Source organism: Schistocerca piceifrons, chromosome 8, assembly GCF_021461385.2.
Source record: "Schistocerca piceifrons isolate TAMUIC-IGC-003096 chromosome 8, iqSchPice1.1, whole genome shotgun sequence".
Classification (NCBI taxonomy): Eukaryota; Metazoa; Arthropoda; class Insecta; order Orthoptera; family Acrididae; genus Schistocerca; species Schistocerca piceifrons.
Genome location: NC_060145.1, coordinates 419,491,998 through 419,564,086, shown reverse-complemented (window position 1 = coordinate 419,564,086; position 72,089 = coordinate 419,491,998). Strand labels below are relative to the sequence as shown.

General features: G+C 42.5%; 1 protein-coding gene across 2 annotated transcripts; it reads left to right on the top strand.

The window, feature by feature from the left end:
* Positions 1 to 22,238: 22,238 nt before the first annotated feature.
* On the top strand, positions 22,239 to 53,546 carry LOC124711795 (fatty acid-binding protein 2-like). 2 transcript variants are annotated; one of them, XM_047242016.1, is made up of 3 exons: positions 22,239 to 22,381; positions 27,664 to 27,944; positions 53,341 to 53,546. In XM_047242016.1, the coding sequence occupies exons 1-3, from the start codon at positions 22,300 to 22,302 to the stop codon at positions 53,389 to 53,391; spliced, it is 414 nt and encodes a 137-aa protein (XP_047097972.1). In that variant the 5' UTR covers positions 22,239 to 22,299; the 3' UTR covers positions 53,392 to 53,546. The 2 variants fall into 2 exon arrangements, with proteins under 2 accessions (XP_047097972.1, XP_047097973.1); XM_047242017.1 differs by lacking the exon at positions 53,341 to 53,546 and adding an exon at positions 28,967 to 29,089.
* The last annotated feature ends 18,543 nt before the right edge of the window (positions 53,547 to 72,089 follow it).

Below are 72,089 nucleotides of genomic sequence, written 5' to 3'. Positions count from 1 at the left end.
AGCATTTTGAATTTTTAAAACTGGTTAATATTTAGCTGAGAAATTAACGAAAATGGATCTATTCCAAAGGCGCTGTTTCTGGATGCCGGCTGGTGGGAGATATTGCGTAACTCCTGCCTCTAGAAGGCCTTGTGACTGAATCAACTCAGAGGTGGCAAGTGACAAGTATTTGTCTCTATTCAGTGTGGTCATATATGCTGTGCACTAAGAAATCAAATGAGAACGCGTAAATCTGAAGGGAGCGGTGGTGTTGCGGATGGTCTCCTTTCATCTCCAATAGCATCCCTTGGGGGAGATGGATGGAGGAGTTACTTCTTCATTGGCAATTTCTCGCTTCTGTGCATGCAAATCCCTCCGTCATGGTTATGTCGCTCTGCCATTATAAGTTAGAATACTAAGTGACATCACCTGACCAATGATAAGCATGACCACTGCTATTAAGGAAGCAGCTTTGTTGCTGTGGTATTGTCCAAAGATCCAAATGCCATAGCAAGGTCAGCACCTTGCATCGGTACCAGGGCAGATGATTTCTCACTGAATACTGCAATGACAAATGGGGGTCACTGGCAAAGCTACACCCTGTATCAACTTTGCAGTACCATTAAGATGCAGATACACAGCCGAGCAGTGGAAAACTGAACTTCAGTTCACGATCAAATTTTTTGGAAATTTGTGGTAAGGTCTTATGGGACCAAACTGCTGAGTCCATCGGTCCCTAAGCCTACGCACAACTTAATCTAACTTAAAATAACGTACACTAAGGACAACACACACACTCATACCCGAGGGAGGACTCGAACCTACGACGGAGGGAGCCGCGCGGACTGTCACAAGATGCCTGAGACAGCACGGCTACCCCGCGCGGCTCACGATCAGAGCTTACAGCAGCATCATCCTACATAGGACACCTGTGCATTTCATTTCTAATGCTGGAATTACTTTGTATCTATTTTGTAATAAAGTGAAGTAACTAACATTTTACATGTTTCAATTTCTACTCATTCTGCTCTTGGAGGAAATAAAGAACACACAATTGCACTGACTGCTATGTACAACTTCACACACAATGGTATAGAGAGGTGAGCTACAGAGTGGTATTGCAACTGCCATCGTAACAAACTGGACAGGAGTAGAAATAAAAAGTGGACAAGCTAACACAATAAACGGAAAATTTATTAACTTGTATTTCTCCAAGCATACGAAGACTCATTACACATAATGCAGCAAGAATTAGGGTGCAGATATCAATGTCAACAAGGAAGAGACTTGCCGTACTAAGTATAAACAATGATGTCATAGTAAAGAGGCACCAAGAACAAGTGGGGCGTCTGGCTACAACTGGTCACGCTATATTGTCGCAGAAGATGCTGAGTAGTACGGTGGTGTGGTGGTTATGAAACTAAAGTGCTGCATGGAGGATCGTAAGTACAAAACTCACCTGGCCTCTACAATTTTAATTTCTATATTCGGTTCGAGTACATTCTAGAAGTATTCACAAATGTCACGAATCATTGTAGTCGAATGTTCTGTGGCTGTGTATATACTGCATGTGTTCTGGCCGGAGGCAGCTCGCTCCGAGCTGTTGTATGTGCAACTGCTGAATAAACCTTTGTTAAGTGAATTTATTGTTCGTCATTCATCTAATTACACCCTCTTCTACGTGACATTATTCTGGTGGAGGCGCCGGGTATTGAAACTTGTGATTGCTCACATTATCGACGACACAGTGGCTCCCATTAGGCCACGACAGAGTCGCCGTAACGTGGCTAGAAACCCGAGTTCGAGCCACATTCAACAGATCTCAATCTATCGGAGACAGAAGAAGAAGAGGACGTTACGATGAGAGCAACTGTGTGGTACCACATGAGAAATCCTTCCGGATTCTCTGGTGACGATGGCAAAGATCCAAAGAAGTCGCTGAAGGTATATGAGCGTATAGCCAAATTTAACAAATCGGATGATGCCGTGTGTTTGACGAACGCATTTTTCTACTTGGAGGGCACTGCCAAGCAATGGTATGAGAACAACAAGGAGAATTTCACAAGCTGGGAAGTATTCCAGGCGGAACTGCGCAAGTATTTCGGCGACACACAACAACAGAAGTGCAAGGCTGAAGATAAATTAAAGTGCAGGGCACAGCGTCCAGGAGAAACTACAGAATCCTACATTCAAGATGTCTTGGAGCAGTTTAAAATAATGGATCCTCTAATGAAGGAGGAAGATAAGGTTGCATATCTCATGAAGGTTGTGGCTGAACACGTGTATCCAGCCCTACTCCTGAAGGAGGTTTCGACAGCAGACGACTTCATAAAATGTTGCCAGTATATCGAGACAATGCATCAAAAAAGAATTACACGCAAGAAGTTTGAACGGCTTCGAAACGTCGTATCGATGTCTGCGATGAAGGAAGCAACTGATTTCACAAATGTTCTTCGTCAGATAGTGAGAGAGGAAGTTCTGAAGGAACTTGGATTGCACAGCGAGCAAAAAACCGAGACGCTTCAAGATGTCATAAGGGAGGAAGTGGAACAGACATTGAACCCAATCTCTCGTTCTTCATTTCCCTTTAAAACGGTGAAAAAGTCGAGACCCAGGCCTAGTTACGTTCCTACAAGGCCGCATGAGGAACCTGTTTGGGCACCAAGGAAGACTGACGTCTGGAGGACCTAGGATGACCAAGTAGTATGTTTCCACTGCGTACGACCGGAACCTGTGGTGCGAAATTGTCGAGAAAGGCGGCGGGTATTTGATGACGCCCGCGCCAGAAGACAGCAGACCGATCTTAGCCGACGCCAACTCCGGGACGACGAAGATGAACAAGAAGATGTGGGTGCAGGACGACGTAGGTCACCCTCGCTGCAAGCTAGCCGCTGGAGAGGACGCTCCCCAACACGCCGATCAAGGTCTCCATCGCCGTTTAGAAGCTCCAGCCGAGCAACCAACAGCCACAACCTGGAAAACTAAAGGGTGCGACCATCCTTGGAGGTGTGGCCGCCGAAGAGAAAAATCTTCCGCCGTAAAAATGATAGGAAACTACGTCGTTACCCTCATAGATGGCCCACGAGTCCAAGCTCTTGTGGACTCTGGAGCATCATATTCAGTCATTTAGGAGAAGTACCGTCGCCAGTTGCAGAAAACTGTATTCGTCGACAACAGAACATCTCTGCTGAAGCAGGCTAATGAGAAATGTGTAAAACCTACAGGAAGATGTACCATTCGTGTAGGTATAAGTAGCCATACACAGTCCTTAGGATTCATCGCCTTACAAGAGTGTAGTCATGACGTCATTCTCGGATGGGACTTTTTGAAAGCTACTCAGGCAGTTATAGATTGTGGGTGCTCGAAGATTATGCTAGACGAGATGAGATGCTGTGGACAGGAAGGTGCGCATCTGAGTGTGTGGAGACTATGTGTGCTGTATGAAGTGAACATTCCTGCAGTCAGCGCTAGAAAGGTAACTGACATGTGCCATGCCATGCATCAAGCCATGTATCTTGTAGTGGAATGCAAGAGAAGCATACCGCTGAAGAATAACTTGGTCATCCCAGCAGCGTCTGTCGCGTCGTTTAAGAACGGATTCGCTGAATTCTGGATAGTTAACTGTCGCCGAGAACCGCAGATCCTTCCAAGACGCATGTGCGTAGCAAACGCTGAGCCATTAATTGAATAATAGCTGAGCAACATAGAAGCCTCCCATGCCACGTCTGTAGGCGAAATTAGCGCCACCACTACCAGACAAGATCTTCTAGCTCAACTATCACCAGATCTCACTAAGGAGCAACAGAAGAAGCTACTTGCTATTCTTCAAGAGTTCTCTGAATGCTTCAATCCACAGGTGAAGAGCAAATTAGACAAATCGAAAGTGAAGCACCGGATTAGCACTGGAGGTCATCAACCAATAATCCAGAGAGCAAACCGCGTGTCAGCAATAGAACGTCGAATAATTCACGAGGAGGTAGAGAAAATGATGAAGAATGACATCATTCAGCCTTCACAGGGCCCATGGTCGTCACCAGTGGTCCTCGTCAGGAAGAAGGATAGCAGGAGACCCTTTTGTGTTGATTACAGGAAACTTAATAATATAATTAAAATGGATGTTTACCCTCTTCCACGAATTGACGATACATTAGATTGTCTGAAGGGGGCAAAGTTTTTCTCAACCATGGACATGTACTCGGGATACTGCAAATTGAAGTAGATGAGGCTGATCGTGAGAAAATTGCATTCATCACCCCTGATGACCTGTTTGAGTTTAAGGGGTCGGCCGCTGTGGACGAGCGGTTCTAGGCGCTTCAGTCCGGAACCGCGCTGCTGCTACAGTCGCAGGTTCGAATCCTGCCTCGTGAATGGATGTGTGTGATGTCCTTACGTTTGTTAGGTTTAAGTAGTTCTAAGTCTAGGAGACTGATGACCTCAGATGTTAAGTCCTATAGTGCTCAGAGACATTTGAACCATTTTTTTTTTCTTTTTTTTTTTGAGTTTAAGGTAATGCCGTTTGGTTTGTGTAATGCACCAGCAACTTTTGAACGGATCATGGATAATCTTCTAAGGCACCTAAAGTGGTCGAAGTGCCTTTGTTGTTTAGAAGACATTATAGTGTTCTCAGGGACATTTGATGTACATATGAAAAGTCTGAGGGCCGTTGTTGAGTGTCTCCAACAACGCGGACTGAAACTTAATCCACGAAAGTGTCTCTTTGGAGCAAAAGAAATCAAAATACTTGGACACCTTGTGTCAAACGAAGATGTACTGCCAGACCCAGAAAATGTAAGATCTATAACGCAATTTCCTATTCCTAAAAGCATTAGAGATGTGAGAAGCTTCCTCCGATTATGTTATTATTACCGTCGTTTTATGAAAGACTTCTGTATCAAAGCCAAGCTACTCCAAGAGTTGTTAAAAGCTGATGCTAAATTTATGGTGCTCAACAAGATTCTTTCGATGTGCTGCGAAAAGCTCTGAAAACTGAACCTGTAATTGGTCTGTATGATGAGAGAGCACCTACAGAACTACACACAAATGCCAGCGGGTATAGGATCGGTGCTGTTCTCGTGCAAATTTCAGATGGAAAAGAGAAAACTATACCCTATGCTTCAAGGACACTTACAAAACCTGAGAGAAACTACAGAAAGAGAATGTCTTGCTGTGATCTGGGCCAAGTGCAAATTTTAACAGTATCTCTATGGAACGCCATTCACAGTTGTTACAGACCATCACTCACTTTGTTGGTGAGTACAAAACTCACATGGTCTGTACAATTTTAATTTCTATATTCGGTTCGAGTACATTCTAGAAGTATCCACAAATGTCAAGAATCATTGTACTGGAATGTTCTGTAGCTGAATGTATGCTGTATGTGTTCTGGCCAGAGGCAGTTCGCTCCGCGCTCTTGTATGTGCAAGTGCCGAATAAACCTTCGTTAACTGAAGTTAGTGTTCGTCATTCATGTAATTACACTTTCTTCTACGTGATAATATCGTGGCAGTAAAGTGCGCCCGCGGTACAGAGCTGCACGAGGCATGGCTCAGCGAATGCACACCACTGAATCCGTCAGATCCCATACATCCACTGTCTCTGTTGGATAGGAATTTGTAAGGCTGTTGCCAACGTTGACCCCCATTCCATGGTATCGATGATACGTGATACCACGTATCCCACCCAAAACATTCTCACCATCGTTATGTAGTGTAGACCAGCGAACAACGATGGGGGGCGTGGCGAGGGAAGAGGGGGGGGTGGGGAGGTACACTGCATGCAGGTGACAATGAAGAGACACTGGCAGAAACTAAAGCCAATCTCAAGCAATCGCCTTTGCCCCAGCATTTGCCCTCAGCCTGCCTAGATACAACGACCAACACACCAGGCAGAGGGCATGCACCCATATGCAGAGGAGAGCAGTAAATGAAGATGGAGGCATCTCTATATCTGCAGAGGGACCTGAGGCAGCACGAGGGAGAGCCGCTGGGAAGAGAATCCCATCCTCAGAAGACTGTGATTGTCGAGATGGCGACGATCTTGAGAGAGTGTCGACTTCAACCAGGTCCAGGATTAGAATTGACGGTGTGGGGCCCACAGGAGCCAGATGCAACGAGGACTGCTGTGTCCAGACAGGCATGTAATTGGAAACGACAAAGCCTGTAATAGGATGATGCAATTCACGTAGACGATTTTGATTCTCATGGCTTTGCAGCAGTCCTTTCAGTCACTGCAGAAAAAAGAGAGGGAGCGTCCAAAATGATGTACAATGGTGCCTCGCTTGCAGTGCCTCAATCTGCCATACAATCTGTCAAAGACCGAATCGTTAGTGTGATACTTAGCCTTTCTCGGTAGAGTGGGTGTCATCCACCAGGGCGGGTGCAGAAATTGAAGCAAAGTGCGGTGGTGCCATCCATGGAATAACTCTACTGGTGATGTTCCATCGGGTGGATGGCAACGGTAGGAAGACAATAAGAGTGGCAGAGCCTGATCCTGTGTCTGGGAGGCACGACGTTTGTTCACCTGTTGCTTGAACGTTTGTACAAACTGTTCAGTTTGGGCTTTGGATTGCAGGTGGAAGGATGCATTCATGATGTTGTTGGTACCACAGGTGGTGAAAAACTGTTCAAACTGGACAGCAACAAACTCAGGTCCATTGTCAGTCACAATCACTTCAGCTAGTCCCTCGAGGAAAAAGATCAAAGACAGGGCCCAGATTACGGAACGAGCCTTAGCAGAGTGCATAGGAATGACAAAGGGAAATTTGCTGAAAGCGTCAATGGTGATGCACCAATGTGTATTCCAGTAAGGACCGGTGCAACCGTAACGAAGGTGCTTGAGGTTTGGGTCATTCAGAGAACTACTGGGGCTGACTTATGTTCAGCATAGACTTGGCACCAAGAAGTCAACCGTTCAGTCTGCTCATCCAGGCCATGCTAAGTGCAATGACATTGCACCAGCTGCTTGTTGCCAATGCCAGTCCAGTGACTATAATGTAGCAAATGAAGCACATCAGGCTGGAGAGCCTGAGGACCACAACATGTGACTAGTCATTATCGGTGAGGAGCAAGATGACGCCTTGGTGAACTCCAAGGTCATACTGATGTGCAAAACGCAGAGCGATGAATCCGTCTGGCTAAATGCGGCCAATCGGTGCAAATGTAGATTAACAGACTCTGCAAATCAGGATCCACTGCTATGGCCTAGACAATTTTCCAGCGATTAATCGGAAAGCTAAGCAAAGTTTCTGTGTCTTGTTCATCAGTGTAGCAACAAGAAGCAGAGTACTTGTCGAATGCGGAATTTGGACCAACAGCGAGACCAGAAATAGCCTTTGCGTTGGCATGGTTAGAACTGGGCCAATCCACAGACTCATTTTGGTGATTCAACAAAAGAAGAGCCCATCGTCACAGCTTCGGAGCTGTTCGAGTTGGAACTGACTGAGAAGAGCTAAACAAAGGCTGTAGAGGTTTATGATCAGTCACCAAGTAAAATTTTGTGGCAAATGATAGTGGTGAAACTTAGTGACATCAAAGGCGAGAGCCTCCTTTTCAATTTGCGATTAGTTAGACTGATCTTTGTTCAACAACTTCAAAACAAAGGCAATCGACCTGTCAACAGCATCAAATTTATGCGACGAGATGGCTCCGATGTCGTAAGAGGAAGCACCACAGCCAAGATCACGGGTTTGGAAATTTGTGGTAAGATCTTATGGGACCAAACTGCAGAGGTCATCGATCCCTAAGCTAACACAATACTTAAACTAACTTATTCTAAGGACAAGACGCACACCCATGCCCAAGGGAGGACTCGAACCTCCGATGGAGGCATCGATACGGACCGTGGCAAGGCGCCTCAGACTGCGCGGTATCAAAGGTTTGGTTGGATCAAAATGAACAAGGCATCGATCACTACGTAAAGCATCTTTCAACTTATGGAAGGTAGACTGACACCATTGCAACCAAACAAAAGGAAAATTTTCCTGTGCAAGTGATGCAAGGGAGCCACGATCATTGCAACATCAGGAGTAAAGCGGTTGTGGCATCTGAGCTTCCGTAACACAGCCAGCAATTCCCGGACTTTTCGTGGGGATGGAAGGTCACAGACAACAGGCAAATGTGGCTGCAATGGGTGAACACCCTGGCTATTAATAACATGTCCTAAGTACTCAAGCTCAGTATGAAAAGCACACATTTGTCTCTCTTACATTATATGCCGCTGCAGACAACTCTTGATACGGTTTGTGAGTATTGCTTATGTGCCCTTCAGGAATGCGACTAGAGACGACAATGTCATGTAAACAATGCGAGCAAAAATAAACTTTCGCGGTCAGCTGGACCTGGAAGTGCAGAAAAATGGCACTTCCAAACGGCTATCTCAAAAATTGGAAGAGAGGCAGATAAGTGTTAATGACAAGGAGTTGTTGAACTGTTCATCCTGAGTTATCTGCAAGTAAGCGTCGTACAAACCAATTTTGGAAAAGTAACGACCGGCCCCCATTTGTCCATCAGGTTTTCTGGGGGCTGCAAGCAATAACTGCCAGTGATTGAGGAATCACAGTTTTCCTAAAATTGGCACACGGCCGTAGTCTGCAGGACGGTTTCTTTAAAATAACAGGAGTGGACGCCCACTAACTGACAGTAATGGGTGCTACGACGCCATTGGATTGCAGAGCAGTAAACTCCTGAGCCAACTGTTCTCAAAGAACCTGATTGAAACGACAAGCTCTAACAAAGTGTGGCTCTGCATTGTCGTTCATTGTGACATGGATAACAAAATTATTGGCTTTACCTAAACCCTCAGAAATCAAATCCTTAGATGCCCGAGGGTCAAAAGTAGAAATAGCAAGTATAATGTCTTGAATTATAATTCCAAACAAATCAAAACAGCCTAGACCAAAAATATTGGCACTATCTCGGGAGGAAAGTACCGTAAATGTGACTGTCTTCGTCAAATTTTGGAAAATAGCAGGAAGGCTACAAGTGCCTAAGGCAGGAATTTCTTGGACATTATACACCGTCAGCACGTGGCGTGATATGCACAACCTAGGCTTGTCAAGCAATTCGTAAGTGCGCACAAGCAGTGGCACAGATACAAAATTCTATAAAGAGTAAATGGTTGAGAATTACATCCGGTAACACTCATAGGAAAATGAAAGTCTCTAATGATCGGCAACTAGACCATGAAAAAAAAGCCAGATGAAATCTACGATAGCATTTATAGGCATTATTCATGTTTGTTTCATCTGTTTTTAACTCTTCGTTGGGACACGCGTGTCTTGCAGAATTTCGGGTCAACTTGCCGAATCAAATTTCCGTTGCCTGAGCATGACTTACATGATAATATGTGCTTGCATTTCACGCAATGAACAAATCCACGAATAGAGTTGTCTTGATCTTCCAGCACATAAGAATTGTCCCAAACAATGCTTTTTGCTTTCGGACTTGGGTTTTTGTGATGTAACTCATTCTTCTGAATTTGTTTTATTACATACTCCACTTGCGAACTTTATAATGCAGCATTGCCTTCTTAGTAAAGCCGATGGTAAAAGAATTCAAAGTCCAGAAATACTAGCTCATGGCAAATAATGGAAGAAATTCCATGAGCACTAACTAACGACGTAATAATAATCGTTAGTTGCTGAAAGCTGTGCGGAACGCATCATATAGGCATTTTTACGGGCTAGTGGGCACTGTGGAGCCTTTGTCCTTCGCAGACCACCAAATAGCAGAGATACTCGACTTGACGGGTCAGACAACAGCAAGCAGGCCTCACAGTTGTGTCAAAACACACAGCCCGACACGAAAGGGTGCGTTAACTAGTGGCTCACCCGAGCATACGCGCACTATGCTGACCTCCGTCACGTGGACGCACAGCTTAGCTACGATATTTCTGTGGTTTACCTGAGTAACCAACGCCCCAGGCGTTCTACTAAGGCTGCCAGTTCTGTCGAGCAACCAGTTTACAATCCTGTCGCACGCTAGTCCCAATAATGGCGTACGTAGGTATTACATTCGTAGCCCGCAATTACGTGTACAATCAGAACACAGACGCCTCTGCACCATCACTAAAATCATCTTCAACGTTCTGCTGCCGTGGACCATCAAGACAAATTTGCCCACGATCGTCCTCAATTTTTCATGCTTGATATCTGTATTTCTAAATACTCCACGATTTCTTGCGTGTGTCTATGTTTGTCCTCTTTTATTCCAACAGATCTGTTTCTTTCGGTTCCTTAACCTTTGGTTATGTATAATAACAGCATTTTGGACACTCTTTTGCATGCTTTCTAATTTATTAAGTGTGTAACCCTTCTTGGAATAGTATTTACTTGCGCCTGTGAGACAATACACATGTTAATTGAACATGCAGCCGACTAATATTGAAGTACAGTTGTGTTACTTCGTCCTGCCTTTAAATTTTATATAGTTGGCTAGCATTATCATCATCAAACGAGACGCCAACGTAAATTAAGCGTGCTGCAAGAGAAGATTCTGACTGATTAGGCAACGGACAGAACAACGAGCTGGGACAGTAGGTTGCTCTTTCTAAACCCCGCCAGTGGGGCAGGCACCGTTTTGACATGGGAAGATACTAAAATTATGGTATCAGTACAGTTAATAGCTTACAGATTCATAAACTTCTGTACTTATGCTAATTTCCCCGCATGTTAACCTTGATATAATATACATTTCCGCTAGTGCACAATAAATGACTTGTGAACACCAGCTGCGCTGCCACGACAGCTAATAATGCCTGCGGTTTCTGACGCCCTGGCCCCTGTTCAACTGTCTGGCCACGCCGTCCGCACGCCTCTGGAGAAATTCAGTTTCATCTCTTACGTTCATTCGAATTAAATAAACTAGGAAGCAATTAATTCCTAATCGCACACTGAAACATGACGTGATGTTTAATCTCGCTTGTTGAACATCAAATTTTAGCTGATGCCATCCGCTGGAAGTAGCAAGCTGTTGTCTTCTACGACCCCCACCCTCCTGCGGTGGGTAGGGGGGGGGGAGATAGGAGGGGGAGAAGAGGGAGCAGAGCGCGCGAGAAAGACAAAGAAAACAGAAAAACCACAGCTAAGACTAGGTAAATGGAAGGACAGATTGGTATTCCTAGGCAGCGTTAGCTACCTGCTGTAATCACCATTGTGACCCACATGAAATGAAAAATCAATGAAGACCATGTTGTAAATGTAAAATGATAACCTTCTAAGCCGTGTAACGAGCAAATACGTACTTTATAATTCTGCAGCTCCATCTTTTAATTACTAACAACTGCTTGACACACGCCGTCTTTCCCAAAATTTTTCTTTCAAAAAAATTATATTCAGTCCCGCAAAATAAAGGGAGAAGAATACCGTGAACGTTTGTTTCCCTGTTATACAGGCAGCGAGGATCGACAACTGTAAAAACGTGGAAATAAAATGGTTACGGATTTCACGCGGTTCAGTTACCGCCCGCTTTCTGGAAACAAATCCCTACCGCTTCTACATTCGTTAACTGATTATATATTTCTATGACCTTCGTTTCGGGCACGTACTATGGTGGAAGTACAATTGCTTGGGGATACCAAATACAACAAAGAGTTCACTGCTTATTATTACAAGCCTGTCGATGGAAGTAATTTCACATATCGTTCACGGAGAAAACTGTTGAGGAGACACTTCACAATAAATACAAGTCTTTCACTGTGACAATGTCGTTAAATTTCAGTCTGGTATCTTCTCTGATCCCCCCCCCCCCCCCCCCCTGAACTATGGACCTTGCCTTTGGTAGGGAGGCTTGCGTGCCTCAACGATACAGATAGCCGTACCATAGATGCAACCACAACGGAGGGGTATCTGTTGAGAGGCCAGACAAACGTGTGGTTCCTGAAGAGGGGCAGCATCCTTTTCAGTAGTTGCAGGGGCATCAGTCTGGATGATTGACTGATCTGGCCTTGTAACATTAACCAAAACGGCCTTGCTGTTGTGGTACTGCGAACGGCTGAAAGCAAGGGGAAACTACGGCCGTAATTATTCCCGAGGGCATGCAGCTTTACTGTATGTTTAAATGATGATGGCGTCCTCTTGGGTAAAATATTCCGAAGGGAAAATAGTCCCCCATTCGGATATTCGGGCGGGGACTACTCAGGAGGACATCGTTATCAGGAGAAAGAAAACTGGCATTCTACAGATCGGAGCGTGGAATGTCAGATCCCTTAATCGGGCAGGTAGGTTAGAAAATTTAAAAAGGGAAATGGATAGGTTAAAGTTAGATATAGTGGGAATTAGTGAAGTTGGGTGGCAGGAGGAACAAGACTTCTGGTCAGGTGAATACAGGGTTAAAAATACAAAATCAAATAGGGGTAATGCAGGAGTAGGTTTAATAATGAATAAAAAACAGGAGTGCGGGTAAGCTACTATAAACAGCATAGTGAACGTATTATAGTGGCCAAGATAGACACGAAGTCCATGCCTACTACAGTAGTACAAGTTTATATGCCAACTAGCTCTGCAGATGACGAAGAAATTGAAGAAATGTATGATGAAATAAAAGAAATTATTCAGGTAGTGAAGGGAGACGAAAATTTAATAGTCATGCGTGACTGGAATTCGACAGTAGGAAAAGGGAGAGAAGGAAACATAGTAGGTGAATATGGATTGGGGCTAAGAAATGAAAGAGGAAGCCGTCTGGCAGAATTTTGCACAGAGCATAACTTAATCATAGCTAACACTTGGTTCAAGAATCATAAAAGAAGGTTGTATACATGGAAGAATCCTGGAGATACTACAAGGTATCAGATAGATTATATAATGGTAAGACAGAGATTTAGGAACCAGGTTTTAAATTGTAGGACATTTCCAGGGGCAGATGTGGACTCTGACCACAATCTGTTGGTCATGAACTGTAGATTAAAACTGAAGAAACTGCAAAAAGGTGAGAATTTAAGGAGATGGGACCTGGATAAGCTGAAAGAACCAGAGGCTGTACAGAGTTTCAAGGAGAGCGCAAGGGAACATTTGACAGGAATGGGGGAAAGAAATACAGTAGAAGAAGAATGGGTAGCTCTGAGGGATGAAGTAGTGAAGGCAGCAGAGGATCAAGTAGGTAAAAAGACGAGGGCTAGTAGAAATCATTGGGTAACAGAAGAAATATTGAATTTAATTGATTAAGGAGAAAATATAAAAATGCAGTAAATGAAGCAGGCAAAAAGGAATAGAAACGTCTCAAAAATGAGATCGACAGGAAGTGCAAAATGGCTAAGCAGGCATGGCTAGAGGACAAATGTAAGGATGTAGAGGCTTATCTCACTAAGGGTAACATAGATACTGCCTACAGGAAAATTAAAGAGACCTTTGGAGAAAAGAGAACCACTTGGATGAATATCAAGAGCTCAGATGGAAACCCAGTTCTAAGCAAAGAGGGGAAAGCAGAAAGGTGGAAGGAGTATATAGAGGGTCTATACAGGGGCGATGTACTTGAGGAGAATATTATGGAAATGGAAGAGGATGTAGATGAAGATGAAATGGGAGATACGATACTGCGTGAAGAGTTTGACAGAGCAATGAAAGACCTGAGTCGAAACAAGGCCCCGGGAGTAGACAACATTCCATTAGAACTACTCCGGTTATGCCTCAAAGTATATAGACAGTGCACCGACATTGTTCATAATTTTGGGACATTTAACGTCGAATGAACTCTGTGGCTGACGATGCCATGCAAAATAAACTTTAAGTGCTTGTTCTTTGTGCATAACCAATATATGCTCGTAAATTGCATAAATTTTTATTTGTTTTCATAACTTCAAATAATAAATGCCGTAACGTCCTCTCGGATAGCTTCAGTTTATCATCTACGAAGTTGAGTCAAATGAAGACCTTTAATATTTTTTTAAGTATTATTTATTGTTCCGAAATGGTACAAATATGTATCACTTTTCAACATAATCTCCCTCACGCTCAATGCAAGTCCTCTAGCGCTTACAAAGTGCATAAATTCCTTTAGAAAAAAATTCTTTTGGTAGTCCGCGAAACCACTCATGCACCGCATGGCGTACCTCTTCATCAGAAAGGAAACTTTTTCCTCCCATCGCGTCTTTGAGTGGTCCAAACATATGGAAATGACTTGGTGATGAGGAATGGCGCCATTCCTTGCTCGCTCTCTTTGTTTCCGGCTGGCAGAAGTGAACCCAGGTTTCGTCCCCAGTAACGATTCTTGCAAGGAACCCATCACCTTATCGTTGAAAGCGCCAAAGATGTTCTTCACAAGTATCAACACAACGTTCTCTCATTTCAGGAGTCAGCTGCCGTTACACCCATCTTGCAGACACTTTGTGAAACTGGAGCACATCATGCACAATGTGGTGTTCTGACCCATGACTAATCTGTAAACTTGCTGCAATGTCATTCAGTGTCGCTCGGCGGTTTTCCTTCACTATGGCTTCAACTGCTGCAATGTTCTGTGAAGTCACAGCTCGTTGTGCCTGACCTGGACGAGGAGCATCTTCCACTGGAGTCATTCCATTTGCGAACTTCCTGCTCCATTCGTAGACTTTCTGCTGTGACAGACATGCATCACCGTACTGAACCTCCATTCGTCGATGAATTCCAACAGGTTTCATAACTTCATCACGCAAAAACCGAATAACAGAACGCTGTTCTTCCCTGGTGCAAGTCGCAAGTGGGGCGGCCATTTTTATACTGATACTGCGACGGTATGTGTGCACCTGCACTATGCTGCCACCTACAGGCCATTCTGCACGCTACTTGTAGCACGCTTACCAACTTACAGGATGACGGCGCGAAATTTCGATTTGTTATTAAAAACTTAAGGTTTTCATGTGACTCACCCTCGTACATTGCTTACTAAACTGCGCAAGACGTTTTTGGGCGATTTTAATTATTTGGACTGTCTGTACTTTTTAAATCAGGTCCGGTACCTCGTTCTCAATATCTTTTTGACGGCAGGAAATCGCGACGTGTGTGGTGGGGCTAAAACGAAACTTGGATTATTCATACAAGTTGAACAGAGAGCGCTGTGAGAGCAGCCGCGAACGGTACACGACAGCCAGAGAATGCTGTCCAGTCCGGCATCACGACTCGACAATCCATTCCAGTCTTATGCCGCGCGCTCATCGTCACTTCACGATAAGAAGGACTGACAGCAAATAACTTTGCCGGCCAAACTGGTGACACCTCAGTTACGTCGTTCCACTATTCACAGCGAGACAGGAACTGTTTAACACCGTTCTCGTAATGTTCGCCCTAGATCAACAGCATCAGCTAATGAACGCTGCTTGCAAAGTAACGGTTTGAAGGTTCGCAGAGAAGACTGCAACAGGACTGCGCATTGCCTCTTTGGGGCAACAGGGAAGGTTATGTCATACAAGGCAGCACACAACTCCACATGATCAGTTTTGTCTGTAGGCATCCTTTATGAACAATCGTGTACAAATATCCCAGCACTGTGGTGTACGAAGAAAATGGACTAATGAATACCTGGAATGATGTCTGGATAGATGGCGTCGGGTTTCTTTCCTCGAGTGCTGGATTTTTCTGATGCCTGATGATCGTCACAGAAGATGGCGAGGGCTCCGTACACCATGACACCAGCAGTGACGCTGCTCTGCCTCTCCAAAACGTTGGAAGACTGAGTCGTCTCCAAGATCACCGACATAGTAGACGAAAATCATTTGGGCTAGTGTAGAACTGTCATTCCTCGCTGGACACAACAGTGTGACGGTCATCATCACTCCATGCTCCACAGTGGGGACACCACTCCTAATGCAGCCATTTGTGTTGTGATGTTAGCGATAACATACGCATGGGGCAGTTATTCATTACGCCGACTTCCGCTAGTTTCCAATCAATGGTATAGATAACTCAGAAAGATACAGGGACTCTGTTACTTGTTCTCGGGTGGTAGGTGCAGTTTTGAAGGAATTACGATGTGCTTAGTACAAAATATAGCGAACCTTACGATGCCTACAGGTGGTTGACTGGGATATTGATGAAGGGTATGCCTTCCTTCACGTTCCCATGTGTGGTATCACATATCTATACCACGCCACGGGCATCGCCGGTGATAAAGAAACGAAGTTTCGATCTGATGCTGACAGCACTCGTGCGAGTCTGCTGGATCCAGTGGTGGTTGCCCACTGAGCCACAGCTCCAGCCAGTGGCAGTCACTCTTCGTTATGACACAAACATTCGTGCTTGGTACAGTGAGCCTCATCCTAGCTGCTATTGTATCAGCTGCATTATTTGCAATGAGACTTTTCTACACTTGGAGAAATACTGGTCAAGGGAACATTCCGTTTGCTGTTTGTTGTGTTAACTTGTTCGCTAATCATTTCTGCTCCCGTCCAGCTTTCCTACGACGACAGTTGCTGCACTACTCTATAGCCCACCTCACGTTACCACTGTGTACGAAGTCATACACAACACCATGCGATCAAACATCAGACCTCTGTCACGTCCGAATGTCTCACAAGTCTCGATATTCCAGGATTCGACCAGCTGGATGAATGAAGACCAACAATGAGGCGCTTTTCAAATTCCTGTAGGTGCTGATAAAGCTGTCCAATACTGGTACATGGCATCATCGTGTCCTTTCCAGTGTTCATTCTACATCTGAGGCTGTTCATGGACCTTGTATACCTTACCAGGTCTCGTAAGAACACTAAACATAAGGAGCACTCATGCACTCTGGTTGTCATTCTGCCAGTCACAGTAATCATTTAGCGACGGTGTGTACTTGTGGAAGTTACATTGGCATTCAATCATGTCTTCTGGGTGCTGCACTTGTTTTTGTCCGACAGTGTATACAGGGTGTACAGAAATTCACGCACCCTATTTCTTGCATACTAACAATACAAAACTATCTTAAACAAAATTTCCCCCAAATTATATATTCGGTATAAACTACGTGTCAAAGAAAGGCAATTTTGCAACAACGAATCACATGTCTGACCAGTATCTTTATTGAACATTATGTAGTAATGATGCCAATTTAGTGCTATTCAGCGTTATAACACTCGAGTTCGAGATTTCGATTCTGGGTCTAGGTGTAGCTTGTTTTCTCATTTTACACTGCGTGGTGTATTTGACTTCTTATTCATTACCCAGCAATTCGAGTGGTTCTTATACAAAATACATGCAATTATTTAATATCGACACAAAAATTAGGGTACAACTACAGACATGCTATAACTCCTAAGGGATTGAAATATTACGTCTGGCCGCACTGACTCAGTTTGGTATGTATATTCATCTTTATCACAGTAACAAGTATTGTGTGAGACACTAGTTTCTCCTGGCGTCTACAATGTTCAAATAACTTACATGAATGCAGCCAGGTGACGTCGTCGACAACCTCCGAGGACCACACCTTGCCATTTTTAAGCCAAAACTACTGGAAGTAAGAGCTACGCAAGCGAGTTTAAAGTCTCGCTTTTCAGAGAAACTTCGGGAAGATAAAAACACACACACACACGCCGGCTGGAGTGACCGAGCGGTTCTAGGCGCTACAGTCTAGAACCGCGCGACCGCTACGGTCGCCGGTTCGAATCCTGCCTCGGGCATGAATGTGTGTGACGTCCTTAGGTTAGTTAGGCTTAACTAGTTCTAAGTTCTAGGGGACTGACGACTTCAGAAGTTAAGTCCCATAGTGCTCAGAGCCATTTGAACCACTCACACACACATACACACACACACACACACACACACAATATAAACACTAGCGCCATCACAAACCAAAGATCACCAACATCAGAAATTGATAGCGAAATTAATAATCAACGGGTGAGGTAGCATAAATTATTTCTCGGGATGATAGCGAAATTCCCTCCTTTTTGAAGAACAAACACTTCCTCTTCCGTCAGTTGTCGTTCAGTGAGGTTGACCACTGTGTGTGACATGTCGGGAATCGCCTTGTCGGTCTGCTTCCAGCATCTTTCAAACTTTTACTTCTGTCGCTCGGTGCAGCGCTCGAGTTCGTTCTGCATGCTCCTGTGAGTGATGCTGTCGAACTTGTCCCAGTCGTCTCGGTGCATTCTGCTACTTAGTTGGTAGAAAATGTCCAGTAGTTCCTGATCCGTTCTTGCCAAGTCTCTCCGTGTTGTACGTATTCGCTCACGAAGAAAAGCTCGTTCCATTCTGTCGTAGATACGATGTGCTTGGGCGGTGGTGAATAGGCGCTTACATCTCAAGAACTTCGGTGTAGCGCATTCGTCTCGGCACCGTGACAAAAAGGCGAGAGGACGTCAGTCGCGCTTTCTTCTTCCGTCGTTGGTCAAGGCGTCGGTACAATCTGCAAATCTCCTCCCCGTAGAGGCGTAATAGAAAGTTGTTGAGGCTTTCGTGGCCACTTGTTGACATACTGCCTACTGGACGGTCCATTAACACCAGGATTAAAGAGCATAAGCGACGTTACAGGTTGGGGCAGGTGGAGGAATCGCCCGTGGCAGAATACGCACTGAATGAGACCGATCACGTAATAAAATTCGCCGACACGGAAGTTCTGGCTGTGGAGAAGCACTATCACACGCGCTTGTTCAGAGAAGCTGTGGAATTTGTATATTCAGTGTGTATGTTATCTTGGTGAATGCCACGGGAGGGAAATGTAGGGGCTGTAGAGTATACCTAGATTCGCTACAATCTGTTTCTTGAAATTCCATAAGTAGTCTTTCACGAGATATTTAGCGTAAATATTGAACCGTCTGTCACTTACGCTCTTCAACATTTCCATGACTTTTCCCTTGGGCCAAACCAACCTGTGATCAGAACGATTTTCACTGTCTAATGGAGTGCTCACTGATTTGAAACTTCCTGGAAGATTAATATTGTTAGTCGGACGGTTACACGAACCTGGAAACTTTGCCTTTCACGGGAAAGTGTTCTTCTCACTGAGCTCGACTCACTGCCTGTCCTTGTAGCTTTCTGACCGAAACAAACTCTGCCCTACATTCCTATTTCTCAGAAGTTCTCCAGCATACCTTACTAGGAGCTCTGGTCTGGCACACAGTATTAATCTGCGGTGAAGTTTATATCACGCCAGACTCTTATAGGGAGTTAAAATTCATTCTGACACAGCGACCTAACACAATGAAGTAACAATACAGTGCAGATAAAAATTGGATATAAAACCCCAGAACAGATAAATGATGTCAGACCGTAAACTCAGAAGAGACTATATGCACTGGACGACAAGGGTGGCTTTCTGGTTCATCTCGCTGACGCTCCTTTTCCTGCTGCGAACTGTTTACCCTCGCTGGGCAGGTGCTAGACACTGCGGACGAAGCCCGGACAGCACAGAGAAGTACTCGGAAGCAGCGACGTCCACCATCAGCTGGAGCAAATATGTACGCGGTCATCTATGCGCACTTATGGACAGTCCGAAATGGAGCGCCACGAGTCGTAGGAAATTTGTACTATAACGATTGCTCCTTTGTCCCTTTTATTGAAATGACCTTACTCTGTTTTAAATGTGCCTTACGAATTTAACGACTTGTATAGCATTTGTATACTTTACGAATAACTAATTAAAATAGAATATCGGATGTTTCAAAATGAATATCGGAGTTTTAAGGCTTTGTAGCATTTCTTACAGCCAACTTACAGTATAAGTAATGCATCGAATGAAAGAGCATCTCATACAGTTTTGTTTGTACGCCTGTGTGCATGCGCGTTCTCTCCATCAGAAAACGTAGTAGCAAAGATGGCGACTAGTCCAAAGAAAGATTTTTGTGTTTCACAGTTTGCAAGGGCTCAATTTGTTGTTACAGTGAAATGTGCGTTCCGCATAAAGTTCCATTGTAAACTTTAGAGTGACAATAACATCAGTAGCTTGCTTCAACTGCTTGGAGATACCGGCTGTCTTTGCAAAGGAAATAGTATGGGACGAGGAAGAATGACTGAAGAATATTGTGTACGATTGAGAAGGACTTGCACGCATAACCTCAAGAAATCAGTTTGGAAGGCAGATCGTAAATTAGAAAGTCCAGTTACGTCAGTGTGGAGACTCTTCGGGAGACGTTAGCAGTTGTTACAAGCTCTACGGCCTATGGACTATAGCTTACGTGCCAACTTTGCAAATTAAATGTTGCTGCATAACGGTGAAGTTTTTCTAGATCGTGCAGTCTTCAGTGATGAATCGACATGACAATGTGTACACATAATGTGCATATCTGAGGCTCAGCAAATACTCACGAGATGGTACAGTTGCAGCAAGACTGCCCTAAATGTAATGTTTTTTGTGCCATATTCCGCCATTAACGTTATGGGCCTTTCTTTTTCTGTGAAGCAACTTTGGTTTCTTATCTTGAGGCGCTAGAACTGTGGCTCTTCCTCAGTTGGAAGAATCTGAACCCTGCAACTTTATTCGGCAGCAAGATGAGGCTCCGCCTCACTGGTATAACTTAGTACGGGTTTGGAATGACACAGCTGCAGAGACTTTACTGGTCTCATACAAATACTGTATGGTATTTTCTATATAGAGTGAAGCGAGCGAAAATTTGCACCAAGGCCGGGCATCGAACCCAGGTCTCCTGTGTACCAAGTAGATACCTTCGCCACTTTGCCACCTTGGCACAGCAGTTGACACAACTACACACATTAGCCTGGCGTGCGTCCTTCCTCGGTCCAAATTCTCACTGCTGCCCCAGTATACTTTGAATTCCGCCTTAAACACGAGGATTGAGGAGGGAAGCGTGAGAACCGACTTAGATTCCCAGCCTTGCAACAAATTTACACTTGCTGCTTCAATCCATACACACAAAATCAGTTTGGGATTGATTAAACGAAGTTGTACCTGACCGCTGGATTGGTCGCAAGGGGCCGGATGACAGAGTTAGTTTTGTATGACCTCCATTTTCAGCCGATTTGACGCCACGCGATTTTTAACTTTGAGGATTCATAAAGGATCATGAGTATATGATTCCACTTCCAGCTCATCTACCCGACATGAAAACAGGAATGAGGCAGTTGTTGCAACAATTACTGCAGACACACTGACAATGTTTGTGAAGAATTCTCCCATTGACTCGACGTGACGAATGGTGCTCACATTGAACACTGGCTACTACTTTTATTAGGTGTAGAATATTTCAAATAAATACACTTAAAGTAATTCTAAAACATATTACATTTCTAATATTGAGGTTAGAATAGACAAGGTCGAAGTGAAGGTTGTAGAATATAGCTTAATTCGCGAGGACTGCAAATTTGTCGTTCATCTTGGTAGGGTCTAAATATGGGCTATTTAGTAAATGCTATGAACACGCTAAAAAAAAGGACGCAGAAATGTCAGGTGTCGACGGTACCATTAAGAAAGCCTTGTCAGCGTGGGAAAGCTAAATATACACATGTAAGAAGTCATGAATTCAGAACAATGTAAGTACTTACGGTTCAAAATACAGAAGTACACATGACAATATTTTATGAAAGAAAAACGCCTATTTGTAATAGTCGGAAATTTACATATCTGTTACAGCACCTGCACATTTACTGTGTGCCCACATATTACATTAAAAACACTTGATTCTGCAACAGCAGGACGATTTGATTCACGGATCCAGTTATATGGCTCCTTCCGTGTATAGCGATTTTACGATTATGACGACTGTGGCCTGAAGATTGCATAAATGTAATGCCGAAACTGGTAGCACATAGAAGTTCATAAAATAAAATAAATTTCTACAATACATACGGCTGTGGGTAAATTATTGCATCAAGAACTTCAGATATTAGTCGCGTCTATGCCACGTCGTGTTGCGGCACTTCTGCCTGTTCGCGGGGGACCCTACACGGTATTAGGCAGGTGTACCAGATTTTTTGGCTCTTCAGTCTAAAATGGGCTAATTCTTATCAAGAGTGATGTAGTTTCACTGTCTGTTTCACGAATTCTGTCAGTTTGTTTCTTTCGGTATAAACAGCGTGCAGTGTTTGTATCTAAAGACGATAGCTTGATAGGTTAGTATATAGCATATTTTCTGTCAAGAATTTTCTGTTAAGACGTGCCACATGCACAGCACCTCAAACGGACTAAAGGTGAGCTCACCGTTCGTAAACGACAAGGAAACGCCCACGGTACTTACGCAACCAGCGAACTTTCCTTCCCGCTAATACGTAAATGCCTCATTTAGGCCCCAGATACGCCTAGTGGTTATCTCATTGTTTGCTGAACAGACAAGCTTGTTACCGCCGTCTCCCATTATCTCTGGGACTTTCAGTCTGTTCGGGATACGGTTTTTGTATATATAATGTCGCTGTAGTGCGTTATAACATAGTCGTCAAACTGCCTGCGTTGTAAGTGCTTCAGCGACAGATCTACTGGCAAGATGGTGAAGCAGTTCTCAGGCAAGAAGTACGAACTGGATGTCGCCAGCCAGGAGAACATGGACGCCTTCCTGCAAGCCGCCGGTGAGTTCTCTTCATACTTCCAAGGCGACGGCGCCTACTCATCACCGTCAATTTCCTGCAGATTTAAGGCCAGAAATGAAAGAGACAAAAATCGCATCTCCAGATAGCCAAAATAGCACATTTTGGCGAGGGTTAGGCGAGACGTGAGCCATTTATGTCCAAGTAGTTTCCAGACACCGTTTGGCGCAACGGGTAATCTAATGGTCATGGGTTCGAGTCACCATGCGTAGTTTCTTTTATTTTCAATTTTTGCGCTACGTAACACTGCAAATAAACCAAATAATACTCAGTACAAGGTGATTCAGCTGCTCCTATCGCTGTCTTTTTATGCAGCACGCGCAAACTATTATTTCTGCATAAAAATGATAACTTAGTTAAATTTTGCACCCGTTTTCGCCGGAGGTCACGGTTTTCGAGTTATTCAAGAAAAACATATAAAAGTGATCTACAAACGCATCTCCACTGCCACACTTTCCCTCACCAGTCAGGATTTCTAGTATTTGTTCGTGGCACTCCCTCCTACTACTGTGAAAAAAAATTTCATTATATATGAACTATTCCCTACATTCAACCTTTTTTTGCCTCCATTGATTGGGCTACTACACCACCAGCATAGTCGGCTACTTCGTTAAAATTATTAATTTAAACATGCCAGTGAGGATAACGAACGAATAACGATTTTTGTAAACATTACGCAAAAACTAATTAAGTTGACAATTCGATCCAAACTTAGTCCTAACAAGTTCAGCAGTTTCGTACTCAGAACACCTGACGAACACAACGACATAACTGTTTGTTTAATGCTGTTAAAGTTCACAAAATTCTTACGTAAAATTTACACAAACGTCAAGTCTGGAATTTGTAACTGTTCGACTATGCCGGCACATAATAAGGCCAGTCAACGAAGACGAAAAAAGGTCGAATGTGGGAAATAATTCTTTCAGCAGCAAATTTTCGTACAATGACAGGAGGGAGTGCTATGAACTACATACCAGAAATCCTGACCTGTGGGGACTGAGTGGGAGTGCGTTTGGCGGTGACATTCGTCCGTTTCTCTCTTGAATAGCTCGAAAACTACGGCGTCTAGCGAAAAAAGTATATATTAGGACTAATAGTTAGCGCGTAGCGAGCGAGACAATGTGGAAATCTAGCGCGTGTTTTATGGAGGCCAAATATAACATTGTGAGTTGCATAAACCAACAGCGGTAGTGACAGCTGAATCACCCTGCATACTGTATTTGTTAATGTTTTCATAAAGTCGTGGAGAAGGAAAGCGAAGGAATATTTGGTATTGCAAAAAAAATTTTCGGGAAAGGATTGTACTTACAGCGTCCACAAAGGTTATGCAAGTAACTGTCCAAGAAGGGACTGTAATTTAAGCGTGCAGGCCTTAGACCTTCGAGCACGCATCACCAGCAATCCTCGCCAATATTTGGTGAAACTATGCGTTACGGATGGTTTGCGGCCAAACTGTGCGTTGAGAGACAAGCTTTTATGAATCTAAACCAACTTTAGAACAACCACATAATTGTAAAAATGTGACGCGTGCTAGATACCGACAAAATTACTCCTTCTCTGTTTTTGCAGTGAATATCAACCCAGAACGTGTGTTTCATCAAGTGTAAAATAATTAAATTATCCTAACTAATTTTATGTAGGAAGAGCACGTGTACATTTTGAATTCCGTTTCTCGAAATTTATTTGCAATCCCAAATGTTTCTTTGCCTTTCCTTTTGATGTATTCTGTAAAATTAATAATACATACAATGTACTGAGCATTCTTTCGGTTTATTTGTGGTGTAAGTAAGTAAAAACTGAAAACAAAAACTAGCACCCATGACCTTGAGATTGCCATTCTGTATACCTCCCGCTGCGTCAATAACTGCCAGGAACGGCTAAGATCTCGCGCGGCCAGCACCAAAAACGCTGTTTTTATTTTTATTTTTTTTTAATGCTTATCAATCTGGGGCTCCCACTTCTGTCACTCTGATTTCTGATTGAGCTCTCCATATACTAAATAATAAATGAAAAGCACCAGTTTGCTTTTGTTCTACATATACCATAAATTTGGGCGAAATCTGTGGTTACTAGTATGCGCAGTCCCCTTGTAAAGTCTGCTCGTGCACGGTATACACAGACATACCTGTAAGTACCTCCGGGGTTTCAGAAGCCGACTGCTTGAAACTGCAACGCAAGCAGAAAACAGACACATATCAGAGGACAGAGCATCTCTTCAAGTTTATGACTCATATAATAGGTTGCATAACATTGCTCTACATTTTCCATCTCTTCACTGTGGAATCACCGATTGCATTGATCATCTTTCCTTACAACTCTTCCAAATTAAGTGGCAGTGGATGCGGAATCACATGATCTTTTACATCTCATAAGATGAAGTCGCATAGAAATAAATCGGCTGAGACAATCATAAGCATCTGAAGGAAAGTGTAATAATCTTCTTGTTCCAAACTGGACTCTCCACTGTCTTTCTGTAAATGTAGCATAAGCCTTTGCTGAAGTAAGTTCGCATACGCAAAACGGGACACAGCTATCTTCGCAAACAAAAACGGTCCATACATGTCTAAAGAGTAGAGGGCGTAAAAGACGTTAACCCTAGGTGAATCGCGAATGTGTTCCACATTCTCGTGTGGAAGTTCTGCGCCTCAGACACGCATGTTAAGGCCGTTCACCAGTTCAGACACATGAAACGTGATTTCGTCACTGAAAGCAATTTCTTTGAAAAACCGTCTTTGTTCAGTAGGCGACAAAAGTCATTTTGAAAGTCGAACGAAGGTCGTCGATCCGCTTAGTCATCGCATGTAGCAGACGTTTCCGTAGACTGCTGCTGAATCCGCGGTCGTCTAGCGCATGTCTCGTTAATTACTTCAGGCTCTTCCACCAGACCTCTTTCCTTCTGTTGCCTTCTGCAACCAGTCTCACAGAGTTTAACCAGTTTCACAGAGTTGTTCTACCACACATAAATCGTTTTATCTGTTGGAGCTTTTATCCGATATTTCGTACGACATCGTTGCTGGACCTTCGCAACCATCCGCTTCGGTATCTGCTGAACCAACTCGGCAGCTTGCTCAGCGAAGGGACCCGGGTTCGATTCCCGGCCGGATCGGAGATTTTCTCCGCTCGGGGGCTGCGTGATGCCAACACATGACAAAGCCACAGCCTGTGTAGCATCATATCAGGGTACATCTTGACCCAAGTTAATACTGTCAGTTGTCGAAATACACTGTCGTATCGCCTTTCCACTTTTGAGGTGGCTGTATATGCACATAGCAAAAACCACAAAATTAATAAAATAGATTTCAAAGACACAAAAAGTAAGTATCATTTTATTATACGGCGTGTTCTGACACTCCTCCTAGTGGCGCGTTCGCCAAATACGCCACGGTGCGTATTACGAATCGAAACTTGTAGACCTGCTACATCCACTGATATGTGTCACTTTTCTGTCTGTCTTGCAGTTTTCGCGCAGTTGTGCTCTGAAACCTCAGAGGCACATATGAATAACCCCTGTAAATGCTAGAACATCTGTAAAAACTTGATATCGCAATGCCAAGATAGGCATCAGATATGGGGTGAGGCAGTATGAATTTCATTGATAAAATTAACGATACATTAGCGACCGACCCAGTTTCAAACGGGTAGCATTAATAGCTACAAACAGACAACATGACTGGAACCACAACGCAGATTCATGAATAAATTTCAGTATTTCAGAGAACAACTTGAACTTTCTCATTATCATCACTTCCACTTAAGGAGTGCATGGCAGGGTGGTTTGGAAGCGTGAGTGTTTTATGGTCCATATTGAATTGGCGTTTTGAATGACCTGGCAGTGGCGCTAGCACATCATGATGTACGTAATATGTTCACTACAAACGTAAATATTGTACTCGAACCATGGGAATATGTATCTCTGATTGATTCAATATGTATCAGAAGCTGGCTGAGGTGGCACAAATAAAAAAGAACAGATAAGAAAAACCGCATAATATACTGTTTAACTCGTGTTACAGCTCTCCTCTTGTGACACTATTTACGCACTGTGAGGTACTGTTGAGACTCATTGTCGCATTTCTTTGTCATGGATTCTTCATGGCAGAGGTCTTCGCCGTAGCAGACATGGAATCGTGTCCACATATAGATTCGATTCAAGGAAGGCAGAAAGCTGAATGGTGGTCATCTAATGTGGAGCTGAAAGAACGTACTGTATGTAGACGCATCAAAATTGCTGAAATTACCGAAGTAGTTATTCGGAAAACGTGTTACTGGTAGCATAAAAAATAAAACAGTACATGTTTAGGATTTGCATGATTTTCGCTGTGCAATTGTTCTCATACGATTGCAGGGAAACTATTGGCTAATTACTTTAAATTATAAGTCTCACATCGCAGCTGCTGACAAGGTGGTCATCTTTCTGTTATTAGTCATATTTATTGTGGTGTCCTGCCCTCTCGTCCCTTCTAGGGTGCCTAAAGGATGCTCTCTCCTCGGATAGCTAAACAGCAATTCCATCAAATCACGTTAATAGTTTTTATTACAATGAAGTAGATCGACAATGCTTTGGGTCGCAAGCAAGTGCTGACGTGATATAATAATTTCCGTCGCTATATACAGTGTCCATACAAGCAATTATTACAAGGCACAAGTCTCAGTATAACAGTTAGCCCTGCACTTCTAGTGCCGGGCCTACTAGTCCGGGTCTAATAGTGTCGGTATCTAGCCTTGATGATCAGCGAAGTCGTGTCTGGAGGCGCCCTGGACTGTGGTGGGATACCAACCTGAGGGTCACCCGTCATACAGTTCGACAACCAGGAGCGATGGACCGTGGTGCCATTTCTTTTCATAGCAGGACGCCTTTGGTTCTCACTTTTTTCGCATGGTCCAACGTTGCTGTTGCAGATGATGCTGAATGAACAATACATCCGGAGCGGATTTAACTATCATGGTGTGCGTCAGAACTTTACAGAAGCTCTCCTGCATACATTGCGGGATTACCACTCCTGGAAGAAATGGCTGATCCAGAGTTTACGGGACACTTTCTAGAATAAATCTTTCACTCAATTTAGGCAGGGTTCTGGATTCTATCCTTGTCTTACACAGAGTTTTAAGCCTCTAGGAAGTTTTATAAGGTGACATTCTCCGTTGAAGAGTGATTGGTCAGTTTTGAAGCCTTGACCCTGAAAAGGAATTAAAGATAGGAGCAACTCCGAATTGGAATGTGTATCTCAATTAGGTGGGTGCGTTCTTTACTTTCTTTTTCACAGGTATCGCCGAGGCGGACAGACGGAAGGAAATACTGGGCCACAATATGACTATCGGTGTGACGGTGAACGGCGACGAGTACACATTCAGCTTGGAAGCAGCTGGCCGCAAGTTTGACACCAAGTGCAAGCTGGACGAGGAATTCGACGAGACGTTATGGGACACCACGACGCGCAGCAAGTACTCCATCAAGGGAGGCGACACGGTGGTGCACTGGTCGCGCTACCCAGACGGCAAGGTCATCACTTCCGAGACCAAGTACTCGGCCGACAAGGCTCTGCAGGTGAGAGAGACACACAGGTTGTAAGCGAATGTGTGTTGGTGTGGGTGTGGGTGTGAGTGTGTACCACAGAACTTAGACACGCAAACGCGGGCTAGTCATAAATTAACCTCCGATTCGGTATTAAAAAAGGATTTTTTCCATGTGAAGTCTATGCTTTCATACTAACGCTACTTTTACACATATTTGCCAAATACCCGTCACACCAGGATACAAACTTCCTTCATTTCTTCATCAAAGAATAGTTCCGCTCTGTGGTTCAGTCAGTTGCTAACACCATCCTTGAGCTCCTTGTCCGTCATGAAATGCTGAGTAGCCAGCCAGACCTTCAATCTCAGGTAAGAGATGAACGTCGCTTGGTGCGAAATTCGAAGTATACGGGGAATGTTGAAAATTCTCCCAGTTTTTCTTTGTTTCGGTTCGAAGTCGCATTGTCCAGAAGGAGATCGACTCCTTCGGTACTCATCCCGCGCCGTTTAGACTCTCACAATAAATTTATTTTGCCCAAGCATTCTCACACGCCACTCTCAGGGAATCTGTTTTCAAAACTCCTTCGTGATCCGAAAAAATAGTAACCATTATACTGTGGTTTGACAGCACCTGTTTGAATGTTTTGACATTATTGGGCAAGTATGTGGGCGTCCACTGTTGAGACTATTCCTTAGTTTCAGAGTTCACGTACTGCAGTCATCTCTCGTAACCAGATGCGATTCTGTTCAGCAGTTCCTCTCTCTTTTCATGTTACTGCTGCAAGAATTGCGATGCCTAAGCCACTCTTTTGATTTTATGAGAGATTAAGTGGAGAAGTAATGTCAAAATGGTTGTTCTTGAAATCTAAGACACATCTTCAGAGAGTCTGGAAATTGCCAACCATGCCAACTTCCCTTGACCACTTTCATCATGCTGATCAATGCTACAAGCCTCTAATTTTCTGGGCCATTCTCTCACAAGACGGTCATCCCATCCCCAAACACATCACACAGTCGACGGTGCATCTTTGTGTCATTGATTCCTTCTGCTTGCAGGTAAGGAATGGCAGGAACGAACTTCAAAACTGGCGACAGACGAAGTAACACCGTACGTTCTAGTCGCTTGGTGCTTACACACCGACGAGTGAAAGAGAGAGATGTCTGATGCAATGCGACACATTAATTTCTTTTCCTATCACACAAGCGCCATCACGCTACGAGTATTCGTTTATTTTTAATAGATAATCGGATGATACGAGGGGCACTCAAACAGTAAAGCAATTTTTTTTCTGAAAGCTGGTTGGTTTATTCAGGATTACAATACACCATATTATTGCCATACTTTTGCTACAAAACCCTATTGTTCAACATAATCTCCCTTCAATGCGACCGCCTTACGCTATCTTCCTGTATCAGTAACCTCCCTGACACCCGCGTACTGCTTCCTGTTTATGATCATCAGTTATGCGGCGAGCAACTCAGTGGGCACATAGCTTTGAGTACTGCGACTGGTGTAGCCCACCCGGCTAGCCACGCGATCTAACGCGCTGCCTCCCGAGCGGGAAGGCGTGCCGGTCTCCGACACGAATCCGCCCGGCGCATTAGTTTCGAGGTCAGATGTGCCGGCCGGCCTGTGGATAGTTTTTAAGGCAGTTTTCCATCTACCTCGCCGAATGTGGGATGGTTCCCCTTATTCCGCTTCAGTTACACTATGTCGGCGATTACTGCACAAACACTGTCTACATGTACGTGTACACGATAATTACTCTACCCCTCAAGCATTGTGGTTACACTCGTCTGGTATGAGACGTTCCCAGGCAAAGGGGGAGGGGGGCACTGGGGGCCGAACCGCACTATAACCCTGGATTCGGAGTGGGGCGGAGGTGAGGTGGATGGACTGCTGTGGCCTGTTGTTGGGTTGTGAAACACTGAGGGCTACGGCGGGACGAAGCCTCTCCGTCGTTTCTAGGTCCCCAGTACAATATACGTACACAATACACACAACACAACTGGTGGACAAGTGCATCAGCACTACCAACAGAATTGTCCAGTTGAGCAGCAAGGTGTTTGATTGTGATCTGTCGATCAACTGGAATGAGAGTATCCGCACATCTCAATATTGCAGGAACCACAGCTATGTGCGGCCAGCCGGCACGCGGGAGATGGAACGGGTTTGCGCGACCTCGCTGCGACAGTGACAGACGCCTCGGCCAACGAGTCGCCGCGCACTTGTTCAGTGCCAAGTCTCCGTACACATTCTACAAGCGTCTATGAATATCTTAGTGCTCTGGTTTTCCCCAAATGAACCTCAGTGACAGATCTGTGATGGGAACGTACCTCCGTCGCAGTCGGCATTTTGAAGGCTACATATAGCGTATCCACCTATCGGAACTTTATGAAGCTATAGGCGTTGAAGTGGGACTGTTCCACAAAGTCCCACAACAAATCCCACTTCTTTGTCAACCGAGAATGGCTGAGAAAACAAAAATATACAGTGTTCCGTATTGAACGCTCAACATAAATTATGAATAGCACGACTTTACATCGAGCTGCACCAGTATTATGAAGAGACGCAATCATCAACAAAATGTTGCTTTGAGCGCAACGGATTTTTCGTAAGGTGTTTACGAGCCAGGCGTCCCTGAGGTGGACACTGTATTTGCATTGGAAAGGCTGGCAGTTCGAATTCCCGTCCAGCCATCCACATTTAGGTTTTCCAGTATTTTCCTTAACCATCTAATGCTGGAACAGTTCCTTTGATTGCGCACGGCCGATTCCCATCCGCATTTTCCCTAATCAGGGCCTGTGTTCTCTCACTAGTGACCGTGTAGTCGACGAGAAGTCAAAACCTAAGCATGTCTGCTCTCGAGGTAGTATGTGTCTAACGTCGCCGTTGTCCCACCCACCACAAATAGCCTACACAACACATCATGAAGCAAAGGGACTATAAAAGGAGTTCTGTGATGGGAGGGGGGGGGGGGAGGGGGAGAGAAGGGAGGAGACACAGTACAGAATGTGAAATCTATACATTGAAGCAGTTTGACACTTTTCTGATCTACAGGTCACTGTCGATTGTGAAATGTGTCATTTAAAATTTAAGTTGAGGGCTCTGTCTGCAGAACCATACATCTGTCAGGTAAGTAACGGTCTACGAAGTAACGCTATCCTACAAGACGGTGTTGTTGTCGGTAAAACAGCAGGATATTTCATTTTTAGAACTCTATACCTCAGTCAGTAAAAAGGGAATCCTTATAGTGAAACATCCCCTTAGACAATTGTTATAAATGACAGTGCTGAAAAACCTCTACGTTATTTGATTTTCAAACAACTGAGCAAAACTCAACGTACTCAGACATTTCTCTCTTTTCTTATTCTGATCATCACTAAACTGACACACAATATTTTTTTAGCGCAACGCAATCTGACTTTCAATAATCCCTACAAAAGAATTTCCCTGACTAACAATAACCTATACCTTTCATGAATCACTTACCTCACAAAAATCCTCGTTACTCAATCTACTGCAATACAGCGTGCGCCAACACTGCCAGCTGAATAAAAAATTTTAACTACTGAAGGCACTAACTACACTCTGTTCCCATTCAACTGTCCAACACTACAATAGCAAATATTCTAACAATGCAAACCAGCCACAGAATGCACACAGCACAGTCAGTGATTTTCATACAGAGCGCTACGTGGCGTTACCAACATAAAAACGTAAACAGCCTACTTACAATAGGATCACACTGTCGTCCGTCTGTCGATCTATCCGTCTATTAACATCTCTTTTACTCAGAAACAGGCAGAGGTATCAAGTTGAAATGTTTTTCAAATGCTAGGGGCTACGGTCTCTTGAAAGTATAAAAATGTTAAGCTCCTACATCAATGCAATAAAGAGAAACGTCCATCTGTCAAGACCGCTTCTTCCCACGAATGGGCAGAGGCATAAAATTGAAATTTATGCCAAATTCTACGGACTGCGGTCCATTGGTGGTGTATATATACTGAAGAGCTAAAGAAACACCTACATCAGCGTAATATCGTGTAGGGCCCCCCGAGCACGCAAAAGTGCCGCAACACGACGAGGCATCGACTTATGTTTGAAATAGTACTGAAGGGAGCTGACACCATGAATCCTACAGGGCTGTCTATAAATCCGTAAGAGTGCGACGGGGTGGAGATGTCTTCTGAATTCCACGTTGAAAGACATCCCAGACATCCTCATTAATGTTCATATCTGGGGGGTTTGGTGGCCAGCGGAAGTGTTTAAACTCAGAAGTGTGTTCCTGGAACCCCTCTGTAGCAATTCTGGAGGTGTGGAGTGTCGCATTGTCCAGTTGGAATGATCCAAGTTCGTCGGAATGCACAATGGACGTGAATTGATGAAGATGATCAGACAGGATGCTTACATACGTGTCACCAATCAAAGTCCTATCTAAACGTATCAGGGGTCCCATATCTCCAACTGCACACGCACCACACCATTACAGAGCCTCCACTGCTTTAACAGTCCTCTGCTGACATTCCGGGTCCATGGATTCATAAGGTTGTCTCCATACCTGATCTCGTCTATCTGCATGCAATTTGAAACGAGACTCGTCTGAGCAGGCAACATGTTTCCAGCCATCAGCTGTCCAGTGTTGGTGTTAATGGGCCCCTGCAAGGCAAGTGTTCAAATGTGTGTGAATTCCTAAGGGACCAAACTGCTGAGGTCATTGGTCCCTAGGCTTACACACCACTTAAACTAACTTATATTACGAACAAGACACACACTCGTGCCCGAGGGAGGACTAGAACCTCCAGCGGAAGGGGCCGCGCAATCCCTGATATGGCTCTCCATGCCAGATGTAAAGCTTTGTGTCGTGCAGTCATCAACGGTACACAAATGAGCCTTCGGCTCCGAAAACGAAAACCCATATCGATAGTGTTTCGTTGAATGGTTTGCACGCTGACACTTCTTGATGGCCGCATTGAAATCTACAGCAATTTGCTTCTGTCACGTTGAACGATTCTCTTAAGTCGTCATTTGTCCCGTTCTTGAAGGATCTTCTTCCAGCCGCACCGATGTCTCAGATTTGATGTTCTGCAGGATTCCTGATATTCGAGTTACACTCGTGAAATCATCGCACGGGAAAATCTCCATCACTATCTCGGAGATGCTGTGTCTCATCGCTCGATCGTCGACTATAACACCACGTTCAAATTCACTTAAGGATACAGAGAACTTATAAATGGAGGACAAATTGAAATTTTTTATGTCTTTACTAAATTCTATAGTGTTTCCTGATTGCATTTATATATACATTATAGGGTTTCAAATGAAGAATGACCTACGTAAACCAAATTTTAAAGTTGTGGTCATGTACGCTTCCAGGCTGTCTTTATTTCTGTTACAGAAACCAGTATTATTTCGAAAAGAACTGTGAACGTTTCTGTTTCCATCGATTTACGTATGATATATTCCATATGTTGGTAACAGTGGAGGTTTTTAGTGTCTGTAAATAATTATCTTTGCTGGTATTTACTGTTGTTTCGTTGAAGCAGTTTGTTCACGTGTTAACGAATGTTTGTTGCCCAAGTGCTACATATATTTGTAGAAGTACATATCCTTTAGTGTGCAATAAATACGAAATATGCCACGCATCAAGAAATTCAGTAAAGGAAATTCCGTGGTAACCAGTTCACAAACAAAGCAAGCCACACCGTTGAAAGTAAACTATGTATCAGTCTTCAGGGAAAAACTCCCACATGGCACTTCTTCCATGATTCAAATTTTTTTGTTAACAATGATGCTGTTTGTAGTGGATTTGTTGTTGGTGATGATGTGGAAATCTTATCTTCTTTGATAAAGGAAGTGGCGAAATGTAAAGAATGTCTGGAAATAACTGAAAAACAAATTAGCAGGAAGCGTTTAGCGTCAAAATCAGTTGTTTTGTGTAGATCCTGCAATAAATCTACGTCTAAAATGACTTAGAATATTGAGCATAATTTATATGATGTGAATTTGAAGTTAGTGTATGCAAGGCGTACAATAGGAAAAGGAAAAATAGCTGCTCAAACGTTTTGTGGTCTGGTGGACTTTCCTCCTCCTCCCAGTACGTTCAGCAAGTACATACAAATACTTTTAGGTGCCTTCACTTTTGCGTCTAAGGCATCTATGAAACGTGCAGTAGAAGAAACTGTAAATACTAGTGGAACCAGGGACATTGCTGTTACACTTCATGGGACATGGCAACGTCGGGGACATCGTTTCCTGAATGGTGTTGTGAGTGCTACTTCTCTGGAGAATGGAAAAGTTGTTGGTGTTGAGTACTTATCTAAGTACTGCCACACCAGCCATGGCACCCGGCAGGTAATACTGAAGAACATATTGAAAATCAGTGTTCTAAGAATTATGATGGTTATAGTGGAGGTATGGTGTGTGATGGAACACTAAAAATATTTCAGAGGTCGGTGCCAGTTTATAACGTTAGATACACGAAGTACCTAGGCGATGGGGAATCTGAAGCTTTCAATAAAATTAATGAGTTCAATGTTTATGATAATACCTTGGTAACAGAACTGGGGTGTTGTGGACACATGCAAAACAGAATGGGTGCTAGGTTGAGGAAGCTACGAAGAGAAATGAAAGGGAAGTTGCTATCTGATGGAAAATCTGTTTGGCCGAGGCAGATTGACAGAAACTAAATATACCTTCTTCAGAGTTACTATGGATGGACTGGTCATTAGACTAACTGCACCTCTGAATGATGTTACAGCAATGAGAAAAGCAGTATGGGTCACCTACTTCCATAAGTTGTCCACAGATGACCACCCTGTTCACAGACTTTGCCGTAAAGGAGCAGTTTCTTGGTGTGGTTACCAAAAAGAAAAAGGGTCAGACATAACATCATAAGCATTGCCTTTCTCAACCTGTTATGATGAAATAAAACCAATTTTTAGAGACCTGAGTGAACCTGTTTTGCTTAGTAAATGTCTTCATGGGAGTACTCAGAATACAAATGAAAGTTTCAACCATTGCATACGGGAAAGATTACCCTAGAATGTTTTTGTAGGACTAAATACATTAAATGTTGGTGTACTAGATGCAGTGATATGTTTCAATGATGGAGTGACAGAAAGGTTGGAAGTCCTGAGAAATTTAGGCATAAAATGTGGCTCTAATATGGAAGATCAATTGCTTGCGTGTGACAGACAACGGGTGCATGAAGCTGAAAGATTCGCTCTTCAAGTTACCAAAGAAGCAATAAGTGCTAAAATGAATGCCAAGAGGAAGCTTGAAGATGAATGAATGCTGCAGGATGAAGACTACGCTACAGAAATGTTCTGAGTCATAGTTCAGTTGGACTCATATATTTCATTCACAATTTGCCACAAGTTGTATTTTTCAGAATTCAGGTACAAATATTTCCTAAGGTTTATAAAGTATTGCTCTTATTTTTTTCTCTGACTTGCAATAGTCCATATTTACGTAGTAGACCTAAGCTTTACTGCAGAATCAACTAAATCATAGAAAAAATTACATTTTTATTAGGAAAAAATTATAAAAATTAAAATGTAAAATGTGATAAATTTTTATCCCTGTAATATACATAATAGATGGAATTAAATAGGTCTAGTACCTCAGCCATCATATCATGCATATCTGGTAAAAATTGGGTCTCCCTCAAATGTATAACATTGGATTAAGTGGTACCTCTATTTGAGGAAGAATTTTCTTTGTAATTTTTTTAATAACCCTAAGCCGGTTCAAAAATATTCAAATTATTTCTGATTTGCTTAGAAAATGTGCTGCATTACCAGATATCAACCAAAAATCTGTAAAACATTTACTTTGTAAACAGTGCCTGAAAGAAATAGGTGTTGAGTTTTACGTAATATTGGGCTGGAAAAGTACCTTGCATCCTTAAACCTTCACAATCTGCGATTGTAGCAGCACTAACCGATCTAACAACTGTGCCAGACACTTGTAGTATATTATATACGCGTTGCCTATCGCAGTGCCGTGTTCGGCCTGTTCACATGTCTATGTATTTGAATAGGCATGCCTACACCACTTTCTTTGGCGCTTCAGTGTAATTCAAGCTTCTGTGTCAACGCAGAATACGGCCATATATACTACATATTCTGATTCTCACAAACTCACTCACAAAAACCTATAGATGTCTTACCTACGTGCATGTCAGGCATGGTGGTTTAGCGGGAAAGCGCATGCACCGATTGAAACAGAGATACCTTGGGATCGAATGTCAGTCGGACCACAGATCTTTCAGTCTTCGTTTTAACTGAACCTAGCCTTCACCTCTTAGTCACCAGAAGCAACACGTGCTTCGGATTCCACTATAAACTGTATGTTTATCATATGTGTGTGTGTGTGTGTGTGTGTGTGTGTGTGTGTGTGTGTATTCATATATATTCATTTTTTCATTGATATTGCTTTATTTATATAATAAATGAATAAAAATAGTAATAAAAGTAAAATAAAAAACTTTTATTTTATAAAAAAAATAAAAAATCTCCATTGCTCCCTCACACACACATATTCACAAAACAGCTGAATGCAGGAAACTGAGAATGTTGGCAACACTTAGAAAAACAAATGAAACTCTGTATCAAAAAGATTGCAGTTACAATAACGTGTAACGTAAACAGTGAACTGAAAGAGAACTATAAGATGTCCACCTGGCTGCCAGATGAGAAAAAGCAGTTTGCTTGGATGCAATGAATTAGAAGTTACATGTAAGTAACTTTCCATTTCATAAAAAAACGTTAAGGAACTGTTTTTAAACCTATAACCCAGATGTGAAACCATAACCTATTAGTAAAAATGGACAAATCATGTAATATTTCGGGACAAAAAATGGTTCAAATGGCTCTGAGCACTATGGGACTTAACTTCTGTGGTCATCAGTCCCTTAGAACTTAGAACTATTTAAACCTAACTAACCTAAGGACATCACACACATCCATGCCCGAAGCAGGATTCGAACCTGCGACCGTAGCGGTCACGCGGTTCCAGACTGAAGCGCCTTTAACCGCACGGCCACACCGGCCGGCTATTTCGGGACACCTAGATGCCCTGTAAAAAAGGCGAAACGCGTCTGGGTGCATAAATAAAAATAAAAATTTCTATATGCAGCATCCAAAAAAGGTATTTTCTTTGAAATAACTGCAATTTATATACACCTACTGCTAAAATGGTCACTACAAGAAACGTGAACATATGTTGTTTTTATGTTACCTGCTATGTGCGTGTCCTTGACATTGACCACGTTTCCGTGCAAACTCACTAGGTGGCAGGGCTGTGGTCAGTAGCACACTGTTTGGGTTCTTGTCGCATTAGTTACGCTGGCACAATGGATGCTGATTGTGAGCAAAGAGTGAAAATTACGTTCTGCGTTAAGCACGGGGAAATATGGTCAATGATTAAGCTAGTATATGCAGGCGAGGCACTTTCACGATGTCGTGTTTTCGAGTGGCAGAAACGGTTTCGTGAAGGAAGAGATTCAGTGCAGGGCGATCCCAGAACTGGTCGCCCGTCTACAGCACATACCGATGGAAACGTGGAGCGTGTAGGCAGTCAGTGAAACAAGACCGTCATGAAAATGTCCGTGCGATATCAGAAGAACTCAATTTGAATCGTGATGTGAGTCATAAGATTTTACACGAAGATTCAGGGTAACGGAAACTTAATGCAAAACTCATCCCTCACTCATTAATAGATGCACAGAATGAGGAAAGACGAAGAATTTCTGCTCACCTATTGAACAGAGCCAAACGTGAGCCCACATTCCTGTCAAAGATTATTGTTGGGGATGAAAGTTGGTACTACTTGTACGACCCCCATACGAAGCGTCAAAGTGTTGAATGGTGGAGTCCAGGATGACCAGCCTCGAAAAAAAAGTCAAACGACAGCCTTTGAGAGCAAAGACAATTTTGATCGACTTCTTTGATAGTAAATGATTAGTTCACCATGCGTATGTTCCTCTAGGGCAAACAGTAAACCAAACTTTAAACACCGATGTCTTGAAACGTTTGCGACAAGCAATTCTACGTCATCGTCTCGATTTGTGGCATTTTCAGGAATGTTTCCCACTATATGGCAATGCAACACCCTATGCCGCTTTATCTGTTACCGAGTATTCAGACATTGTGTTACTGCCATCCACCATATTCGCACGACCTCTCGCCTTGCGATTTTTTCTTGTTTCCGCGAGTGAAAAGACGAATGAAAGAAAAGCTTCCTCAAGGTATCATAGGCATCCAACCGGTTGTGATAAATGACCGTTCAAGAGTAGTTGTTGAAAATTTCCCTGGTTGCTGCTAAGACCTCCAGAAACATAGGCAACTGTTTGTAGATAGCCAGTGGGACTAGTTCGATAGGAGCTAGGATCATTACTTGGTAAGCGTCCTGGAACTGTTCTGACAAAGGCAGTATTTATTCATTCTGGATATACACTCCTGGAAATTGAAATAAGAACACCGTGAATTCATTGTCCCAGGAAGGGGAAACTTTATTGACACATTCCTGGGGTCAGATACATCACATGATCACACTGACAGAACCACAGGCACATAGACACAGGCAACAGAGCATGCACAATGTCGGCACTAGTACAGTGTATATCCACCTTTCGCAGCAATGCAGGCTGCTATTCTCCCATGGAGACGATCGTAGAGATGCTGGATGTAGTCCTGTGGAACGGCTTGCCATGCCATTTCCACCTGGCACCTCAGTTGGACCAGCGTTCGTGCTGGACGTGCAGACCGCGTGAGACGACGCTTCATCCAGTCCCAAACATGCTCAATGGGGGACAGATCCGGAGATCTTGCTGGCCAGGGTAGTTGACTTACACCTTCTAGAGCACGTTGGGTGGCACGGGATACATGCGGACGTGCATTGTCCTGTTGGAACAGCAAGTTCCCTTGCCGGTCTAGGAATGGTAGAACGATGGGTTCGATGACGGTTTGGATGTACCGTGCACTATTCAGTGTCCCCTCGACGATCACCAGTGGTGTACGGCCAGTGTAGGAGATCGCTCCCCACACCATGATGCCGGGTGTTGGCCCTGTGTGCCTCGGTCGTATGCAGTCCTGATTGTGGCGCTCACCTGCACGGCGCCAAACACGCATACGACCATCATTGGCACCAAGGCAGAAGCTACTCTCATCGCTGAAGACGACACGTCTCCATTCGTCCCTCCATTCACGCCTGTCGCGACACCACTGGAGGCGGGCTGCACGATGTTGGGGCGTGAGCGGAAGACGGCCTAACGGTGTGCGGGACCGTAGCCCAGCTTCATGGAGACGGTTGCGAATGGTCCTCGCCGATACCCCAGGAGCAACAGTGTCCCTAATTTGCTGGGAAGTGGCGGTGCGGTCCCCTACGGCACTGCGTAGGATCCTACGGTCTTGGCGTGCATCCGTGCGTCGCTGTGGTCCGGTCCCAGGTCGACGGGCACGTGCACCTTCCGCCAACCACTGGCGACAACATCGATGTACTGTGGAGACCTCACGCCCCACGTGTTGAGCAATTCGGCGGTACGTCCACCCGGCCTCCCGCATGCCCACTATACGCCCTCGCTCAAAGTCCGTCAACTGCACATACGGTTCACGTCCACGCTGTCGCGACATGCTACCAGTGTTAAAGACTGCGATGGAGCTCCGTATGCCACGGCAAACTGGCTGACACTGACGGCGGCGGTGCACAAATGCTGCGCAGCTAGCGCCATTCGACGGCCAACACCGCGGTTCCTGGTGTGTCCGCTGTGCCGTGCGTGTGATCATTGCTTGTACAGCCCTCTCGCAGTGTCCGGAGCAAGTATGGTGGGTCTGACACACCGGTGTCAATGTGTTCTTTTTTCCATTTCCAGGAGTGTATTTTGGGGTAGTCTTAGTTGCAGCGTCCGTAAATGATTTCACTCAATCTCTGGGTTTGAGCGATTTCAGTTACATACGTATTCAGCCATTTTTGTTACACACGAAACATGAATACGTCTTTCAAGTTTCTTACAGACTAATAACTTGTCTCATCTTAAGAAAAGGTGAATAAAAAGTGTTATTAAAAGAATGAAGAATTTTTCCAAATTTGTGTATTTACCTGTATAAAACTTTTTCTTATATGTGCAATTAAATATGTATTTTTGGATTGTTTCAAAATGCTAATGAACCATGCTACATTATTAATTTTTGTTTAAACACACGAGCAATTACTTTTTTTACAATTTATTGTAGCTCTGTGTATTCATCTCACTGGTTTGCAGCCATCACCTACAATTCTCTTTGAGTAGATACTGAGGTGACGTGAACAGAAAGCGTATAAGAAAATTATTTAACTTATTTGTTGACTTATTCACTTTCTTTATAAGCGTGTACTGCCACTTGCTGGAAATATTTCTTCACAAGAAATATTTGTCATCTGTTATTAATTTATTTAATTAGTGATATAGTTTTAAAATATGAATCATCCCTGCAGATACTGAACATCGCATTAAGTTTTTCTTGTGCATCACTCTTTATCCAGTCATATGATTTCTCCCTTTCCCACGTAATTGAGTGTTTCGGCTTTTTTTTTTTTTTTTATCTAGACACAAAGTTCGGTATTAAGTAAAAGCCTCTTCATAAACATGGATGAAAAACTGAACTAAGTGCTACTTATTGGCACTCAATAAAAAGTAAATATCGGGGCGACAGTTACAGTGACGTCACGCGGTAGCACACTGCAATCAACAATAATGATTTAGCAATGCCGAAATGACTGAATGCTTCCACTTAAAATTGAATGGGCCAAGGACGAGGTGACTCAAATAACTGGAGCTCCCAGAGGTCCACAGGGATGCGAACGTGGGTACCGACTGTTAATAAACATGGGTAGAGAAAGGCTTAACTGTGAAACTGAAGTACCAAAGGGTGAATGTGGATAGCAGTTATTCATACCGTGAAATATTGTACCCACTACTTTTCACAGGCCGTGAAATGTAAATATGTATGTCAAAAATGGTTGTAATTTGTATCTACTTACAAGGGAACCTCCCCATCGCACCCCCCTCAGATTTAGTTATAAGTTGGCACAGTGGACAGGCCTTGAAACACTGAACACAGATCAATCGAGAAAACAGGAAGAAGTTGTGTGGAACTATGAAAAAAATAAGCAAAATATACAAACTGAGTAATCAATGCGTAGGATATGCAACATCAAGGACAACGTGAGCACAGGAGCCCAGTGGTTCGTCTGCTTTCGGCTGCGGTGGGGCGAGGACGTCCGCTGCGCCCCGCCGTGCGCGACCGTGAGCGCTTGCTTGTGTTTACCTTCTCGCGGCGCGAGTTGTATTTGTTCCTAGTTCAGTGCGACTATGGCACACACATTGCGCCACGATACAATCAAAATTACTTTCCAGCCAGATCACGCGCGTCCTCGAGCCTATGAAATAGAACAGTTCATACGCGACGATCTACGTTTAGATCCGGCGACTGTCGTCGGAATACATTTTTGTATAACGGCGAGCGTGGTTTATGTTAAAATCACCAGTGCAGAGGTCTGCGCGACAGTGGTTTCTAAATACTCGAACTCTCTCCGAATCAAACATTCTGACTGGCATATCGGTGCAGTGACGGTGGATCATGCAGGCATGGGCCGAAGGACTGTAAGGGTTTTTGAGCTCCCCTTCTAGGTCCCAGAGGAAGTTGTCAAGGACGCCTTTCGACCACATGGCAATGTTATCAGCCACGTTGCAGAAAAGTGGCAAACTTTCTCGACGTATAAGGTCTACAATGGTGTGCGCCAAATAAAACTTGAGCTCAAGAGACATGTGCCGTCCTGTTTGAACATCGGTGGCTGTCGTGCAATCATCATGTACGACGGTCAACCGCGTACCTGTTCCGGATGTGGGCAGGAAGTCCATGTTCGATCGAGCTGCTTACAACGTAGAATTACGCAGATACCAGTGGGAGACTCCGTTTCCCCGACGGGGACGACAATCCTGCCCCTCACGTACGCTCAGACGACGATGCGCACCATAGTTGAGGACGAAACGGGCGATCAGACACATCCATCGACGCCAGAAGTACCAAGGGAGGAAGAGGAAGGACCCTCGGTGCCAACCCATATGTCGCCCCCTCCACAGCAACAACAGCAGCAACAGTCCCACGGACTCCAGACGCAACATAACATTCAGAACGCGATGGACGTGGACGCGAACATTGTCCCGACCGCGGCTTTCCTAGCGGAAGGTGATACGACGCTGGATTGCCTCCCACATTCGGATACGGATGTCCACGTTCGAGAGCAACGTTCGCCTCGACGACGCAAGCGACGTCGGCGGACCCCTACAGACGATTGCCTCCTACACACGGCCGGTCAAGAAGGTGACATCTCATCAGACGGCATGGATGCTGCGCCTGCTGAGGATCTAAGTGGTGTAGACGGTTCACTTGCCCATACTACGAGTGCCCTACTACGTCTTGCACCACAAACGCGGCAGGTCGCGTCGATGGATGGCGCTCCGTCTACCTCTACCAAAGACGACGTACGTGAGAGAGATTTAGGTGCCGATCAGCTACACAGCATCGTGTTGCACCCACTGTGGTCGGACGATGTTGAGGAACTTCCTGAAGAGGGCACGGGTGACAGGGGAGGGGGCGGCATTGGGGATGCCACTCCTAGCGTGAATGACTCATAATTTGTAACGGGTTTGGTGGGTCCGGCATCTCTTGCGGTTAGCTTTTATTGCCATGGCGTCTACCCTAGGTGAAGAGGCTAGGCAGCACACCTTTCGCCTTGCCACAATCAATATCAACGCGATAAGGGCACCACACAAACTGACAATGCTACAACGCATGCTTGATGCGGCGAACATCGACGTGGCCCTCTTACAGGAAGTATGTGTCGCTAGTTTCCCTGACTTCTACGGATATACCGCCCACATCTCCCACGCCTCTTCTACCGATTGTGGTGTGGCTGTTCTGCTACGGGACGGTTTGGCGGCTACGGACGTACTGTACTTACCGAGTGCAAGAGCCATGGCAGTAACTGTCAACGGTGTACGACTCATCAGTGTATATGCCCCTTCAGGATCAGGGAGACGGAGAGATCGGGCCCGCTTTTTTTCGGAAGATATTACGCGTCTATTTATGGGCCGCATAGACGATATGGTGATCGGAGGAGATTTTAACTGTACATTATCTCCATCTGATCAGCAGCCACATCACGTCCCGTGTGCGGAATTGGAAATGCTAGTGCGTGACCTCCACCTGATTGACACGTGGCGCCACATCCATGGCCCAGCTCCTGGTTACACCCATTATACAAGCCATTCATCAAGTCAGTTGGACAGGATTTACGTCACAAGCACCCTTTCGAAGGCGACGAGAGGAGCAGAGCTCTGGCCAACTGCATTCGCCGACCACACAGCCTATATTTGCACCATTGCCCTCCAACCTGCACGTGTGTGGCGCAGTAGGCCCCCCTGGAAACTGAACGTCGCCCATCTGGACGAGTCGGCATGTAAAGGTGCTGTCGAAGAGTCGTGGAACGTGTCCTTACGGCGTCGTGGTCGTTACCGATCGACCCTCAGTTGGTTGATTGAATGTGCGAAGCCTGCTCTTAGACTCACCTTCATGGCTTACGGCCGGGAAGCAGCGGCGTGGAGGAGGAGCACGGAAAACTTTTATTACGCCGTCGTACGGGAATGTCTTGCTATGGAGCCCTCACCTGACAGGCAGATCACAGTCGATCGCGCGAAAGCGCAGCTCGTCTCCTTAGCACGCCATCATTTACAAGGCGCTGTTATGCGGTCGCGTGCTCCAGACATGATACAATCAGAAAGGCCATCTATGCACCACGTGCTCATAGAACGCAGGAGGCGCCGTAGGGCACTGGTAACCGACACGATAACCGACGACGGTCGACATGTGGTAGAACCAGCAGATATAGCAGAAGCCTTCTATGGGCATTACGCTCAACTTTATTCAGCAGTGCTCCCTGATATGGCGACGGTAGACACCGTTTCAGCACATGTCCACGGTACAGTTCCACCAGACATGGTACCGACTTTACTGGGAGAAGTGACAGAAGAGGAAGTGCTCGACGCCATTGGTAAAGGTGCTCCCCATAAATCACCAGGAATCAATGGGTTACCATTAGAGTTCTATCGAGCCTTTAAACAACTGTTGCTACCGTGTTTGATTGAAATTTGCCAGGAATTGATGTCTCCGGGTATAACATTGCCTGCACCATTCTTGGAAGGTCTGATTGTCCCCATCAATAAGCCGAAGGGACGGAATCATGTCCGCGACTATCGTCCCTTAACGTTATTGAACAGCGACTTCAAGATCTTTTCGAGGCTGCTATCAGAACGTATTCGCGGCACACTATTGCACGTCTTGTCCGGCGATCAGACGTCATTGGGGGGACCCAACAACATCAGAACTGCGTTATGTCGTTACAGAGATCTCATCTCCCTTGCACGGGTGAGACGTTTGCCGGCAGCCCTCGCGTCCATCGACTTTCGCCAGGCTTTTGACCGTGTGGGCCACACTTCCCTCACGGCCGTTCTACGGCGCATGGAATACCCCGACCCCTTTATCACAGTGTTGACACGCCTACTACATGGTGCAACTTCTCGAGTTCTTGTTAATGGAAGACTGACAGCACCCATGCCGATCCGCCGATCAGTACGACAGGGATGTCCATTATCGACATTGTTATTTGCATAGGTCTTAGAACCTTTGTTGTGTGGTCTCTGAGACAGGCTCACTGGTATACAGTTCGGCGGCTCCATCTATCGTTGCACCGCATATGCGGATGATTTGATGATCGTCATACGTGGAGCTGACGACATGGCCGCGGTTTTGGACTGGATTGCAACCTACGGTACAGCTTCTGGTAGCCAAATCAACGTTGACAAGTCCGTCGCCTTGAGCATCGGGATTGGGCTACCGCAGGAACACATTGCCCCCTTACGCTTCAGTGATACTGTACGCTGCTTGGGCTTAGATTTCATGAACGACATGCGACGCGCGACGACGCTCAATTATCGACGCCTTCTTAACCAAATTAGGGCCGGAATTGCAAATCAGCGCTTGCGATCCCTCAACATCGTTCAGCGGGCGTATTATGCCAATGTATACCTTGTGTCCCGCATACCGCATGTCGCCCAAACGCTACCCATTCAGAAGCCCTTGGCTCGTAGCATTATGGCAGCGCTGCGATATTTCGTCACCGCTGGTATGTTACTGAAGATCAGTTACGTATCTCTTACCCTCCCCAAGGAAAAAGGTGGTCTCGGTCTAGTTGTCGTCCATGATAGGGCCATTGCCCTCTATGTTAGCTCACATTTATGTTTGCTGCGCCGTTGTCCTACGAGCCTCACGAGTCTGCTTCTGACGGCGCTACGACCTGCTTCACTAAGAGCGCCGGTGCCACTACAGGACATCCCAGCGCCCCTCTTTTATATCGGACGTTTCTATTTAGAACAAAGTTATTGCAGTGTCGCGCTCACGACACCACAAATGGCCACAACTCGACGTTTATATCATGACATGCTGCAACGCCGCCCCCTAAATGTGGTCGAACTACAATATCCTGACGTACGGTGGCGCGTGGTGTGGAAGACTGTACACGATGCCATGCTTGATTCCGATATTGTTTCTCAATGGTACGTAGTCGTTAATGGGAAGCTCGTGACGCAAGAACGTCTCTACAATATTCACATGGCAGAATCTCCCAATTATGTGGGTTGTAATACAGTAGATTCTGACGAGCACCGCCTCAGCTGTGGAGACGCGGAACCGGTTTGGCACCTAGTGCGGCAGATGCTGGCTTATCTCTTACGAGTTAGGCCGGAGCATATATCTGCACGCACGTTATTGTTTCCGGATGTGACATTTTACCCCAAGACTCGAACCAACTCTGTCACCTGGATACGTGGACATGCAGTCCATTACCTCTGTCGTGACGGACACAAGAATTTCCTTGACTTCTGGCTCTATTTGCAAGAAAGACATCATGCTATTTCCGGGCATACCAGATATCGACAGTGCTTCGCAAACTACCTATGGAGTGCCTTTCACAGCCCACCGTGCAGCTGGAATGTTCCAGGCAGTGGCAGATGGGGTCAGAACGAACTGCAAACGAGCATATATTGAACAATCTTTATCAGTGGGCGCAGTCGCTGGGAAGCCTCACTACGACGTGGTAGCTTTCTTTTCATGTTTTTTTTGTTTCATATCTTCTATGGCGTCTTCATTCTGTTTTAGTTTTCCAGGCTTGATTAACTATGACTGTTCGTACATTGATATATATATATATATATATATATATATATATATATATATATATATATATATATATATATATATATATATAAAAGATTTAAAAAAGTGGGCAGGAGACCTGCGTTCGAATCTAAATAAATACACAAGAACAAAATAAGAACATAATGAACAACAAATAAAATATAATAAAGTATTATACCCCTTACTTTCTCCTTTTATTTTATTTTTTTATACAAAGTTCAGAGGCATATTTAATTTTTGTTCGTTGGCGGAACCTGAAGTGGTGGCGAACGGCCGTCCTAGTTAGCTTTAGGATGAAAGTGGCGGTGGTACTAGTTTTGTTTTTGTTTTTAGACTAGATAGGTTTTTGGGGGTAGTATGGGTGATAGGGGCCAACGCCTGAAGTGGAAGAGGTAATTTTCTTTCTTTATTTAAAAAAATGGATAGAGCGTAAAAAAAAGGTGGCCGAGTGGTAAAAAAATAAAATAAAAAACAAAAAAAGGAAAAAAGAAAAAAAGTAAAAAAAGTGGTCCCGTGGTTAGTGTGAGCAGTTGCGGAACGAAAGGTCCTTGGTTCAAGTCTTCCCTCAAGTGAAAATTTTAATTTTTTACTTTCAGACAATTATGAAAGTTCAGGCACTTACACATAATCATCTTCGCTCTCCAAAATTCCAGGACATGTTCAGATTTGCTTGGACATATGCAGGATTTGGCGGTCTACACACGGAAAAATTTGAAAACGTTAAAAACATATGTTTTGACAGAGCACAGTGAAAACTGTGTGACTGTGAAACTGTTGCATTCATTTGTTGCAGTTTATGTGACAAACTCTTATGTTTTCATCACTTTTTGGGCGTGATTATCACATCCACAAGAAAACCAAAATCGGGCAAGGTAGAAGAATCTTATTACCCATTCGCCAAGTGTCCAAGTTAGGTGGGTCGACAACGATTTGCTTGGACATATGCAGGATTTGACGGTCTACACACGGAAAAATTTGAAAACGTTAAAAACAAATGTTTTGACAGAGCACAGTGAAAACTGTGTGACTGTGAAACTGTTGCAGTTATTTGTTGCAGTTTATGTGACAAACTCTTATGTTTTCATCATTTTTTGGGAGTGATTATCACATCCACAAGAAAACCTAAATCGGGCAAGGTAGAAGAATCTTTTTACCCATTCACCAAGTGTACAGGTTAGGTGGGTCGACAACATATTCCCGTCATGTGACGCACATGCCGTCACCAGTGTCTTATAGAATATATCAGACGAGTTTTCCTGTGGAGGAATCGTAAGACCTTGCGATTAAATGTTTTCGGTTCCCATTGGAGAGGCCCGTCCTTTCGTCTACTAATCGCAGGGTTTTGCGGTGCGGTCGCAAAACACAGACACTAAACTTATTTCAGTGAACAGAGACGTCAATGAACGAACGGACAGATCATAACTTTGCGAAAAATAAAGAATTAAACTTTTCGCCCGATGGAAGACTTGAACCAAGGACATTTTGTTCCGCAGCTGCTCACGCTAACCACGGGACCACTGCGCTCCTCACGTCTTCCTTGATGTTGCATATGCTACGCATGGACTACTCAGTTTGTATATTTTGCTTATTTTTTTCATAGTTCCACACAACTTCTTCCTGTTTTCTCGATTGATCTGAGTTCAGTGTTTCAAGGCCTATCCACTGTGCCGACTTATAACTAAATCTGAGGGGGGTGCGATGGGGAGGTTTCCTTGTTAGATGGACAAGTAATTTTCTGGACAATACATTACCTTTCACACAAATAAATAGATGAATGAGTAAGAGCTAGATTCAAATTAATGGAGGTCATCACATCTTTTCAGTAAAACAGGAATCAGAATGTCGTTAAAATTTACAAATATTCTTTTCTTCTTCACATAACCCTTAAGGATCTTTCATGCTGAAGTTCGTACACCCAACGATACACGTGCAAGAACACAATCCACAGCAAAATAGGTTTTGATAAGTTTTGAATGATGGAAAGGAGAACTTGTCTATTCAGTACGTAATCAAATGAACGAAATAAGCCCTTGGATGCTATTACGCGTTTATTTGCAACACCGTTTAATAGTAACAGTTCAATATCATAAAACGATTCCTCTCAAAAAGTTAATAAAATGCTAGAGCATGGCAAAGCTGACTATCACATCTATCACATGTGAACAGGCTATGATTACATCTAATCTATGGATGGCGAGATTGCCACACAGCCAAAATTTCTTGCTTACATCGCAAATATATAGCCCTCGCATGTCTTTGGTAAGCTGAATTTACTGGTTTACTGCACAGCGTTATTACTCTACTGAAGCTGTAATGACCCATAGGCTTCTCCTAGTTGTACCAAAGACTGACTTTAGTCATTAATAATGTAAATCGGCATTTCGCACTAAAACAGTAGCGATTCCTTTTCTTATTTACTGCCGAGTAACAACTGTTTTCAAGAGGCGCGTTCCTCTCCCCACTCTCGCGATTCACCACCGTGCTACGCGGTCCAGTCGCTACCTCTGCCTCCGTGAGAATCATCATCCTACTTGCTGCCGTCTTGTTCTGCAGCATTGCTTAATGCAGCGAACTTTTGCTATCTGCAGGGTTCCATTAAACGTAAAACCTTTAAGAATAAATACCCTTCAAAACGGTGGAATCCTCGTAACATGTAGTTGATTTGTGATGTTGCCTCAGTTGCATATAGCAATCATGTTCAATACGAAAGTGGTAATCGGTCTCTCAGACGTACACTGTCGCATCCAGATTGACGTTCATAAATGTCTACAGTGTGAAGAGAACGTACAGACTCTTTCGTGGGCTTCCACAGCTTGTAGTATGTTCTTCTTGCTATACCTATTTGCACGGAATGTAGTTCAGAGCTCTTTTGCTTCATGTTGGAGGCTGTCAGCGTCGCTAATCATTTTGAGCTCGAGGTGTCAGTGTTGATAATGTAAACCTGTGGTCACAAGAGACCTGCTATGCAGCATCGACGTCTGTGTGCAGGAAAACGCTGCCTCTTGGTGATACCTGCCTTTTTCAATAAGCAATCATTCACTTACAAGAGTAGCACAGACAAAAGCCTGCCGCACAACCACCCACTCCCCCCCCCCCCCCCCAAATACACTACTGGCCATTATAATTGCTACACCAAGAAGAAATGCAGATGATAAACGGGTATTCATTGGACAAATATATCATACTAGACCTGACATGTGATTACATTTTCACGCAGTTTGGGTGCATAGATCCTGAGAAATCAGTGCCCAGAACAACCACCTCTGGCCGTAGTAACGGCCTTGATAGCCTGAGCATTGAGTCAGAGCTTCGATGGCGTGTACAGGTACAGCTGCCCATGCAGCTTCAACACGATACCACAGTTCAGTAAGAGTAGCGACTGGCGTATTGTGACGAGCCAGTTGCTCAGCCACAATTGACCACACGTTTTCAATTGGTAAGAGATCTGGAGAATGTGCTGGCCAGGGCAGCAGTTGAATATTTTTCTGTATTCAGAAAGGCCCGTACAGGAACTGCAGCATACGGTCGTACATTATCCTGCAGAAATGTAGGGTTTCGCAGGGATCGAATGAAGGGTAGAGCCACGGGTCGTAACACATCTGAAATGTAACGACCACTGCCCAAAGTGCCGTCAATGCGAACAAGAGGTGACAGAGACGTGTAACCAATGGCACCCCATACCATCACGCCAGCTGATATGCCAGTATGGTGATGACGAATACACGCTTCCAATGTGCGTTCACCACGATGTCATCAGACATGGATGCGACCACCATGATGCTGTAAACAGAATCTGGATTCATCCGAAAAAATGACGTTTTGCCATTCGTGCACCCAGGTTCGTCGTTGAGTACACCATCGCACGCGCTCCTGTCTGTGACGCAGCGTCAAGGGTAACCGCAGCGATGGTCTCCGAGCTGATAGTCCATGCTGCTGCAAACGTCGTCGAACTTTTCGTGCAGATGGTTGTTGTCTTGCAAACGTCCTCATCTATTGACTCAGGGATCGAGACGTGGCTGCACGATCCGTTACAGCCATGCGGATGAGATGCCTGTCATCTCGACTGCTAGTGATAACGAGGCCGTTGGGATCCAGCACGGCGTTCCGTATTACCCTCCTGAACCCACCGATTCCATATTCTGCTAACAGTCATTGGATCTCGACCTACGCGAGCAGCAATGTCGCGATACGATAAACCGCAATCGCGATAGGCTACAATCCGACCTTTAAAGTCGGAAACGTGATGGTACGCATTTCTCCTCCTTACAGGAGGCATCACAACAACGTTTCACCAGGCAACGCGGGTCAACTGCTGTTTGTGTATGGAAACTTTCCTCATGTCATTACGTTGTAGGTGTCGCCACCGGCGCCAACCTTGTGTGAATGCTCTGAAAAGCTAATCATCTGCATATCACAGCATCTTCTTACTGTTGGTTAAATTTCGCGTCTGTAGCACGTCATCTTCTGGTGTAGCAGTTTAAATGACGCGGGTAGTTATCTGATACCGAAATAAAAAGGAGTATAGGAAAGGCCATCGTCAGAATCTAGTATTTATTTGTCCAGGAGACGGTCTCTGAAAGATCAAACGTCGGTGATCTAAATGGTTTAGTATATTACAATGAAGAACCTAATACCAAAAATGATTCTATTCAGATTGACATTGGGCGTGAAAAACTACCAGTTGATAATCCGTTTGTAGCTGCAGTTGTTTATAACAAATCACAGGGACCAGAAATGGATATCTGTGAGCATAAAAACTTACAACGTAGCTGAAATACGTGAAAGCTTCACCTATGGAAAGATTGTCCACTTCCCTCGCGTGTCTTTCCGTTTACTTTTTCCGTACATTTGTTGAAAATTGTGACACTAGCTGTTCCGTTTTGCTTACTAAATTCATCAGCTGGTGAGAATTTTTTCTTATTAACATACAGTCGGTGGTGAATAATGTGTCTGAAACCTCTGGCGAATGTATAGACTACTGCTAATTTAAAAAAAAAGAGGTCTGTATGTACATAAGGTCAATTCTTTACTTTCGTTAGTTGGAGACACTTTTTATTGTCACATGTTTGCTTCGTTTCTGTCTTTCTGTTTTCACATTTGCAGCTTGATCCTACAGCTAATTTTTCATTCCAAACGTTCTCTTCTGGTGGTTAAATGAAATGCTCAAAATGTCTGCCATTAAGTCTAGCACAAGTTTCTAAGCGCCGCATCATGGACTGTCTTACTCTACCCAGTATTCCAGTTGTCTGATGTATCTGTTGAAATGCTTCTTGAACACGCTGGCCAAGAATATCAATACTCGCAATAGATCTCTAATGCACTATGTCCTTTAAATGCCCCAAAAAATAAAAATCCAATGGATTGAGATCAAGAGATCGAGCAAATCAAGGTGTTGCTGCCTCACTACTTATCCATTTATTTAGTGAAAGCTTATTTGAAGCGGTCATCGCTTGCAGAGCAAATGAGCTACTGCCGTGTAGTGCATGAAACACGTAAGAGTAGTGGAACGTCTCCCAGAAAAACACTAAATGCTCCATATAAATTTCATTGTATGATGTTCTAATACATATTCCACAGAAAATGAAAGGTCTAATTAATCTGTTTCCAAGTATGCCAGCCTATCCATTAATACTAAACTGTTGCTGATGTTTGTTTCCAGAACTGCAAAAGGTTTCTTGTGTGATCATATATAAATTTTGTGAAATTATTCTGCTCCCTTGCTGCTAAATATTGCTTCGCCAGTGAATAGTGTCATAGACAGAAATTGTTGGTCCTCGACATACATCCCTAATAAAATAGTAGAAGAAGCTTTTATGGACGGAACATCCGTTTCAGTAAAACGTTGCACTCTCAGGATGTGGTATGGATAGAGGAGTTGCTCTCCTAATATTTTACACACTGCCAGACGACTCACATTTTCAGTTTCTGCTATTTTCCTGCCACTGCTGCCATTATTGTCCTCAACATGCTGAAGAACTTGATCCTCAAAACCAGGTGTTCTAACATTGTTTGGTCTTCCACAATGAAATGATTCATTCTCAGGAGAGACTGTCTGCACAAGACGTTCATGTACTCTTTGAAATATCTTATTGTTCGGTTAATGTTTTCATGAAATCTTTCAGAATACAAACGTCAGGCTGCAGACGCATTGCACTTTGTAAGTCCATACGTTAGGTGCATGTCTGCACGCTCTGACTGGAAATTGGAAATTCGTGGTCGGTTCCTATGGGACCAAACTGCTGAGGTCCATAGCCTTACACACTACTTAATCTAACTTAAACTAACTTACGCAAAGGATAACACACACACCTATACCCGAGGTTCGACTCGGACCTCCGACGGCGGGAGCCGCGCGAACCGTGGCAAGGCGCCTAAGAACGCACAGCTACCCCGCGCTGCGCGTGCAGTGCACACTAGTCCAACAAGAATACGGTCGAGCAGAAATCTCGCCCATGACTGAAACTCCGGCAAACCATGTCGCTCTCCAGCTGTTTGTTCGGTGGCGGCCCTCTCGGAAATTCGATGCCTATTGGGGGAAGTATATTCAGAACACACTATAGTCCTATAAGAACTGTAGGGTATGCAGCCACTACTGACAGCGTTCTCAATACTAAACGGATGTGTTTATTTACTAGTACAATGACAACTAAGATAAAGATAAGAGGACTTTGACTTAACTACTGCGAAAACAATCATAATCTAGAAATATTATGCACCTTTAGAACAAAGATGGTAACTTTAAAACAAAAAGACAGAATCGAAGCAAACATCTAATGACAAAAAAAGGTCTGTATCTAAGAAAGTAAAAAAAAATTACCATATGTATATCATGAAATCCTCTAACCATTCTCCAGAGGTCTCCCACGTATTAGTTCACACCGTTTATATGGAAACACAAAATTACAAAATGAACAAATGTGGAAGCGATTTTGATGGTATAATAGTGAAATCTATTGAATATTCTCTGTAAAATTTGACACTTCACTTATTCCTCATGATTACTCTGTATTTAATTTTATACTTAACTTTTCTTCTGAACCGCAGTCTGTTGATTCTTACGTAAAGTGTATGGTGGCAATAATCCATTGATCACATTTTTACAGCCTGAGAATGTTACCTTTTTTTGATTACAGACGATTACTCTTGGTGATGTCGTGGCAAAGAAGACGTTCAAGGCTAAATGAGTTGGTAATCAGAAGATCCATTGTGGTGATACTTCACCTCCACATTCAGTGCGATCGTTGATGCAGCTATTCAGCACAGTTCAAAATGACAGTTTTAGAAGTTACCTACCATAACTTATTGTAAAACAATTTTAATAAAATGCCAGCCAATTGAATTATTGTATTTCATTACTTTGCGGTCTTCTCAGATTCAAGACATAGAGGCATTTGTTCCTAATTAATTGCAATATTTATCTCTTATAATGTACCTTACATATAACTGAAACACATAGTACACATTCCTAAAAATCTGAGAAGTGATGAATTCTGAGAAAAAATAAAGTACCTTATAGATGTAGTTGATCAATATAACCAGATCAATGAATTACTAAACAAATTATCAGATATACCAAGAAAGATGAAGTCTTTTGAGGAACACATATTTCCAGTAGCTTAAATAGTTTTAGTGATAAGAAGGAAGATATGTGATATAAACAATATTTAAAGCAAAAGCAATCTCTTCCTCATCATCCATACACAGATGAATATATCTTGTCCATGTTTATCGTTAGATATATTTGAAAGGTGTCACTATTTATCTGTATGTCGTATTTCAAAAATCAGATCCATTCTTCAAATCTTATAAACCTTATTCTGCACATTATTTTGCTGTGGTGTCGAAATTATATCCGCAATGTTTTAAGAAATTACTAAATGGCCCCCTAATTTTATATACCATTATATTACTGAGATGTGACTACCGTTTTAAAATGGCACAAGCTTATAAAATTTAGTCAATTACAATTACAACAGTAGGACAGAATTAAATTATTTAATACACATCAATGTAAATAATTAATATAATGTATGTAACCATGTATGTATCATACATACGCTGCTTTCACTGTAGGTTTGTTAAGTTTTTTTTTGTGCATGAAAGAAGTCTCACAAATAAATTTGTTTCATAAGGTCACTAAGCGCGCACACACACACACACACACACACACACACAGGATTTACTAACTATGATAGTTTTCCATTTTACAGTTTAATTCTGACAGATAGTTGAAAATAAATTATTGCCTCATTATAAAGTACAGAAGTAAGTAAATCAAATGGGATACAGGTAGTTATACCTTGCCAAAATATTTATGAGGAAGTTTGGAAAATTCTCTAAAACTGCGAGTGTTATAATACATGGTCAAATTATTTAGTAGAGAACCCACAGTTTCATAGCTAGGATTGTTCCATAAAGTTGTTGATAGCCCTTCTGTTGATCCTCATACGTGACTCACTGCATACACCGTCCGCCCGAGAATTTCTGAGGTGAATCTATTTATAGCGCATAAGCGACATCGGCGAATAAGTACGGTGGGAGCTTGAACTAGCAACTCTAAACAGCAGATGCACATTCTAGCAGTGTTTTGCGAACAGGCAGTGTTCATTAGTGTCCACCTTATCGTAGTGTGTCAACGTGGTCGTGTCACAAATCGCAGTGGAGTGACGTCTGTAAGTCAAGTGTACAAGACATTCTCCAGGATGTTTCGAAGAAGAGAAGAGTGTGCGTAACGTTTGTGCCGCACAGACTGACTTGCGATCAAAAACAATGGCACCAGGAACCTTCCGCAAAGTTCGCAACGTCGGTATATCTTTTCTGGATAAAATCTTAACGGGCGAGGGGGCTTCGTGTTATCAAAACGACAAAGTGCAGAAATCCACATGAAGGGTCAACGCTTTGACGGCGTAAAAGACATTTAAGCCAATGTGGCGTGCGAGTGCGCGGGTTTGAGCAACATCTCAAAGGGCTTTTTTGATAATTTCACACGGATGTATAAATGTTCTGTGCGTTCTACTCAAGTCGGGGGGACACTATATAGAACAGCTGAACCATTTTTGATCAGCGTAACTTTTATATGTGTTGACAAGCCTAGACAACAGTCTAAAGTTCTTACCTGTGAAGGGGGTCGAGTGGCTGCTACGATATATAATGAACAAGATAAGTTTCAGTAAAACTCTTAAATGCAGGATACTTATCTCTGGAAGAAATTTCCGTCCGTATGAGAAACGATATGCATTTGCTACACTCTTAGAACAGAATAACAGTTTTTTTTTTTAAAAAAAAAGAAACTTTATTCAACCAATAATATTCATACATGATAACCCACCACCTTATACATTAGTGGGTCTTGAATGTCTACAATACATTTATTTTTCTTTGCAGCATTGTTACTATTTCGGATTTCCTACTTTCTACTCTCTACAGGGTACGAAGATGTTTGTTATGCTATGGGTAAGTGCTACTGTCTACTTAACTCTATTCTGACTATCCTAACAAGATAACTCCTGCAGCGTTTCAGACGTGCCAGTAGATCTATAAACCTACAATATTTTGGCCGTGCCCACCGAGTAACCCCAGTGGGCGTGCCCCTGGCGCTGGGCTGGCCTTCACTGGAAATCGGTGCAGGTACTGTTAGTGCATATTCAAAACTACATTCTACTTAAAACTACCAACCTACTATAAGTCATCATTGATGCGCAATATGTCAAATCCGGGATATTTTCGCACCTTCCCCCTGTTCCAAGACGTAGGGGATTTCGACCGTCACGGCGATCGGGCAGTCCACGCCCCAGCGGAATGGGATACGTATGGGGTATGTCACATTGTGATCAACGATTTATACATTTTCCCTACGATATTCTTGCAGAACACTGGGAAGACTGTCGATGATCTTAAATGTAGATGGATTCCTAATCAGATGATATGTGTCTCTATTAGATAACTGGTGTCTTAGATCGGTGGCTACATCATCGAAAATTGGATACTCGTAAATCACTAATTTCAGTACCAGAGTCACACGAGGGGGCAGCCCTCTTTCCGAAGCGGCAAAGATATGCCGGACACGGCCCATGACCTGTAAGGAAGCGCAACAATCCCTTACTTGGTTTAAAGTGCGAAAGTTGGAGCCGTTCCTTAATGTTCGGCAGCAGCTGGTAAATCCTTCTTCCCGTCTCCTCTTTATCCCAGAGTTCCTGCCATAGTTCTCCTCTTCTTCTAATTGCCAATTTATCCCCTACCGGCACCCCCAGATTGTGTTCAGTTTTTTCAGTTTCCCCTCTTTTAATCCCGTACCAAGCTGCTTGTTACCAGATTTTTATACCTAAAGGACATAACACTACGAGAATCAATAGTGACCTCCCAGGAGATGTTCAGTAAGCTCCAATCGAACGTAGAAACATGTTCCACTGCATCCTCCTCACGGCCATGGCAGGCACGACCCTCATGAGCCTGTGTGCCCTGACTCCGGACCTGTAACCTACGATGGAGGCGAGAATGGTGTTACGGTATAGTTTAATCAGTTCCGGGGAAGGTGAAATCTCTTGTGCCCATTCATAATAAGGTTATTCAAAGCCTCTAACGACCTTTGAGTCAACGCTTCGATGTGTTGGGCAAAGCTCCATCTTTCATCTATATTAGCGCCCAAATACAGTTCCTCCCGATGCCGAATAACTGGTGAGCTCTCAACCCTCACCGTCGAATTTCTGGCCAATTCGTTTTTAGTAATAAGTACGTTGATTTGTTGGCCGTTATATTCATTTTGGTCATTTGGCACCATTGTGTCAGTATAGTTATTGCCCTTTCGATCTTTGGTTCAAGTTCTTCGCAGCTATGGGCACCCACATCTGCACTACCCTCCAAGCTCTCCAGAAGAGACTCCATGTTTATGTCCCAAAAGAGTGGCCCCAGGACAGAACCCCACGGACAGCCCTTCGTAATATTTTTGCCAACTCTCCCGCTAGGGGACAATAGCCAGACCTCGCTTTCCATACAATAGCTCCTGAGACAGCTACGTATATAGCGACCCTGGACACTCCTTCCCCTGCAAACAGGAGAAGAGCGCAGGCCACCACAGAGTGTCAAAGGCGCCACTGATGTCTACCATAATGCCAACTATGTGCTTGTGAGGAGACGACCCACAAACCTCGGCCATCAGGGCAATTGCGTCAGATGCAGATCGCCCTGGCCAAATACCGAATTGCCCGCCACTCATCCCACACAACACTCGGTGTGCTATCAGTCTGTCAGTTAGCCACTGCTCTAGCAATTTGCCCAACAGGTCCAGCAGACAAATTGGTCTGTAGGGCTTAACTTCCTTTGGGTTTTTGTCCTCGCGTTTCTTGATAATCACCACATTGGCCTGTTTCCAGATGGAAGGAAATGTCCTGAGGCGCAATGCCTCATTGTGTATTCTTGTTAGAGGTGTTACCAATTGAGAAGCGAGGTATTGCACTGCTTCCGCTACAATTCCGTCTGGTCCTGGGGCCTTGCCTCTCTTTAATGATCTTATATGTGCCACCACTTCCTCTTTGGAGAATGGATAGACCACCATGTTATTTATATTCTTCCTGAAATGCCTGCCTAATTAGGAATTGCTCCTCTGTGTCCTCTTCCACTTTATCATCGGGGAGCAGGGACTGGAGGAGGACATCAGCAGTTTCCTGCTAAGATCCCATCATCCGGTTCCCGTGCCTGACTGTGGAGAGCACCATTGGCAACCGGATTTTTTTCTCTTGCATTCTTGTAGGGAATGCCCCAGGGGTCAATAACCAATTCGCTCTGCACATATTTTTCCCAGCTCTGGAACCTGACTGTCCTTAGCTCCTTCTGGAATTGCTTCTTAGCGTCTCTATGGATTTGCAACCAGCGTTGTTTCTCTTCCTAGACAACACATCGCTGGTAATAGCTCCTCGCCCTCCTGACAGACCGACGCATCTGCCCTACTCCTGCAGACCATGGTGATGGAGAGGCCGCTACGGCTCTCCACCTAGTTCGTACAGCAGCCTTCACCGACCAAGTGAGTGCACTCACAAACTCTTCGGCGTGTCTGTTGACGTCTTCGTCGTCTTCTGGCCATATTTGGACGTCAGACTCTCTTGCAAGGCGCTACCAGTCACTTTTATTATAGTTAAGCTGCACTTCCCACCCTATGTCCCAGTGTCAGAAAGCGTAAAAGTAATTAGGTTATGGTCACTAGTGGTGACCCTGTATCTGACCGTTCAGTTTTGTATGTTGGCAGCAATATTTGCTGACATTAACGTAACATCGATATTCGTGCCCTCACCCCTCCGCCAGTATAGGTGGAAGGGAGGGGGGGGGGGGGGACAGGGTTTCCTAGTCTGTTAGCTATAAGAAGAAGTAAAGACATGTTGGTCTCTTCCATTTTTCCTCCTTTTTCATCCCGAGTGCCACTGTGCCATAGGGGGGATTTGGCATTCCCGTCTGCGACCACTACAATCTTGTACCCTCTCTGCACCACAGAGTTGGTCAAAATATACTTGTATGTTGGTTTCGTACTGACAGTACATATTCACCAAGTATATGATGCCCGATGGTGACTGGAGGTCTATGACATTACAGTGATCACTGGAATGATGTGAGAGCACTGATCCACAGTGCTTTGTTGACTACTATAATGGTGGCCTTCAGGTCACCCCCAAAACTTACAGCCTACTAATTCACGGCAGCAAATGTTATGTTCCCTGCAAGAGAGTATGGCTCCTCTAGGCAGAGTACGCAAGGCAACATCCGTGCAGGCCCGAGAAACACCGAGCTTGATGTCTGGCACCATGGGAAGGCGGAAAGAGCTACTTGGGAAGAAGAGGCTGTGTATGACGCATCACTTCCCGTGTGAGGTGCGTCCTCGGCACGCCCGACCAGAAGCGATACGCCCTGGCGCGAGATTCTATGCCTTACGGCGTACTGGCGGTGGGTTGCAAACGCACTCAACTCATTCGACCTCACACCAGACAATGATAACTATTTAGTTGTTGTACTGAACGATAGTCGAACACCAGTTTACATTTAACTACGAACTTCAGTACACTGTTCTGACCAATGAGACTAGCTCGCTACTGAATCTGAACTACGATGAGACTGCTATTTGAGTGGTTGTCACAGAGGGTTATCAAAGGGTGGGAAGAGCGGCGGTGCATCCTACGTAAGTGTGTAGACTTTCAGGAGTAGTGGCGTACTGGCAGCGTATCATCGTCTATCGGCCGACTGTCTGTAATTCAGTCGTGAGATACGAACTTCATCATGGGACCTCACTCTTCGGACGACAACATCTTAACATCCCCCAGTCTTTTTTTTATGAATCCAATTTCCAAGCTTTTTGGGCTGATGGCGTAGGTAACAACAGCAGGATGCAGAGGATTAATACTCAGGCATGAGAGCTCAAACAGTGATTAAGTTCCACTGCAAGTATTTAATTCGAGACGTTTAGCAGTCGTAAAATGCGGCATCAGGAGGATTTTGTCTAAATTCTACTAAATGTTTACGTTGCACAAGTGATCAGTCTCCGCAGAAGGCTGATGACTTCAGCGATCGAAAAACAACAGTTTTCCAAAGACAGCAGGCATGAATATTAGGACGAGGCCGAACACTAATTTCCATGTACATGCAGTTATTATTTGTATGTAAGAACACAGAACCTGACAATGAGTAACAGGGCCCACATTACGAGCCAAATCAGTCAACACTCAAATGCAAACACGGTGACATTCATTGATCGACTGGACATTTCGTCCATTATTATTTCTTGTATTTTATTTCACAGACATCGACTGAAGCGAAAATTGCAACGGGAAAGGGATGTTTCGCGAAACACTGTTTTCACAGCTTCAGTTTTAGCTTTTTTAGAAGTCTAGGCACTGCAGTTTCCGATTATAAGAAAAAGTATTTCATACGCATTTTCACTTTTGTGTGGGAGCGAAGCAAATAAATTAGGAAATACGTTGGTCTCTTCTTCTGTGCTTTCGATTTCGACGTGCATGGTACACAGCTATCTGGACTGTTTCGAACAATTGTCAAATGTCTCGTCCATAAGAATTGTTCCAATCTCTCATATGATTTTCTCCTCTTTTTCTCAACCGAAAATCATGAGTTTCTGTGAGGAATAGACTCAGCGTCAGTTTTCGAAAAACTGTTATTGTCAATTAACTTCAAAATGACTTTGCAGAGTTGAATCTCGTAACTATTGCATGGTCCTAGGTCGTTCCAAAAACTTTTCTTCTTTCTTTACAGAATGCAGTGTTGGAGTTCCATAATCTGGCATATTTGCGATGAAATCTAAACCTTCGCACTTCAGATCTTGAAATTCGTCTTTAAGAATTTGGGAAACAGGTATTGTCTTTTCTTCGTGGACTCCTTTCCCGCAGTTACGTTTTCGTTTTTTAATCTGGACATCTTCTTCGTCAGGTGGATAAGAATGTTGCTGTTCAGCAGAGAATTTGCCATTTGCAACTTTAAACGACCTCGACATTTACTGCGTTTGGAATCAATGTGCAACCAGTTCACATTTACTGTGCATCATGTAGCGATGACCGTCCTTGAGAAATAAATGTTTACGCTACCCACAGTGTACAGAACTCAAGTAGCTTAGGCCTACAAAACTGTACGGATACGAAGTCTGTCGGTGAGCCATTGCCAAACAGACGGCGGCAACACACCCGCTGCTGGTTAACGGCCGGCGTAAATCGTTCTGAAAATCGGTTGGTTCGGAAGTCCCACGGTATGTGCTGCACCTTCAAAATGGTCGGAAATACCACGTTTGCAAATTCCATGTAGCCCACGACAGTGATCATCTAATGGGTGAGATGCTGCTACACGTTGCTAGTTTACTAAACAGGTGGCCAGCGTGCTCACCAGAGAAAAATCACTCGCTGGTGTATTCCTCACTGTTGCGGTACATTTGTGCCAGTGAATAACCTAGAATCTGAATTTTGGATCTTTCAACGAATAATACAGTTTGGCCGGAAAATTTGTTCACTATTTTGCTAAATCCTTTTCTTGCATTTAATTAGGAACTGCACTAGAGGACGAATGCTACCAAGAGGTCAAAGAAGCACACACGCTGTTTCCCCATAATGCGTGCTTTGAGAAAGTATGCAAATAATCTTGACGATACCAGAATATTAGGTTGTACCTAAATACACATATTCATTTATCTGATATTTGGACCAAACGAAAGACGCACTATCATATCCTCATTAGTTTGACAGATGTAAAACTTAGCACAGAAAACAGGAACTCAATCTTCCACAACAAGAAAATAGTTTTCTGGAAATAATTGAAAAAAAACTCGCCCTTACTCCGTAGAAAGCTTTATAAAAATTATAAATACAGCTTTAACTGAGAAACCCCCTTCAAGGACTATAATCAAAATTATTACCTAAGGAACTCCACATTCATCGTCGTGTATCAGTGATAACTTGTGCCAATAAAAATGTTCTCAAGGTGAGTTAAAATATTTATCTTTAGTGGGCAATATCCGATAATACATTATTATTCAGGAAATAGAAATGATTTTTCTACACAAGCGACTGTTGACAATGAAGTAAATTACCTATTTTTCACTCTAGTAATATCAGTACTGCATTGTGTAAGCTCGTGAGGTAAGAGGTCGATGCACGTTGAACTTGTAAATAGCTGTAACAGTATTGCTAACTTTATCAAGGTTATTGCATGATATTATGTAACTCTACAATGTTTCATCATAACCGTATGTATAAATGGTAACTCCGAACAAAACTGAATTTCATGTCGTTTATCAGAGCGACCATTCCTTGCCAGTCGTAACTATTCAGCTTTTGATTAGTTGTAGAGCACACACGGACGAAACAGACGCTCAAAAATGTACAGAGAAGTAGAATTTATATGTCAGTGCAGAGAAAATAGTCGTTGAAAGTATCTACTACCAAAGGGTAAATATCAGTACAAAAGCAAGTACAAAACTGTATATCATTTACATCTCTTCTTGATACGGCACAGACATGTATATTTTATAACTGAGTTGTGGAACCAGGACAGAACCCTTTTCACCACACAAAAATTACAAGGGTGATTCAAATGAATATTATGTTTACTTAAAATTATGGAAACGAGGGAACACAGAAAATTAAAGATATATGATTTTTGACGTTGTCCCTATGATATGTAATGCACTTTTTCCACCGTTTCCAAAGAACGTGGATACAATGGGAAACGAATAGAGGCGTTGAGAACCATGATTACCTAAAGCAGAGACGCAAAGTTTTGAGAAAAAATAGGTGTTTGTGAACATCAAATCTGTAGGCAAACTATCAGTCTCAGAGATTTGACTATGTTTTACCCAAGTCTGAGTATTCTGTATGGTTTTTGTTATTAATGTCAGTTCACAACTTTTTCTTATATAGGCTAGTGACAATAGTGTCTATATTTTATTATGAAACTATAACCAGAACGTGAAGAACACATACTAAATGTACCACACATTCAGCTACGAGCCATTCCAAGCCTTCACAGTCCTTATTATCATCATTTTCATGCAACATATTTTGTGACTTGAAGTAAAACTATCTGTCCACTTTCAGCATGAAATACAGTAGTTTTCTTAAGTCTTTGTGTTCCAAAGTTGGTATTTCAGTACTGATTTTGCAAGTCTTCTATAAACTGCAGGGAAATGCCGACTTGGGCTCCCTCTACGTGACTTGCTGAAAATCGTGGCCTCCAAGGTTCCAACGAAGAATATATTGGTTTAAAGGACCGGTCCCTGTAATTCGTTGAAATCATCATTTCTGTACGTTGTTACCATGTATATCAACTTTTAGTTTGATAGTGAGGTCACTAACACTCTTATAGGCTTTGAAATATTCATGTAACGTTTTACAGACTATTAAAGCTATATGGTTAGCCTCGCTATCCGTATAACTTGACACCAAATATCTAGTTCGAAACTGAACCAGTTTTTCTCTTTGCTTTATCGGTTTGACCAAAGTCATCATCACACAGCAGAAGAGTGTGGCCGGGAACTAAAGATTTGTTGTCTCCTCAAATTGTCCAGACTGAACTAATCCAAAGAAAAACGAAGCAATACCGATGTTTTTATTTTGTGCAGGACATTAGTCTGAATACATCATCAACTTCTTTTTTCCATCTACAAGGCTTGCAAGAAATCTATTCTGTGAATTATAATTCACGAGTTCGTAAAATTCAAAAGTTGGTTGTATAATGTTCTTCCGATTGTTTCCAATATTTACTGGGTAATTTAACTTAGAATTTACTCCGTTGGCTGCATAGCAATCCAGTTCCCAGTTCTTTTCGTGGGATTACCCCGTTTACGGTATTCACTTTTTCGTACTCTTCACCACTCTTACTTTTCCGCTTTCTGTCATTTTTCGAATAATTTTCATCCTCTACACATTTTTCCCCTTTATTTTGCACTATTTCACTATTACAACGAGTAACCTGTATCTTCAACAGCAGCATCAATCTGATTCCGATTAAGAATTACTACTACAAGCGTCACGTAGATACTAAATGATGTTGGCAATCGTAGACAGCAAATGACCAGAGCACCAAATTATGCTTCGTGCTTTAGCCGCTTTTGGAAGTGAAAATCAGAGGTACCGGTGAGACAGATTTTCGCAGATGTGAAACAAATACAGTGAGGGTCTACAGCAGAGATAAAGCATGTTCACCATTAAGATCAACGAACTTCAGGAGCGATCGCTAAATGATACAATCTCAAAACGCTATAGGTCCTTATGGTTATCAGGAGCTCAGTTATGTTGTTTATGAATGTAACCATTCGCGCACTACGGTTTTCACTTCATCACTTCTGAAAGACTTGCCTTCCACTACTACTGTAAGCAGTGAACACATAAGTGTAGCTTGGAACAAGGTCTGGGGTATAAGATTGGTGTTGGAGGTAATCAAGTCTCATATTTTGCATGGCGTGCAATGCTTGATGATTTACTACATAGCCAATACAGATCCAATATCTTAGAGGTATATATATATATATATATATATATATATATATATATATATATATATATATATATATATATATATGTCGGTTGTGCAATCACATCCGAAACCGAGATGGAAACTCAGGCAACGGGACTGAATTTGCAAAAGGTACAGACTCGAAAATTAGATAGATAAACCAATTCACAGCAAGCACAGTACATTGTTTTTTTTTTTTTTTTCAGGTTAGTTTCAGCAGACGATACATCGTTCAAAAAACACATGGCACTGAACTGCATTAGCTCGATTTTATTAGTACTATTGATTTCGGATTTAAGCCATCATCTGGGAAGTAACAACACAACTTTCCAGTTTATAGAACTACAGTAAGACAACATGAATTGTGTCAAGCAATCACATGATAATATCTTACAGAAACCATTTAAAAAGTTTCATATGTCAAGAGCATTGAAACGAAAAACATTGAATTATTAAATTCAAATGAAACACGTAATAAAGAACTCATTCTTAGCATTTACAAGTGCAGCAATCGTCGTATTCACATGAGATGAAAACAACAAATACAAAGTGACTTGGCATCACAGCCCAAAGATGTCATTATGCTGAACATATACTTACGAAGATACATCGATATGTACATTATTCAGTTATAAATTGTGACAAATAACGTAAGGAAAGCTAAATCTTATCTCCATTATCGTCATGTAAATTAGCAATTCTTTTTTTAATACCACAATCATGTCATCCTAACACACAGAAAAAGACATAGTGAAAAACATATATCAGTGTCTCAGTTGACCAGGCAGTTATGTAAAGATTGAGAATGTAACATTGTATGAATTACAGTGTTACAATACTGTACAAATTCATAGTACATATTAACAGAAAAACGAGACCTAACATAAAAATCAGTCAACAACAAACATATACTTAAAGTTAGTGAGAGGATAAGGTGAGGTCTTGTGATTGAGTGGCTCATCCAAGTTACTGCATATCCTGTCCATAAGCATTTCCAGCTGTGTATAAGTTGCTGACAATGTCTATGACATATATAAGGCTCATTATTTTCTTACCATACGGTAAAAGTACGAAGAGTGAAGAAGTAGGGCACTGGAATTGCTGCGTCCATGGCAGTTTGATAAAGTAACCACAGTTATCTCCAAAGTATGTAGAAAAAGTAAAAATCTGTCTTCATACTAGGCATTTGAGTCATATTAGTAGGTTACTTATCAAACAACCTGTATTCAAAAACAGAAATTCCAAGAATAAAATTCCGCCTATATTAAAAATTGACAGCAAATACATTCATCTACTGAGCATAATTTACCACATGTCAAACCAACTTTACTCATACTTAGAAATTTAATACAAATGAACTATTACAACTCCCTGTAAAAATGAAAATCTGATAAGTGGATTACCCACAAAATGTGTTGACAATGTAAAAATCTGCCTTGCTAACTAACCATTTGAGTTGCACCAATAAGTTCTGTATAGAACAATCTTCACACAAATATAGAAATTTCACAAATGAAATTCTCTCTACATTAAAAATTGACAGCGGACACATAAAAAGCGTAACTTTATCAATGTCAATCCAATTTTATACATACTCTGGATAGTGATACAAGTGGACTACTTCAACACACTACAAAAATAACAATCTGTCAGGTAGATCATCTGACAGTGTTATAGTATTAAAATATAATAGAGGAACAACATCTTAACAAACATGTAATATGATACATTAGGTAAAGGTAAGGTGGGAGAAAATCCAACAAAATTGAAAGTGCAAAAATCTTACCACAAATCGAAGTGTCACACAGCTATCAATTTACCAATGACTATACAGGTAATCCTAGAAGGAAATTGACCTTACAGTTGTTACAGTATGTAATTTTACTGAAAATATTGTCATATCTTTTTCAGGAAATTCGTTCCATGTCTCTACTAATCATATGCACCACTAAAAATTTACTACATGACTACACATATAATTCCACTCATTGAGTTATGTATCATGTGTCTCATTTCAGACAAGAAAAAAACTTTTCTTGGTGCATTAACTGATAATTAGTTCATTCATGAAACGCACCATCTTAATAGATACCTAAAAATTTATGTTGATGAAATGTGAGTAGGAATACTTTCATACCACTAGAAGTGCCACTTAAACTATCTAACAATGGATGGATTACTGTAAGAACCTCAACCTCCATGGGCATCACTATACTTACACAAATATCTAAACAATAGCAAGAATTAAATTCTGTGACCTAGTAGCATTTTTTTTTACTATATATGCCCTGTGATACATTAGATATTGGTAATATTAGAGAGAAATCAACATAATTGAAAATAGAAAAACCTTATCACAAAACCTAGAATCAAACCTATCTATTACTTAATTATTGTTTATAAGGGTCTTATCAGAAAGAAAATGACCTCATAGTAGTTTTATCAGTTCAGTGAAAGTACCTAAGAAATTCTTATTCTTCAAATCAGTTTGTTCATTGAGAATTTTTTCTGATTTTGTTATCACATTGAAAACATATTTCGGGTTCCTCCAAAACATTCATTTCAGTGCCTTTATTGGCTGTATGTAACAAAACCATTGGATCATTTACATTAAATAACACATGTTTGTGTGTTTAAAGTGTGCCAATAGAGCTGAAGTGTTGCTTAGATAAACATGTTGTCTGAACCTGGTTTTAAGTTTTCCCCCCGTCTGACCAAGGTCAAATGTGTCACATTGCTCACAGTTAAACTTATATACTCCATATTGGTCATATATGAATTATTTATTAATATTATGCTGCATTTTCATTCCAATTTTATCTGTAGTGTGAAAAGCAATTATGACAGTGCTTTTCTTGAAAATTTGTTGATTTTCTCCCACACCTTCCCATAATAGTGGAGAACTGCTTATCTTGTTTTCTCTCTACTATTTATTTTGAGTAAAGTAATTTCATATTTAACTGTGTTATCTCTAGTTTTAATTTTCTTTCTGTATAATTAGTTAACTATCTCTGGATCAAATCGATTCTATACTGCAATGTACCTCAGGGTATTTAGTTCAGTTTCTAGATTGTGATGAGCCAAAGGTAATCTCACAAACCTATTCAGCATCGAATGAATAAATGCATGCTTCTGACTCATTGGGTAAAAGGAATCTTTATTTACAATAGTGCCAGTTGTAGTTGGTTTTATAAAAATGTTAAACAGATGTATCCCATTCTTTCTAGAAATTTCAATATCAAAGAAGTTAATACTGCCATTATCCTCCACTTCTGCTGCGAATTTTATACATGGATGAAAATTGTTGAACATATTATGTAAATAGCGTACATCATTTACGTCTTCTTACAGTATATTTAAAGTGTCACCTACATATCTTTTTTAACGTACTATGTTTTTGACAGTATCAGGACCATTATTTAAAACTTTATGTTCTATGTTATCCAAGAATTTGTTTGCAAGAGAACCAGCACAACATCATCCCATGGCTAATCCTTGTGTTTGTCTATAGTAGTTTCTATTAAAAGAAAAGTAATTTTTGGATAATTCTAATGTGAGCATTTCCACTAGTTCCATTATCTCAGGGACAGTTATTTTCTTGTGTAGAATAAAATTTTTCCTAATGAGTCCAATGGATGCTTTTAAAGGGACATTTGTGTAATGATATACTACATTGAGAGAACACAATATCTGAGATCTGAATGTTATTAGTAAATGTGAAAAACTCAACTGTGCTTTTCATCATACAAGAACCATGAAAGGCATAGTTCTTTTTAATTATCTGATTTAATTTCTGGCAAAGCAAGTAAGCTGTGCTGTCTATATAGTTCACAATCGACCTGAACCATATGCTACATTTATGGGTCTTAGTTGACATCTAAGTCTAGGAGCTTTTGTATTCATGATTATACAATATTTCTTTTGAAAATCCTTAAGCAAAAACTGTAAGTTATAAATGCAGATCTTCACATCATTTTAAACACATTCTGTTGGTTTCATTACTTAATTTGAAAATATTACATGCCTCAAAAATTGTGTGGTTTTGTCAATGTGTTCCTGATTATAAATGACAATCACAGAGAAGTCTTTTTTTAAAAAACAATGGTTTATTTCTGAACAAGTTTTTCATTAATTCTATTAATGGTGGAATGTTCACATTTACCATATGTATAACTTACTTTATCTGCCCTAACATGCTGTTCTATTATTTTAGATACTTTATATAACACAAAATTCTATTGTGTAGTGGACACCTTCATTTGGTCCACAGCCACCTTAGCAATAGTATATAACTGTTTTAATTTTTTACTATCAATGGTTGGGCACAATTTGTATTTCAGACCTTTTTCTAAAACTTTCTTTCCCTCGCCGCTAAAGGTAACATTCGTTAAATCCACAACTTTTTCACAGAACTGAAAGTCAGATGACATGTTACAAATGCTAGGACAGTGTTGTACAATTGAAACTCCTAGCTTTCTGGCATGATTCACAGAAATGGTCAGTTTCCCTTTATGACTAAACAATTCTACTGCTTCGAAAATTAAGTTAAGGGTTATGTAACCTAGAACTTTCCCTAGTAACATATGGGCAATGTACACTTGTTTCTTCAAAGTTGATTTCCCACTTTGTTTTGTTTTTTATTCTTCTTGTAACCACTTTTTTCACTGTATTGTTTAATCCTTTTTGAAACTTCACTTTTTACATTGATATTAATTTGTGCAGAAAGCGGAACAACATTCATAGCAGTGCACTCTTTAGTGAAGTTGATTGCTTCCAAACACTTGAGCAATTCCTTTTTGTTACACTTAGAAAATATTCTTGTCCAAATAACATTTCAGCTCTAGGAGCGCACTTAAAAACACACAAACATGAATTAGGTAATATAAATGATAAGATGGATTTGTTAAATAAGTCCAGTACAGGCACTGAAATGAATTTGTTGGAGGAGACTGAAACATTTTTCAGTGTGGTAACAAACTCAGCAAAAACTTTCAATGATCAAACTGATTTGAATAATAAGAGTTTCTTAAGTATTTTCATCGAACTTTTAAAACTACTATGAGGTCATTTTCCTTCTGGTAACACACTTAGAGACAATACTTAAGTAATGGATGGGTTTGTTTCTAGGTTTTGTGATAAGGTTTTACCACTTTCAATTCCTGTGGGTTCTCTCACTCCTTACTTATATCGAATGTGGCACAGGTCATGAATAGTAAAAAAGAAATGCTGCTGGATTACAAAATTTTATTCTTGCTATTGTTTTTGTATTTCTATAAGTATAGTGATGCCCATGGAGGTTGAGGTTCTTACATTAATGTACCGATTGTCGGATAAGTTAACATGTCATTTCTAATGTTATTCTGAACCTAAGTATTCAACTCACACTTATATCCAGAATAACAACATAAATTTTTAGGTATCTATTAAGATGGTGTTTTTACATGAATAAACTTAATGCACCACGAAAGGTTTATCCTTGTAAATTCTCTGTCGGAAATAAGATCAATGATATGTAACTCAGTGAGAGGAATTATATGGGTAGTCACCTAGCACGTTTTTATTGGTGCATAGGAGCAGTAAATCTATAGAACGAATTTCTTGAAAAAGGGAGAACAATATTTTCAGTAAGATAACAAATTGTGGACAACTGTGGGGTCATTTTCTTTCTAGGATGACCCTTATAGTTACTGGTAAATTGATAGCTGTGTAATACTTGGATTTTCACCAACCTTACCCTTATCTAATGTATCATATTACATGTATATTAAGATGTTTTCCCTGTATAATATTTTAATGGTACACCACTGGTCAGATAATCATCATGACAGAATGTTATTCTTACAGTCAATTCACTTGTATTAACATCCAGACAACGCATAATATTAGATTGACGTTGCTAAAGCTATCTTTATTTTACATGAGTGTGTCTGTTGTCAATTTCCAGTATAGGTAGAATTTTAATTGTGAAATTTCTGTATTTGTGTGAATATTGTTCTAAACAGAACTTATCGATGTGACTCAAATGGTTAGTCATCAAGATAGATTTTTACTTTGTCAACGCATTTTGAGTATAATCCATCTGGCAGATTTTGGTTTTTACAGTGAGTTGTAATAATTCACTTCTATTAAATTTCTAAGTATGAATAAAATTAATTTGACATGTGGTAAATTATGCAGTCAGTTTTTAATATAGGTAGCGTCTTATTCTTAGAATTTCTGTATTTGAGTGCAGATTTTTGGTATGTAAGCTACTGATGCGATTCAAATGCTTAGTATGAAGACAGATTTTTACTATTTCTAAATACTTTTGAGATAACCGTGGTTACTTTATCTAACTGCCAAGGACTCAGCAATTCCAGTACCCTGCTTCTTCACTCTTTGTACTATATGGTAACAGATAGCGAATCTTTTATATGTCATTTCCATTGATGCACATGGTTACATTCGCAAGACAGAACAGGTAGTTGGAATTGTGGAAAGGGGCCAAAAATGAGCGGCGATCAGTTACAATCGAACACATATAACTTTATTTAGTTACCCAAACATTACAGCGCAAATTTCCGAGATTAACTATTGACTGAATATGTCACACAGTCTTATGGCTTAAGGGCACAACCTCTTTAATTTTTAAAACGGTTGAAGGCCCATGATTTAAAACACAACTACAATAAATTTTCAAAAGGCAGAAAGCGCAAAGTTTTATCCCTAAATAATATTTGAAATGAGGCTGAAGGTTCAAACAATGCAAAACTTGACAAGTAAGGAACTTTCAATTTTAAAGCTCTTGAAGGCCCATTATTTAAAACCCAGCTAAAAGCAAACAAATTCAAACCATCGGCTATGAGCCATTACAATACACAATCAAACACCAATAAGAAAAGGGAGTACAGCCAGCGGCACTTAGAAGTTTCGCGGGGTCGGTCTGCACTTGAAATATTAATGTTCGGTTAGGGGAGACAGGCAGTCGGCCAAGCTATATCCGATCCGCCGGCAACCCAGCCAAGAGACAGCCAACGGACCCACCGACAAGATGACTTGCTTTCCATCCTACCAATACACAAGGAACTGGATCTCCAAAGCCAAAACGTAAAAGGCGTAGCCATCCACAACCAAGTATGCATAAGCTGTCAAAACTACCCACACGTGTTGGACAGCGACAACACTGTGAGGAAAGGACATTGTCTCAATTTTAAGTCCGCAGCCAGGGTAGGTAACCGGAACGCTAACGGCCACAAGGCAGAAAATTTCGCTGGTGCACTTGGACTTCAAATAACCAAAATAAACTCCACCGGATGGTGGTCAAACTTTCGCGAACTCTAACACCGTACTCTTGCACCAACACACCTCTGCGCATGCGGACTGCTTCCAGCGCCACTGTGCGACGACAGCAGGTCAAATGCACCGCATGGTCATACCCCGAGGTGATTTAAACCCGCAAACCGCCCAGAGCGTTGTTTCACCATGTATCAGCATTATCCTTAATTTATGAGCGTGAGTGTACGATGTCTTCCTCTTCTAGGAGACACACCAAGCTCACCCGTGTTTTCGATTTTCATTGTCATCTTCTTTAAACCATTTAATGACATCGGGCTTCTCCTCAGACCTTCAAGTTCGTGGTATTTTCTTACTCTAGCACTGTAATTACTGCCGTTCACATAAAACAGTTTCACTAAGAGGGCGCGGTCTCGTCTCAATAGCCTTACTGTTCACTCAAGTTATGGCTTTCCAAACGACACATGGATGTCATACCATTACACAGATAACACACAGCTCCATATTTGCACCTCGAGGCCACAGTTAGATTTAACTTGATTTCCAGCGTGAATAGGTTCCGCATTAGTGCATTAACGTACCTACCGAGTTTCGCTGTCATTATGATACTTACAGCCCAGAC

Excerpts from the sequence above, each read along its gene's own strand:
- LOC124711795 (XM_047242016.1), top strand. The coding sequence starts at position 22,300 with ATGGTGAAGCAGTTCTCAGGCAAGAAGTACGAACTGGATGTCGCCAGC. Across the intron at positions 22,382-27,663 it reads CGCCTTCCTGCAAGCCGCCG|GTATCGCCGAGGCGGACAGA; the intron begins GTGAGTTCTCTT and ends TCTTTTTCACAG. Across the intron at positions 27,945-53,340 it reads CGGCCGACAAGGCTCTGCAG|ACGATTACTCTTGGTGATGT; the intron begins GTGAGAGAGACA and ends TTTTGATTACAG.